Here is a 62,471-nt window from a genome sequence, read left to right as displayed (position 1 = left end):
ACAATATCATCAAATATGCTTAATAATATCATAGGTAGGCTAACTGGCCGTCTTCGCTCAGAATCGTTTTCTTATAGGTACAATGATATTATATCATTGAATTCAAATTTAACACAATCCATTTCAGTGACTTACTTGTAACCTATTATATAGCAGAGCGACATTCACTTGCCCACCTTTTTTTAATAATATTGGGTTAGGGGCCCAATCATGAGGCAGATTGACATTGGATGGAATATAATTTTACTAAAGTAAGTAAAGCCATTTTACAATTCAATAGTATTACATTAAACATATTATGTTAAAATACTACAGTGTTACATTAAACAATAAACATATTCTAAAAATGTTACTTATTTAGTAAATTATTACATCAAAGATATTTCTTTAACAAAAACAATACTACATTAGTCAAATTGTTTATATAAATATCACAATAAATCTTGATAGAAATCATATAAATATATCATATCACATATATATCATATAAAGGAGGATATACTATTAAAGTACTTGTTGCCATTACTCCAAATGGAATGGTTAGCTTTTTGTCTAAATCGTATGGTGGTAGATCCAGTGACAGCTATATCACTAACGATTCTGGTTTTTTGAATAAACTTGAACCTGGTGACCAGATCCTTGCGGATAAGGGGTTCCCAGGAATAAAAACAGGTGTTGATGATCAAAACAGTATTCTTGTAATTCCTCCCATGCTCCATAATGGTAGATTTACTGAGGAAGAAGTTCTAAGCACTTATAATGTTGCTAGTGTTAGAATTCATATTGAGAGGCTTTTTTCTGGGTTAAAAACGTTTAATGTACTTAATAAAATACAATCTGATCTATTGGTATATATAGATAACATTTTGTTTATGTGTTGTGTGCTAGTAAATTTAAGCAATCCAATAATAAAACAATAATACACATTTATGTAAAAAACAATTTTTTTATTAACAATGTTTTTTTTTTTTTTTTTTTTTTTTATTAGATAAAATAGAATATTTACAATCTGTAATTTATACATACAATAAGTAAATATGATAACAAAGAAAAGGTAGGTATACATGAATGGTGTGAGGAGCGCAGTGGCGTCCCTAGACCCTTTCATAGGGGGGGGGGGCGAACTTCATACATCACCTATATATTTATATGAAAATACACCAATTACTAGGTTTTTTACCTTTTAATTAATTTTAAGAAAGAAAATAGAGGTCATGGAGGGGGCGACTGCCCCATTCGCCCCCCCCCCCCCCTTGAGGACGCCCCTGGAGGAGGGAGGTCCAACAGTGTGGATACCCTCTAACTTGGGGGAGAGAGTTTTTTTTTTTTTTATTTTTTTTTTTTATTTATTTATTTTTTTTTCAATTAGTGCAGGTCGGGATTTAGGAGATCACAAAACCAGTGTCTTTTTAATCGACGTGGGGGGGTTATTGGGTATGAATTCGCTGGCCAAGTTGGAAATCAATGGATTTGTGTGGTAAGCTGTTTTGGTGTGTAACTTTTTATAGTAGTTTATGGCTGTTTTGGAGACTGTTTCCATTTTATAGTGTTGGGATGGTTGAATAGCCAATCTAGTCGTTTGAAAACTTATGTGTCAAACCGTGTTGCACAGATTTTAGATATTACCAATACTGAGCAATGGTACTACGTAAGGATTTATGATAATCCAGCAGATGTGTTATCGAGGGGTGTGAAGGCGCAAGACATGAAAGGCATCGAGTTGTGGTGGAGTGGACCAAAATGGCTATCTCATGAGCAGAACGGTTGGCGATTCGAACGAGTATCACTGCCAACTGGAGAAGAATTACCTGAGCAGAAAACCTTACGTTTCGTTCTTTTAACAGTGCCGTTACCAATGCGACTTGTTGATTCATGCTCAAACTGTCAACGCCTACGTCGAGCAACTGCGTGGATTCTGCGGTTCATTGAATTCATAAAAACTAAACGTACCCCACAACTAATACGCTACCTGACAGTTAAAGAGTTAATGGTTGCTGAACAGAGACTGATAACTTGTGCTCAAAGGGAAGCCTTTCCGGAGGAGCATGAAGCATTAGCAAAAAATAAGGACATTCCTGGTCGAAGCAAGCTAAGGTCATTGAACATCGGTCTACGGTATGGCATGATAGTAGTAGGTGGTCGTCTTGATAATGCCAATCTTTCACAAGACCAAAGACAACCAATAATTCTTCCATACAATCACAGAATTACACAGTTGATATTCTTAGATTATCACATGAAATTATTACATTGTGGTCCTCAGTTATTATTAGCAGAAATCAGGCAGAGGTATTGGCCGCTGTCCGGTAGACTATTAGCGCGCTCAACAGTTCGGAGGTGTGTGAAGTGTGTACGGACCAAACCGACCTTTCAAATTCCAATAATGGCACCATTACCAAGGTTAGGTTAAGAAAGGTTAGGAAAGAGTACAATGTTCACGTCCCTTCACGTACACGGGCGTGGATTTTGCAGGACCGTTAATTATCCGAAGCGGAATCAGGGGATGATCAGGAACAAAGGCGTGGGTATCAATATTTGTGTGTTAGTAGTCGAGGACTTAACGAGCAAGGCTTTTATAGCGGCCTTAAGACGATTTGTTGCTAGACGAGGCAAACCCGCAGAACTGTGGAGCGACAACGGAACAAACTTCGTTGGAGCGAACAAGGAGTTGACCAAATATACTCAACATCTTGGCAGCCAGCTATCCAATGAAGGGATCCCCTGGCGTTTCAATCCTCCATCAACCCCTCATTTTGGAGGGCTGTGGGAAGCAGCAGTTAAGAGCGCTAACTTGACTAGGACTACTGGAGAGGCAAAGCTAACTCTAAGTGAGCTCAGTACGCTGCTATGTCAAATTGAAGCCTGCCTCAATTCACGACCACTGTCATCTATGAGCAGCGATCCTAACGACTTCACATCACTTACCCCAGCGCACTTCTTACTCGGTGCACTTGTAACGTCGTTCCCAGAACCTGATTTAAATGGCGAAGAACCACATGCAATGCGACGTTGGAAATTTGTACATCTTTTATTTCAATCCTTCTGGAAGCGATGGCACATGGAGTACCTACCCCAACTACAGGTCCGTGGAAAGTGGACATCAGGAAGCTCCAACCTAGCAATAGACGATTTAGTAATTGTCAAGGAAGACAACCTACCGCCCTTTAAGTGGCACTTAGCACGCGTTATAGAACTACATCCAGGTTGTGACGGTAACGTAAGGGTTGTGTCCATACGTAACTCTTGTGGCAAAACAATGCGCCGTCCAGTCGCAAAACTCTGCAAGCTCCCAATCGGTTCAGAGGAGTCTGTTGAAAAATAGATTTTTCAACGGGGGGGGAGAATGTTCGCGTCGGTGGTAGCGTCATAATAGTCCACACCGACCGTCGCACATACACACACACGCATACGGTTGTTACAATTATTATTTATTTTTATGATTGTTATATAATAGCCAATAGGTAGATAAGGCCGCGTCCAGGCATCGACCGGCAAAAGTCACCGCGGTGCAGTAATTCGTTCGTTCGTCGCACACAATCGACACGTACCTATATATATTATATCCGCAGGCGCGAATCGTCATTAAATAATGTTATATCGTTCGTTCTCAAGTAATCGTGATTCGTAACAAAATCATTTATTTATTCGCTCTAATTCTAATATTTAGTGTCATTGTTTTTGTATATTATGTTTCGGCTCGAATAGCCGGATATCATCTTTGTTTTTTATAATACCATTATATATAATATACAATATATTGTTAGCGCCGGCTCGAATAGCCGCTTGCACATTTTTATTATTTTGTTAACTTGTATTATAGTTGTGAGTCAATTATAAAATTATTATACAGGCACAGGTTGTCCAGCTGGCCAGCGGTTCACCGACAAATTGTGAGTTGTTAATACAATTATTTTTATTATAAGCCATTATTATTCTGTAAGCCCGGAAGGGTCATTTATTATTATATTTTATACAATTATTGTAGTCTTGTGTATTATCAAAACAATTATTAAACCAGCAACTTAGTACCTATATCTCCTGTTATTGAATACTTAAGGTTACCCAGTTGTTCATTAGGTTTAAACACACACACACACCACAAACATACACACATTTACACACCCACCCACGCTCTAGCACTCACAGGATTTGCTCGGCGAACCTGTCCACTTTCTGTTGAGTGCTATACATAAACACACACATACAACACAGGTCGGTTGGTGTGTAGGTACAGAGCGCTTCACGAAGAATTCTGGTGACCGGGCGCACGGACTATTTCTGTTTCGTACCCGGCCCGTACAGTGACAATCACTTAAGCCTGTATAGTACATTAAAATTTGAATTTGTGTATAATATACATGGCTAGTTTTCAAAACAATTTCTCCATTTCAAATTTGTAAATATGAAAGATTTGGTATTCCAGTACTTGGATCAATTATTGGTTTTTTTTTTTACAGGAACTAGGACATTTAATTTCTAATACTGAGATAATTTCTCCATTTCTCAAAATCAAACCGTCAGGACTAGCACAAATCCAAGGTTTGGATGAATGAATAATTAAACCACTTTTAATTACATCAAAATTGTATGAAGAAGAGAACAACGCAAATGCTTTGTTTTCAGTCTGTAATCCATATAAAACATTTGATGCTCCTTTTCCTTTAATTTCCATCTCATTTATTAAAGAAATGGCCAATTTATTTTTACTTTCATCAGATGTAGATTTTAATGTTTTTATTTTATGAGCTTTTGAACTAGCTGAAATGCGAAATTTTATGTATTCAAACCAAAAAATGTTTTTGTATTGGTCCAGCGTTTGATTGAAAATCTGTTTAATATTGTATTAGTGTTAACAGAAATATGTGTATAGAAAAAAATGTGTTCAACACAATTAAATGGAAATGTAGACAAATTTGAAGCCTCATTATGAGCTTGCTTCTTAATAAGGTTAAATATGTATACAGCATGTTTTTCAATTTCTAATTGTTCATCAACAGTATTAATTATTTTAAACAATGTTTTAGAGCATATTCTATCGATTTCAGTCCGTTCCTCTTCATAAATATTTCTAGATACAGAGCATGGTATTGAAAGTATATTATGGTCTTGAATGAGTATTTTATGATTTATTGCAGACACATCAATATTTAAACGTTTTTGAGGGAAAAGTTCTGAAATAGTTTTCCCTTTTTTATATAAATTTTCACCAAATTTTGAGGGCTTTCCCCATACCTGTGGCTTATTTGTTTTTGATGTCCCTTCATCATTATTAATAAAAATCATTACTGCTGCTATATGTTTGCAGCAAGATCCAGCCCCAGCGGCACATTGACAAGAGGCATTTTTAACATTTCTTAAATCGTCTAACTGTTAAATATTAACAAATATTATAAAATCTACTACTGATAAAATCATATTTAAATTACCTCAAGTTTTACTTTATAAGGCTCTAACGTAACACTTGATTGCCTAACAACTGAACCAGTTACTTAACCCATCAATTAGCTTCAGTACTTGAACTCCAAACACATGATTGCTCTCATATAACATTTTACCTTTGTCATTTTTATACAAAAAGTGTGGTTTAATACTTTGAAACCCGTATTTAATTATTAAACTGCTCATTGTTATAAAATTAATTTGTACACTACAATTATAAAAAAACTTATTACCTACTAAATGTAATACCAAATAGCTAATCTAATATAGATAGGTAGGTTTTAATTTGGAAAACCATGTAATACCTAATTAAATTTTAATTATCACTTCATCAACCACCTTCTTAATGAATGCGACTATCAAATTATATTATTGATAAGACAATACCAATATACCATGATTAATTAATTATTATAATTTGTACTCTACGCTCTAATACAATGTATAAAAATAACAACATCGTCCCGGGATTAGTATTCTTATTGTCCACCAGAGCGCGGTGTTTCCCGGCATTTGCACAGTCTCTATAGGAAATAGGCTGCGCGTCAGTTGGCGGCAGCCGTTATACAGCGCTGTGGGCACCCGCCTAGTATTGGCGGTGAACGTTGTAAGCGCTAGTGATTGCAGGAGTGGGGACCGATGATACGTGACGCACTTTCATGTTGATAGACTACCGACTACCATGAGTACCATGCGCTATCCGCTATCCGGTTGCGTTCTGGTTGCTTCATTAATTATTATTTGCTTATTGGTTCAAAATTGAAGGTACACACTCGCCCCCCGCGACGTACGCTCTGTGTTATCATTGACATTGTGGTGATACCGCATATCACCACTTGCTCAGCGCACGACGCGCGCCTTTATATACTTTCGTTTTGTATTCGTATTTATTCTTTTTATAGTGTATTATTCTGTAAGGACTTCTTTGTAATTATATTTATGTTCCTTCCTAAAGCGACCTCGACCCCCCCCCCCCCCCCCCCCCCCGCGCCAACAACGACGCTGTCGCCCTACCGGCCTTCGTTCTCTTCGCCTACGACGCCCGACCGAGCTCGCACCGAGCAGCTCCGGTCCGACGTATTCGCGACCCGAACGATCCGCGCGCCTTTACACTCGCGACGTCTCGATCTCATTATTTGTATATTATGCACTACGATCAATAAAACACTCGACGCAACGCGTCATTAATATATATTGCGTTTATATTTATTTACCTCGAACTTGTGTCCTCGTACGACGACGTATCAACTCTTCAGAAACACGGAGTCAGATCGACTTACGAAAAATACGTGAGTATGGGTGACGCAGTGGTGGTCGAACCTGTTTGTCCGGCAACACCGCCACCCATACAGCAAATTTATGATTTTGATATTAACATGATATCAGGTTCATGTAAATATTAAGATATTTCACTTAGCGATATCATTATAACATTTTAGCAATAGCTTAAAATAATTATTCTACTCTTTTTATTTTAATGATGTTATTTTGATATTTAAATCGAGATATTTTATGGTATTTATTTATGTTATAACAAAAAGATATCACTAGTGTGATATTAGAAAAATATGTGTTTCTTTGTATCTGTATGATATTTATTCTATATAATAATTATGATATTTAAAAGTAATTATTTATATTATAACAAAAAGATATCACTAATGTGATTTAAGAATAATATGCATTCCTTTATATCTACATGATAATTATTCTATATTAAAATTAAGATATTTAAAAGTATTTATTAATATCATAACAAAAAGATATTACTAAAGTAATATTAGAATAATAGGCATTTCTTTATATCTGTATGATATTGATTGTATATTAAAATTGAGATATTTGAAAGTGAACGGGCGGGGGCTGTCAAACAATATGATAAGTTCCCCGACACCTAACGCTCTCATTGGAATGGACTGTATAAACTATAAAGGAGCTCTGCTTACACACAACCTTACTTGTGAACGGAGGGTTCGCCTGCAGTATACAAGGGGTTGAGTGCAGCAGGTAACAACTTGGGGTAACCAAAATAATAAAATAATAATTCGCAATGTATAGCAACAAACAATATATAATATAATATAATATAACTCACGGTAATGTGGAGTGCAGGAACTGGCCAGCTGCACTGAAATTGATATTATTTGCCTGTATGGCTTACAATTTATAACATTATTACAATATATATATAACAAGTAACAACATAATAAAGGTATAACAATATAATAAAACTATTTATCATGTATAATATTTCTCACTAGGTATAATATAATTCACTCATCACTACTGATTGAACTATCTCTGTTGATAGGATTAAATACATATTACAACACATTAACAATTAATATTATAATTTCAACGATAATTAAAGCAACACTATCGTGCTTAATTGCTACTAAAAAAAACTCATAAAAAGATAGGTATATAAATTCAAAAAACAGAAAAAACTTGATTGAGTGTCATCATCTTAATTAATTAACAATTTTTGTTTTTCTACAATGATTACATTTGATAAACTTTAAAATCAGGTGATTGCCAGAGCGTAGGTGCCGGATCGACTACTAGAGCGCAGCACATAATTGTTCACGCGTGAACAGAAAGTATTAATAATTATTGATATTATTATAACTAATGTACCAAATAATACACTGTCTGGTTTGTTAAAAGTTTTAAAAAAACATGATTGTTTTAGTAGTTTTCCCAGTGATGCTAGGACTATTCATCAAACTAATACTAATACTCCATATAGCCAACCTATACAAATTAAAACTGTATCACCTGGTATATACCATCATTTTGGATTAACAAATGGAATACAACAAACTATAGACAAATGCTTTTCTGATGAAACTATTAAGTTAGTAATTGGAGTTGATGGTCTGCCCTTAGCTAAAAGTTCATGCAGTACTTTTTGGCCTATCTTAGGTTATATAAGGCAATTTCATCAAACAGTGTTTCCTATAGGAATTTATTGGGGTCATGAAAAGCCAGGTGACAGTAATATTTTCATGAATGATTTCATAGAAGAGGTTAGGGATCTCATTTTAAATGGAATTACTGTTGAATTATTTAATAAAGATAAACAATTAGTAAATTTAAAAAAAAAATTGCTATTGATGCATTTTGTTGTCATGTTCCCGCAAAGGCATTTTTATTAAAAACAAAGGGTCATACTGGCTTTTATTCTTGTTCTAGATGTTGAGTACAGGCATTGATTATAGAATAGACAGATAGCCCATGCAATGTTAATATTTGGTGACCATGCGTAGGATGCAACCACTATGGAGCGCTAGTGTAGTTGGGATGCAAGGAGGTGGTACCCCCATCATAGATGTTTGCCATGGATATGCGGGGAAGGGAAGAGGTGGCTTATCGCGAAGTGCCGATCTAAAAATAGAGTAATAATAAGAAACTGAAGATATACTGAAATGATTGGAAATAATAATTTTATTATATTATCATTTATTACTATCTTGTTCATTGTGGAACAACCGCCTTCCGAATTTTCTTGTTTTTTGAGTTTTAAGTTGCATTTACAATTAAAAATTCTTAAACATGTCTGGAAATAAATGCCAATATTTAAATTGTGGAAAATCAAAGAAAATGTTTCCAAATTTAAAAATGTATCGGTTTCCAAAAGATGATAGAAAAGAAGTATGGATAATACATTCAGGTGAGTAATTAATTTTAAATTTTAATTTTTCTGTACCATTGCGAATATTTATAATTTTTTTTACACATATTTTTTTATATCTACACAGGAAACACAAGTTTGTTTTCTGTTGATCCAGATAAACTCCACAATAGGTACATTTGTCAAGAACATTTCCCACCCGAAAGCTTTGTACAAAATTTTACTCAAAATCGTTTGATAGATACTGCTATTCCCTATAATTATCAATCTAAAACACAGCCATCTACATCATCAGGCATTAACCAGAATGATGAATCTCAGCAGGAGTATAATATAATGTCAACCCCAACTAAAACATATACACACTCAAAACCAGACATGGTAGAGTTAGTTTTTCCGAGCCCCCCTTCAACTTTTTCTACACCTCAAAAAATTAAAATAACAAATATAATTGACATGCCTAGCCCAAATTTAAAAAGGAAATCTGATTTGATAGAAATAGATACACCTAGAAAAATCAATTTAAAACAAAAATTAAAACTAAAAAACAAATTAATTCATAATAAAATAACTCAAATTTCAAAATTAAAAAAAAGAGTTAAAACTTTTAAAACATATAATAATGCTAAGAATTCAATAAATATGCATAACTTTCCATCAATTAATTCTAAGGCAATGGTAACGATGCAATTAAAAGATAGGAGTCGTCCGTGGACATTAAATGAAAAAAATTTAGCTTTAAACTTATATTATAAATCACCAACAGCATATAAATTTTTACGTTCACAAAAAGTTAATTTACCTGGGCCATCAACTATTCGTCGTTGGATTGGTCAATCAAAATTCTTACCAGGTTTTAGTAAATTATTTTTCAGTCATATACAAAAAAAATTTGAGTCATCTGATTATAAAGAAAAAGCTTGCACTGTTTGTTTTGATGAAATGTATATAAAAGAATTTATAGAATATTCCAAAGAATTTGATTTTATTGAAGGTTTTGAAGATTTAGGTCATTATGGGAGGACCAATAAAAGTGCTAACTGTGTTTTAGTATTTATGGCTCGAGGTATTTACTCTACATGGAAATTTCCAATTGCATATTTTCTTGTTCATTCTGGAGTTAACAAAACAATTTTAAAAAATTTAATAATTGATGTTTTACAAAAGTTATTTGAGGTTGGGTTGTGTCCCAAAATTATAGTTTGCGATCAAGGCACAAACAACCAAAGCACTTTAAAATCATTAAATATTTCAGAAGATAATCCATTTTTTTTTATCAACAACAATAAAATTTTTTCTTTGTTTGATGTTCCTCATTTACTTAAAAGTATTAGAAATAATTTAATTAATGCCTGTTATATAAAAGATAATAAAATAATCTCATTTGATGATATAAAAAAAACATATGAGTTGGACAAACAAAATCATAAAAGTAAGTCTCTCATCAAAATAACAGATGCACATATTTACCCTAATTCTTTTCAAAAAATGCGTGTTAAATTAGCAGTACAATTATTAAGCAATTCCATGGCCGCAGCAATCCGAACTTGTATACAAACAGGACAACTTCAAAGTAACACTTCATCGAATACTGCAGATTTTATTGAGTTTATTAATAATTTATTTGATTGTTTAAATAGTAAATCTTTATATAGTCATAATCCATACCTCTGTGCATTAACTGATCTAGGTACTGTAAAAATTTTTTTAATAGAAGCTTCACAATACTTCACAAATTTACAAAAATTAAAAAAAGGAAAATTATCTCAACCTCCCTGTTTTAAAGGGCTTACACAGACCATTAAAGGTGTATTGCAATTTTTTGAAGCAGAGAAATCTAATGATATTGTATTTTTAATGACTAATCGTTTAAATCAGGATGTTTTAGAAAACCTCTTTAGTATTTTTCGACAAAATGGTGGTTATAACAAAAACCCAACAGCTAGAACAATCAGAACTTCCATAAGAAGTAATTGTATTTTTTCTTTATGTACATCAAAAGCGACAAATTGTGAAGAAACCCAAGAAGATGATAATCCAATTATAATTGACCCAGTTAGTTCACTAAATAAAATAAATTTTAACAGTTCAAAATTATCATCTGATTCCGACACAGAATGTAATTCTAATTTATCTCTCTGTTTTTTTTCATCTGACGAGGACTCAAATAATACTGATAGTAATATTGATGTCACTTTAGAAGACTGTTCTGTAACATATTTCGCAGGATATTTGGGCTATAAATGTATGAAAAAATTTAATTGTAACCAATGTCAACTTGAACTATTTGTTGATAAAAACTTAAATGATAAAAAGCAGTTGCATCTTCTTAATAAAAATTATACTTCAATTGATAATGAAAGTGGACTTAAAGCACCATCAAATAGCTTAAATAATGTAGTAAATAAAATTTTAAATATTTTTGAAAGCAATTATAAAAACTATTTGCATAAAAAGAAAATAAAATTTCAACTAACTGAGTGCTTAAAAAATAATAATACAATTAAAAAATGGCTTGATGAATCATTGACAAACTGCATAGATCATAAAATGTACATAATTGAACAACTTTTAATTTGTAAAATATTTAATAAAACAAAATTATTTTCAACTACCTCAAAATTAGCAAAACTTTCTAAATTAAAAATATTAAACCATATTTAAATAAATTAAATACATTTTTTCTTGTTCTGACCTTGTACCTATTTGCATAAAACAATATAGAAGCAGTCTTAACTGTCCTTTTTAGGACAATTCACATCAACTACATTAAATAGTTCTTTTCAGGACTAAGGATCAATTACATTAAATAGTTCTTTTCAGGACTTTGCTTTGATTTTTAAATAGTTCTTTTCAGGACTATTTGCATCAATTACATTAAACTGTCTTTTTTAGGACAATTCACATCAACTACATTAAACAGTTCTTTTCAGGATTAAGCATTGATTTTTATTATATTAAACAGTTCTTTTCAGGACTTAGCATTAAATTTTTAAATAGTCTTTTTTAAGACTATTTGTTTCAATTTTATTAAACGGTTCTTTTCAGAACCAACAAACATCACAATTTACTTTTATTCTAATAATTATGCTTCAATATAAATGTATAAATGTATTTTACCCTTATTTTGGGTTTTTTTAATAATAAAGACAATTTTTTTATTCTTTAAACCTAGTATTTTATTTCAAATCCAGTTTAGCAATCTTGGTATATCTTCACTCAGAATCGTTTTTCATCATATTATATAGACTTATAGTTGGTTTTTAAACTTAACACATTCAGTATGTACTTATAATAACAAAACACAACTATTATTTTATTTATAAATTATATTAATAATTTAATTATGTATATTATTTATGTTGTTATTGAGTTTTTATTTATTTTAAAATTTGAACACAAAAATACAAAACAATGTATTTTATAAAGTATGAAAATACAATAAAATTAAAAATTACAATATGGTTAAAGATTTGCTTTATTTTTAAAACTTGGTAAATCTAGTATAGTATGTAATGTTCAATTAAATATTTCCGCCCAAAGCAGATTTTACTGAATCGTAACATTCCAAACAAAATTGATCTTTCGTAATGAAATTAATTAATTATTGCTTTCTGTAGTAGAATTCGACATAAAAATTAACAATTTTGTGAATATACTATTTAGCGATAGTGGCAATCATAACGCAATGCTCAGAAAATAATAAATATAGGTTTATCCATGATAAAGTCATTAATAGGCTTATCGCTTTTTCTGTCACTACCTCAAACCGGTCTAGGAATATGTTATTCGCTGTACGGGCCGGCAGCATATAAAAATAATACGCGAACGCCGAACACTTAAAAGTTGCCACTAACACCTAGATCTTGAATATACGAGGAATAGCTGGGTGTGTAGTGGTGCAATAGCTCGAACAGCAGTGGTCGGGATCGCCGGGCAAATACTGTCGAGCTACGTAATGTGTGCTGTGTGTTATGTGTATTTGTCTCTAAGCGTGTATATGTGTAGGTGTGTAATGTGTGTTTACAAATAAATAATAATAATAAAAAATGGTAACACGGTTTAGGTAGTATGAGTTGCTGTATAATACACAATTTAATAAAACACAATATAATATAAATAAAATCACAGCAACACAAATAATAATATAATAATCAATAAATCGAAGCCCTTATGGCCGAACAAGGTAAATAATATTAAGATATAATAGGTATATCTTAGCCCTATTGGCTCAACAAAATATAATAATATAAGAAGCTGCTATTTGAGCTATTAGCTCGTATAAAACGAACAAGTATAAAAATGTAAGTTTTACTTGACCCTTATGGCACAACAAAATAATATGAAAATTAGCCCTTCTGGCTCAACAAAATATAATAATATAAAAGATTGTGTATATGAAAATAATGCGTGGCCCTTATGACCAAACAAATACGACAAATATACTAAATATAATATATATATAGCCCTTATGGCAGAAATAAATATAATAATAATAACACAAAATAATGTACGGCCCTTATGACTCAACAAATACTAATAATAAATAGATGGCCCTTTTGGCCTAACAACTAAATAATATGTATTATAGCATAAATAATAATATAAATAAAACTCACAGGTTGTCGGTGCACTGCTGGCCAGCCGCTGCCTAGCTACATAAATAATAATATAAAAATAAAAACACGCAAAAGGTGTTAACACACAAAGGTAATAAAATTGGCGATTCACGCCAGCACAGAGGTATAATAATTTAATTTATATAACAACAGAATAAGTAGGCCCTTCTGGCGCCAATGATTATAGTAAAAAACACAATTTTCCCTATTTAGAGAGGAAATATAATATAATATAACAATATTTTGGCATACGCCGTGTTAACGCGACTACGTACGGCACGAGAGAATATAATAATAATTGTAATAAATTTATATAATAAAAAAATAATATTATATTATATGAGTTAATATTAACACGCGCGTTGGTCTTTACTCACGAACAGGCTAGTGCAACCAGGCTAAGGCAACTCAATAGCATAATTTTGAACATTGATACTAGTACGATTCACCAGCCACGAGGAGCGCTCAAGTTGCTGCCGCCGCCGTGGCGGCCAACTGTCAACACCGGTGTCTCACGTCTGGCACAACTGCTCAAGCATAGACAAGTGTACTTTACTATACAAATGCACAATTTTGTAATTTCCATGTGGTGAATTATTTTGTACTGTAATTTGTTTTAATTTTCAAAACAATCTTGATGATGGGTCGTGCAGCATACAAATGTTGTGTAAAAGGTTGCTCGTATAAGGGTAAGTGTTTTTAATTTATTAGCTACTAACTTTGATTTCGTATATTATATTGTAAAATGTAGGTATTTTATCTAAGTTCTGTGCAAACAATCCAGTAGGTACTGTTAATATTAGGTACATCATTACCCATGTTCTGGCTTATTTAGATAAATAGTTACAAAGTATCTAAACGTTTATCTTACATCATTTTTTTACTAACCTAAATAAATTCATCTAGATACATTTTTTATTGATAAACGAAATTGTTCAAACGCATTTTTAAATTTTTATTTAGAAACTCGTACAAAGTTTATAAACAGTTTTTAAAATCATCTGTAAAGTTATATTTAATAGTATGTACAAATAACGATTGTATTATTAGTTATTTCCACGGACTAAGATATTCTAAGTATATGTATAGTCCCTCGTTATTTCCCATTTAATATTTATTTATGTATTATCTTTACCTTTATCTAGATAAAAAAAATACTTATCCAATCTGAACACTGATTATTACTAGGTATATAATATATTAATACCTATTTATTATATTACCTGTTCTAGTATTTCTGATAGTACCTGTGTACCTAGTGCCATTGATTATAAATACTAATAATACTTATAAAGTTATAATCAACGATATTATTAAAATTAAAACGAACAGCACATACTCCATAAACTTAGTATACCCAACATAACTTTAAATGTATTTAGTACTATAATGAAAATGAATAATCTTTTGCTCAAACTAAGTACTTAAATATTTTATTTTATAATACATGAATGTAGGTGGAACATCACATAGATTTCCCAACCCCCAAAAAAATTTGTTGATGTTTCAAAAATGGATGGAAGTTATAGGGAATGATGACTTCAAAGATATTGAGTCTTCTGTGATTTATGAAAAGCGCAGAGTATGTTCAAATCATTTTAGTAAAGAGAATTTTAGCCCTGGTACAAAAGTCATAAATCGCAATGCATTCCCACATCTCCATATGGCCAATCAAAGTACAAGTAGGAAATAAATTTCTATTTAAATTTAGTTAATATCTGTTAATTCAATTTCTTTTTTAGCTGATACTGTTATGCCCATACCAGATTTGCCACATCTCCATATGGCCAATCAAAGTACAAGTAGGAAATAAATTTCTATTTAAATTTAGTTAATATCTGTTAATTCAATTTCTTTTTTAGCTGATACTGTTATGCCCATACCAGATTTGCCACATCTCCATATGGCCAATCAAAGTACAAGTAGGAAATAAATTTCTATTTAAATTTAGTTAATATCTGTTAATTCAATTTCTTTTTTAGCTGATACTGTTATGCCCATACCAGATTTGCCACATCTCCATATGGCCAATCAAAGTACAAGTAGGAAATAAATTTCTATTTAAATTTAGTTAATATCTGTTAATTCAATTTCTTTTTTAGCTGATACTGTTATGCCCATACCAGATTTGCCACATCTCCATATGGCCAATCAAAGTACAAGTAGGAAATAAATTTCTATTTAAATTTAGTTAATATCTGTTAATTCAATTTCTTTTTTAGCTGATACTGTTATGCCCATACCAGATTTGCCACATCTCCATATGGCCAATCAAAGTACAAGTAGGAAATAAATTTCTATTTAAATTTAGTTAATATCTGTTAATTCAATTTCTTTTTTAGCTGATACTGTTATGCCCATACCAGATTTGCCACATCTCCATATAGCCAATCAAAGTACAAGTAGGAAATAAATTTCTATTTAAATTTAGTTAATATCTGTTAATTCAATTTCTTTTTTAGCTGATACTGTTATGCCCAAACCAATTCATACCAGCTGCATGCCCACAAATTTAAATATTTCTGGCATAGAGGAACTGAATGAATCTATCAATGTAACTGAGCATAATATTCAATGCTCCACCGTTGACCTGATTTGTATGTACCTACTATAAAAAAAGTCTTATAAAAAATTGCAATTTAATAATGCTTGCAATGCATGAGCTTATATTAGGGTTGCTACGCACTCACTATTTATCGCTATTTTTACTTTTTTTACACTTATTTCACTGATATCTCACTTTTATAATGCTCATTAACTACAAAATAATTATTAAATTTTAAACTTGATAAATTTAGTTAAAGTTTGAACTTAAAATGCTTATAAAAAAAACGTATAACAATGTATTTTTAATATCTTTCAACTGCTATAGTAACAATATATATTGAGGAGATATCAGGAGCTTTGTAGTATTAGTTTCAAGATTTTTTACCAAACAAACAAAATTTATTGACAATTATAGAAAAATAATTATAAAAATGACGAATATTTAATTTAAACACTTATTTATATTTAAAAATGTATAAAATGTAAAATTGTTATTGCTAAGACTTGAAAATTTAAAAGAAGGTTCCACGTAAATAGGTCATATATAAATTACTTTATTCACAAGAAAAAAATGAGTAGCAACCCTGTTATATTATACAATTTGCAACCAACAGCAAGTCTTGGGTTTCTTATTTATCTTATATTAATTTGTTCATTTTTGACTTATCTACAGATAATGGTAGTATTCCTAATTCAGAAATTGCTTGTAGTAGTGGCAGCGCTGCTTGCTTAAAATCTGGCTCTTATAAACCTGGTTAATATAAATGTTAATAATTTATTTTATTAGGTACATGTTAATTTAAAATTATATTTGCTTTAGGTCTCTTGCACAAAATTGGTATAAACCGAACCTCCAGACTTACACCAAAATGTAAATCTCTATACACAGATGGTTTGAAACTTCAAAAACTCCTACATCGTGAACGTCGAAAATGTAACACTTTTAAAGAACGTTTGAAAAGTGCTAGCAATTTTTTTAATACACATGATTCAGACCAGATGACTACTGCTGCCAAAATTTTTACAAAATTACAACTAAGAGAAACAAAGAACAAACCAAAAGGACGTCGTTTTACATTAGACGAAAAATTATTAAGTTTGTCCTTGTATAAGCAAAGTCCAAAATCATATAGATTGCTGTGCAAGATGTTTGTTCTGCCTTGTAAACGAACACTTTCTACAATGATGTCATTAATCCCAATAAGTACTGGGATAGATCAGAGAATGCTGAACATACTAAAAATTAATGTTCAAAAACTTAAACCTCAACACAGGTTTTGCTCAATTGTTTTTGACGAAGTTAGTATAAATCCAAATTTGAATTTTAATAATAGTGAGGGAAGAATTTATGGTTTTGAAGACAATGGGTCAACACAAACTCAAAAATTTGCTGATCATGGCTTAGTGTTTATGGTACGTGGAATTGTCAAAAACTTCAAACAACCTATTTGTTATTCATTTTGTAAAAGCACAACAAATAGATATGATTTAGCTAATCAAATTCGAGAGGTAGTTCGAGCAGTACACTCAACTGGATTGAATATTATATCAAGCATTTGTGATCAAGGAGCGACCAATACAGCAGCTATTAATATTCTTATGAACGACACCAAAGCACGTTATTTAAGAAAGAATGAATCATTCTATGGTGATTTCTATGAAATAGAATGTGAATCTGATAGCCATAACAATGTAGTTAAAATTTTTCACTTGTATGATACACCACACCTTTTGAAAGGAATCCGTAACAATTTGTTGACAAAAAATGTAATATTTAATGTTGACGGTGAAAAATTAGCTCAATGGAGTGATATATTGAAGTTATATGAATTGGACAGCAACATAGAAGATGTTAAAATGTTGCCTAGGTTGACTAGACAACATGTCATACCTACAGAAATTCCAAAAATGAAAGTTAGAAATGCTGCTCAAGTGTTTAGCCAACGAGTTTCATCCATTATGGCATTTTTAGCAAGTGAGTAACATCAAAATAAAACTAATTAACATATTAAATAATTTTGTTTTGTTAAATGTATTTTACAGCTCAAAATATTCTTGGAGATACAGCTGGAGACACTGCAAAATTTTGTTTATTTTTTGACAAATTATTTGATTCAGTTAATGGAAACTTTAATAAAGTAGTTGATGGAAAGATTTATAGAACAGGAGTAACAAAAAATTCTCCTCATCACAAATTGTGGGAAGAGTCTTTGAAAGTTTTGAGTACCATGAAATTTGTGAATCCTTCTACTAACAAACCATGTACTCCTCAACCACCCACATTAAAGAATTGGATTAAAACTATTAAAAGTAAGTTTAACTTTTTTTAGTAAGTGGGTTATTTACCTAATTATTTATTAATCCAAAACAGGTTTTCAAAATATATTCAAAACATTAAATGACAACGGTATTAAGGTATTGTTGCCAAGGCATTTGAACCAAGATGCTTTGGAGAATTTATTCGGTGCAATACGGGCTTTAGGATATAGAAATAATAATCCGACATGCGATATGTTTGCCTCAGCATACAAGACCTTACTCCTCAACAACCTAATGTCAGCCCACTCTCCAGGCAGTAACTGCGAAGAAGATTTCTCAGGTGGCTGTTTGACTTCTTACCAAACATTATTTGAAATGTATACAAACTGTGAAGCAAATACCATTGAACATGAAATCGAAGAACGAGTCGCTGATGTTTTGCCAAAAAAGTTTGAAGACAATGATAATAATTTAACATTATTAGGAAGTCAAACCCAGAACTATATAGCAGGATATATTGTTAAAAAGTTGAATTCTGTCTTGTTTAAAAACTGCCGTATATGTCTAAGTGAAATTTGTTCAAAACGGTCAAATGACCATCAATTAATTCAGGCTAGAGACTATAAACATAATGGTAATTATCTACTGAAATATCCGAATTCTAAATTCTGTATGTTGGTGCAAAAAGTAATTAATATTATTTCTCATAATTTACCAAATATATGCCATCATAAAAATTTGAAAATAGAATTGATTAATATTATTAAAGAAAAAGTTGATGTAAAATACATAACATGTCCTGACCATAAATTAATTTTTCCACAAAAATTTATTAATTTTGTGGTAAAATTAATGGTACATAATTGGTGTACGCAAATTAATAGAATTTTATCTGGAAAAATAAATTTAAATAAAAATGAATCGGATAAAATTAAAATAAATGCTTTTGAAAGGTACAAATTGTTTTCTAAAAAAAAAAGGTCCTCTTAAGATATTATTATTAGACTTTTATGTTATTCACTTTGTTAATTTTAATTTTGAAATATGTGTAAATATTCCCACTGACTAGATATATGTTTATTGTATTGTTAATTATTAAGTATAAAATATATGGCTGAGAAATGTAACAAAAGTTCCTACTAATTTTGTATTTGTATATTTAAAATGTATGTTTAATATTATAATATATTGTTATTATTTCATAGTTTTTGTATATTGTTTTAGTATATTGTAATAAAAATTAATTCAATTTATTTTTGATGTTTGTTTTATTAATTTCAATTGAGTATTTAAAATAATAATTAACAGTGGTTAATGCGCTCAGCGCCTGGGGTTGGCAATCTATATACGCGGCGGCGGCACTGAGCTATGAGAAGGTGGAGAGAAGGGATCGAAGTTTCATTCACCAGCCACCAGTAGCGCAGTGTTCAATGTCCCGAATATTAACATTGCGGTTGCCTATCTATTAGTATACTTGTCTATGAGTGCAACTGTATAGGGACGATTTAAACAGTGTTAGTTCGTTTCACAAAAACTAGTAGCGTTGCATTCGCGCAGTGGTTGCCCCTCCAGTGACCGTTAATCGGTGGCCCGGCGGCCGGACGGTTTTCACTTATCAGTTTATCACTAACCCACTTTTGTACTTATCTATGAAACCCACCGACGTTGATTTTTATTTTTTGAGTGCATCGTGCTTTACTGCTTTTGTATTGAGAGCCAATTATATTATTTATATACTTATCTATGTTGAGAGCTATTTTCTGTTTAAATGTAATTGTTATAATTTATAATTATTATAATTAATCGTTTTTTTGCTTTAGCTTAGCTTTAGTTTAATATGTCTAAGAACAAATCTAAATGTGTTGTGCCTGGTTGTTCATCAAAAAGTAAGTTGCCTGCAAATAGTACTTAATGTCAATTATAATTTAAATTTAATTTGTATGCGCTGCACAGTGAAATAAACTGCGCTTATAGTTGACCGAAACTAATTACAGTAGAATCTCGGTAATCCGGTCATCGCTAAACCGGGCAATCTATATTTCGTACTTTAATACTCATGTATATTGTTTATATTCGTGAATACCCATGATTAAGATATTATCGTTTCGATTACATAATATGTCTTGTGATATTGTTTCCAAATATAAGGGAATACCCATGATTAAGATATTATCGTTTTGATTACATATTAAGATATTGTTTCGTAAGTTTTAAAAAAACATCATTCCGTTTATCCGGATAGAGTCCGGTCCCATCAAGGCCGGATTAGCGAGATAATGTCATAAATCATAAGCGATAAGCATAATAATATTCTTTTAATATTTTAATAAAGACGTCATGGTTCATCGGTTCCCTAATCCAAAGCAGCATATGGAACGGCTTTTAACATGGATTGAGCGAGTTGGTCTGAAGGAGTGTGACCCTTATGTAATATACCAGAAGAAGTATATTTGTGCATTGCATTTTTCTTTAGATTGTTCTAGTCCTGGAACCAAAAAGTTAAATGCCAATGCATATCCTACATTGCTTCTTCCAGCAGGTAAAGTTGCACTTATTATGTAACTTATGAATTATTAAAAACTAAATATAATTTAAAGTAACGAACCTAAAACTTAGAATATTGAATGGATAGGTACATAATTTCTTTGTTTTTACATAATATATTGACAGCCTTTAATAATGCAAGTTTTCTTTGTATAATTTAGATGGCCCGTGTTCAGAAACACCTGGTTCTTGTTTGTCTGCCCATTCAGATGCACTACAAACTTTAAATATTGATTGCATAGGTAATTTCTTTGTTTTTACATAATATATTGACAGCCTTTAATAATGCAAGTTTTCTTTGTATAATTTAGATGGCCCGTGTTCAGAAACACCTGGTTCTTGTTTGTCTGCCCATTCAGATGCACTACAAACTTTAAATATTGATTGCATAGGTAATTTCTTTGTTTTTACATAATATATTGACAGCCTTTAATAATGCAAGTTTTCTTTGTATATTTTAGATGGCCCGTGTTCAGAAACACCTGGTTCTTGTTTGTCTGCCCATTCATCACCAATTCCTTCTACATCACGCTGTTTATACCAAGACACATTGAAGCAAAATAATATACTCAATGAGAGTATATTATCTGGAATTAATCTTTTAGAAAATGTAATAGGTACGTAATTTACAAATCGCTGGGTGTTTTTCAAATGCTTATCCTAATAACTCTTTGCACCTATTAAATTTGAATGCTTGCTTTGCTTCACATAGATGATGGTGTTGTTAGTGGTCCTAACAAAAACAACAACATTGCACGAGCAAGTATTTCGGCAAATAAAAAAAGTTAATATAATTTGAATTTTTTATTTATAGTAGGGCAGAAGACTTAAATCTCTTTAAAAAAAAAACATCAATTTAATAATATTATAAATATGGTATCATAGTTACATTATATTTATTTTATTCATATATTTTTGTAAATTTACAGACCAAATTATATGTATTTGCTAGAAGTTGTCTGCTCTATACTAAAAATAATTGATTATAAGATGTTGAGAGTGGAATTATAATAATAAAAATATGAAGCTTATATGCACTAATAAAAACTTAAAATATTTTCTTGATATTTCATTAAAGCCTAATAAAATATGTTAAGATAAATGCATAATTATTAAAAATTTCAAAAAATATATGGTTGAATACACAAAATAATATTTTTCAGAATTAAAAATCTGCTCTCTAATTATAAATCTAAAGCTTAGGTAAAGCTACACCAATTATTAGCGCAATTGTTTGGCGAAATAGCTGTATTAATTTTTTTAAGATTAATATCTTAATGAAGTTTGTTTGGCTTAACCTAAACTTTGGCTTAAATTTTTCTATTACATAAACTTCTCTCAAATCTTTAATGTGAATCATTTTTGCCTTATAGGTTTGTTAACAAAAATTGGTGTGCATAACACAAAACAGCTAACACCGAGGTGCAAAAAATTTTATATGTTAACCAACAAATTGCTAAGAAAACAGCGTCAGATAAGCAGTAGTAAAGAACTGTTCAAAAACAGGTTAAGAAAAGCTGAAAAATGTAGTGATTATTTTATTAAGAACAAACTTAATGGTGAAGTTACAACTGCAGCCTCACTTTTCACTCAGTTCCAACTTCGAGAAACCAAAAAGAAGAAGAAGGGTCGTAGATTTACAATGGAAGAGAAAATATTGAGTCTTTCCATTTACAAAAAGAGTCCAAAATGTTATAGGTTGCTGTCTAATCTTTTTACATTACCATGTAAACGAACATTGAATACAGTACTCAGTTCAGTGTCTATTGGTCCTGGAGTTTCCCCAATTGTAATGCAAGTACTAAAAGAAAATGTTAAGAAACTTAAACCCACGGAACGGTAACATATTTTAATCTACAAATTTATAAAATTAAGCCTGGTTGACATGAACATTTTTTTTAGGTATTGCTCATTGATTTTTGATGAAATTTCATTGAGTAGTGGAGTAAATTACAATTCTTCATCTGACCAAATAGATGGTTTTGTTAACTCTGGTCAATATAAAAGTCAAGAATTAGCAGATCATGCCATAGTGTTTATGATCCGAGGAATTGCAAAAAAGTTCAAACAACCTGTAGCCTATTCTTTTTGCCAAAGTGCCACTAAATCACATGAATTAGTGAGACAGATTAAAGAGGTGAGGCATTTTTGTTCTTCTTCATATTTGTTATTAAAAAATTATTTTTTAACTAGGTAATTAGAAATGTTGAACAAACTGGCTTAAGGGTAGTGGCAACTATATGCGATCAAGGGACAACTAATGTTGGAGCTATTACTATTTTGAATAACGAAACCCGGCAATTTCATCTTAAAAACAAGACCCAATACTACAGTGAATTTTATGAAGTGGAGTTGGAAAATAAAGAAAGGTTTGTAAAACTTGATATTAAATTTATAAAAAAAACTTTACCACATAACATAGTACACTTTTATGCAGTAAAATAGTAAAAAAAAAAAAAATTATTGGACAAACAATAAAAAATATGCAATGATCATTTTCAACAGGTTAAAATTGGTTCACCTTTATGATGTACCCCATTTAATCAAATGCACCAGGAATAATTTGCTCTCAAAAGATCTAACTTTTGAAATGGATGGTAAAAAACGTGTTGCTAAGTGGGAACATCTTCTGCAATTATATAATGCTGATAGCTGTATACCAGATTCAAAAATGTTACCAAGATTAACGGAGAATCATGTCATAACCGATAAAATTTATAAAATGAAAGTCCGTTATGCAACCCAGGTGTTCAGTCAAAGAGTATCGGCAGTTATGAATTTCCTTGCTTGTGAGTTAATAGATTTTTCAATGAATTGCATTGAAAATACTCAAAATATTTGTCTATATCAACCCTTAAATTATAAAAAAAAATTAAATTTTGTTTCTTATTTCAGCCAAAAATATCATTGATCCTACTGCAGTGGATACGGCAGCCTTGTTTCTATTTTTTGATAAGCTGTTTGATTCGATGAATGGGAGTTATCACAAAACCGTAGAAGGAAAGATCTACCGTACAGCTGTCAAAAATAAATCTGTACATCATGAACTTTGGTCTAATAGTATTAAAATATTGAATTCTATGAAGTTTATAAATAAAAATGGAAAAGTAGTAAAAGTTCCTACAATTCAAAATTGGATTACTACTATTAGAGGTAAGGTTACATTTAAATATTTTTTTTTTTTTTTGTTAGACTTCACTAGGCCAGTGCGCACTATATTAATCAAAGTTACATTGATAGATAACTAAAATTGAGTATGATGTTTTTATTTTTATAGGGTTTCAAACATTGTCACAAAGTCTTGGTGAAAAAGGTATCAAGTCGCTACTTCCAAGACACCTGAACCAGGATCCTCTTGAAAATTTCTTTGGTGCTGTGAGAAGTCTGGGTTGTGATAACCCAACATGTAGTGCATTTATAACTGCCTACAAAACGCTGCTATTGAACAATTTGGTGTCGTCACAATCTCCAGGGGCCAACTGTGAGGATTTTACAGAAAGTTCCTTAATATCATTCCAGCATTTTTTCACTGCTAATCAAGAACCAACCAAGTCACCTGAGCTAGCAATGAATTTACCACTACTAGAAGCCAGTAAAGAGATGGACAAAACCATTGAGCACTTGACAACAGTGACTCATACCTATATAGCTGGCTTTATAGCAAAAAAACTAAATCGGGATGTTTTTAAAAAGTGTAAGGAATGCTTAAAACAAATTTGTAGTGATCAAGTATCCAAAGAACACGAACTAATTATAGCCCGAGATTATCAACCGGAAAAAAAATGTCTGAAATATCCAGCCCAGCAGTTCCGTTTATTAGTTCATAAAATAATGGTTTATGTCGGACAACAGCTACCATCAAAATGCCATTCATTAGGGATTGGAGACCTATTAGTTAATGAAGTCATGGCATTATTCGACACCAAACAATTACATTGTCCACAACATGATGAACAATACACAAAGAAAATCACAAAATCCATAGTAACATTGTTGGTGAATCACTGGTGCTGTGACGTGAATCGTTTGCTTAGAGGAAAACGGATGTTTCAACAGGGAGAAAAGGACCCGATTAAAAAACTGGCCCATATATGGTACTCAAAACATTCAAAAAAAAAAGTTATTAGAGGCAAGTTTAGTATGGTTTAAATTCTATACTATTATTATTATTTTTTTTTTTTTGGTAAATGTTGTACATTGTTGTGTTTTACAATATTACATGAATACATGATAAAACTTAATAAAATAATAAATTAAAAATTATTTGTACAAAAGTATAAAAATGTGTTTTTTTTTTCAATTCTGTATTAGGAATAGTTCCTTAATATTTAAAAGAAGTACAATAATTAATAATATTTATTAAAAGGAAAAAAATGGCTACACTGTTTTAGTTCGTTTCACAAACACCGCCCATCTAGAGCGCTATAGATGGTTCAAAATTTTTACATAGGAGTTGCCGATCTATTTTATATACTTATCTATGCTCACGAACGTACGGTGGAAGACAGATTCACGGCGGCCGTGTTAAATATTCACGTAGCCGGCGTGGCGGCGGCGAGCGATAACATTTAATCTACATATTACATAATTGAATAATTCACACGGGACACAAATAAAATATACGTAAATACAACAATAATATGACAAAACAGGTGATTGTGTGTGTGTGTGTGGTCGTTGGTACTATGGCGCGTTGTCGCGGCGGCGACATTCGCCGTCAGTAGTAATAATATAAAATTAATTCATACAACGCTACCTACCGGCAGCTATCATAATTAAAATTGTAGTCGCCGAAAATCCCTATAGCATGGTCTATCTGTCTATTCTATAATCAATGGTACAGGGTACTTTCTTACTTCGACGTGTTTGCTTTCCAGATTTAGAATGTTCAAAAAGAACTCACCAAGATTTTTTAAATAAAATTCAAGAACAATATCACACTCTAGGTCATATTACTAATATAATTAATATCCCTGATATTGATGTTGTTCAAAACTTTCCTATTGATTATATGCATTGTGTACTTTTGGGAGTTATGAAAAAAATGCTTATGTTATGGAAAGGAAGTGGTGAAATTGGTAGAGTAGGTGTAAATAAACAAAAATTACCCTCCAACTTAGTTAAAAAAATATCTACTCGTCTAATATCATTAAAAAAATGTATACCTTCTGATTTTAGTAGAAAACCTCGGAGTTTAGATGAATTAAGTCGATGGAAAGCAACTGAATTAAGGCAATTTTTGCTATATACCGGACCTGTAGTGCTTTATTTAAAAGTGTCAAAAAAAATTTATTACAATTTTCTTTACTTAAATGTGGCTATGACTATATTCTTAAGTCCCAATTTTAACCACATTGCATTAGATGCTCAGGGTTTAATGGTAAATTTTGTTAAACAGTTTGGTAACTTATATGGTAATCATTTTATATCTAACAATGTAAATTCATTAATTCACTTATATGATGATTATGAAAAATATGGTTCACTAGATCAGGTCAGTTGCTTCAAGTTTGAGAACTATATGAGTAAATTGAAAAAAATGGTTAGGAAAAATGAAAAGCCTCTCCAATAAGTAGTAAAAAGGTATTGGGAACAATGTAACCTTAAATTTGACCATGAAACTACAATGTATTTCAACAATGATAATATTAAACCAAAGTTTGAAAAATTACACACTGAAGGTCCTTTAATTAGAGATATGGCTTCACCACAGTATAAAATATTAATCTTAGAAAAAATAATTATAAAAATTCATTCTGATTCTGATTCATATTATGCAAGTGTAAACACCAATGGAGAAACTAACATTATTAAGATAGTAAATATTTGTTATAATTCATTCTTGAAAAAAGAAGTTATATTAGGTAGAAAATTTGAAACTACAGAATGTTTCTTTAAAAAACCAATAAAAAGTTCTGACATTGGAGTATATAAAATTAGTAATTATTCCAAAAAATTTGAAATTTGGAATATTGTTGATTTAAAAGTTAAATATGCTGTGTTATCTATTGATGAAAATATGTCTGTAGGTACACAAATTATTCATTTTAATAATTAAATAGTAAAATAATTAGTGAAGTAAAAAAGGCCAAGTGATGTAAGTATGTAACCTACAAAAATATTTTTCAGGAGTGATCAAAATGCAAATAATTATCTAGTTTTTTTGGAAAAAAGTTTACAAAAAATTATGTGTGTTATATAATTTGTAATGTGAAGTTATTATGTCTTATAAATATATATTGTAGTCAATTAAAATATTAATTTTGTTGTCAGTTTCGATTGCACCACTTGGACTTTCTTCACCTCTTATTATTTAATGATAATATTTGTACATATTTTATACATACTTGCCTATCAATTATATTAAAATTTGTCTCAATTCTCAATTTTAGTTTAAGGTTCATAGTCGTACAAATTATTATTTGTATTAGAGAAAAATGTGGGCAATAGTTCATTTCTTGGATGACAACAGTGTGGAAAGTGTTCCTATTCATTGGATTGTAAATGACCAATGTGCTTGGCCCAAAAATAGTCACAATATACATAAACTCAGAACGAGCTGTGTGAAAACCAATGCATTTTAATTTAACTTTTATCCCATAAGAGTTCTTTCAAATAACATTAGTGAGTATAATCAATGAGTATTACTTGTAAGAAATATCACTAACTTTATCTTTAAGTTTATAATATACAGATTCTATATGTATATATTTTGTAAGTTGCGGACAATAACATAATCTGTGTAGTGCAAGGTTGTAACTGAAAACAATGGTTTTTTGGTGGGGGTCCAAGATTTTTTTCAACATTCTTTATACAATGTTATAGTTAATAAACCTACTAAAATTGTTCTACTTTAAAAAAATGTCTGGTAGTGTACCTATTCTGTACAATTTTGTAAATTAAATACTTAATAACTATACATTTTGTTCATAGAATCTTTAATGGAAGCAGAAGAAAAAGTCCTTACTGCACAATACACATCAGACATATCTGACAGTTCTTCGACAAAACAACATAAACGCAAAAGAGAAATTGATTCAATCAAGTTCACTCATGAAACTGGTATGCTATTTTTGTGTTTAAAGATTTTTTTTATATTATTATTATGAATTTAAAAATAATATAACATATAATTTAAACGGATTTGAATGTGAAATTTTAATAGGTCACTCTAATATCATAAGAACTAAAAAGGGCAAAATTAGTACTTCAGGTGATACTATGCGTTCAAAATTAAAAACTAAAGTATATAAATCAAAAGCTTTATTGACAAATGTACAATCATCAGAATCAGATGACAATATGTCAGACATCTGTAAGCATTTCATTATATTTCAATTAAATACCTTTGTGGTAATTTTCCTAAGTATACCTATATTGATTCATCATAAATTAATTGTTCTTTAGGTTATTTGATACTATTTTAATAGTATTTTGTATATGACTCATTATTTATTATTATTATTATTATTATTCAGCTGATTCTGACAAGGATAAGGAATACATACCAAAAAACAAAAGTAACAACCTGACTTATGACGATAATTCTGATGAGGAGATAATAATTGTTAATAGTACTGAAAATAACGATTCAAATATTGTTGAAAACCATATTAAAAAAGGTATGTTTATGTTTCATCTAAGTATCATTATATTTATATTTGTGTTAATCTTTATATACATATATATATATATTTTTTTTTGGTTCAAATAATAAATTATCATTTGTATAATTTATTTATTTTTACATGCTTAGATATCAACAAAGAATTGTCTTCTATTTCAAAAAATATGGCTCTTCCATCTACTTCAGTTGAGAATAGTAAGTATCATACAATAGGATTCTGTAAATGTTTGTGTTTTATTCATTTTTTTATACATATATATATACAGGGTGATTAAGGCATGTTACTTAACCGATCGCCACTTAGTAGCTAATGACATTACTCAAACCAATGTGCCACGTCGGTCAAGACTGAAGATGCAATTTCTGAAAACTTAAAACCGCTCTCAAGCCTAGAGTTTTGCATAAAATAATGATGTTCGATCACTAAAATTAATTTTAAAAATATCTCCACATTATGTTTGGAAAAAAAGTATAGGTTCCCATTTGAATTTCAAAAGTTGATCCCCAAAACTCCCCCTAAAACAATTTTAAAAAAAATAAAAATAATTTTAGATGTTGATAAATCAAAAAACTTTCTCATTATACATTTGTCTCTATTTTGAATATTTATATGATAAAATGGCTGCAACATACATTTTGAATCACCCTGTATGTTTTTGGGCTACATACAAAAAAATATTCCCGGGTTTTCATAGTTACCTAAATAACAAATATGTTTCCTAATCGTTTAGTACTTGAAATAGTTGAAATCCAAAAACATGTTATCCACTATTCAATGTTTTTGATGAGGAAAAAAGTTTTTTTTTAATAATTATAACTTGTAACAAGTACCTAGCATATTTTCGTTTATAAATTAACAAATTTTTTCTATATTTTGTTTTTAAAAATATTTTTAGGCATTTAAATATAATTTTGAGCTTTCAATTTATCATTCTTAAGGTTGAAGTTAAATTAAATGAGAAAGGAATAATACTATTTTATTTTTAAATTTTAGTAATTACTAAAGAATAAATTTTGATTAATTCACATTAAATTCAAAAAAGTTGTGTTATTATGTAAAATTATTTAATTCTATATTATTAACATTGTATATATTTTTCAGCTGTACTGAAAAATATTCTGAACTATCTGGCATACTTAAAAGTTGAAGTCACCAAAATTTCTGACACTCAACAAGAAATAATTCAGGCGATTAACAATTCAAACTCAGCTAATTTCAGTATTTTAAATTCATGCGAGATTGATTATTTTGTAACTGCTTGGCCAGTACCGAACCATGAAGAGTTAAATGATTTAGAAACAAAACTACAAGCTAATGAACACGATTTTAAAAACCAAGTTGTAAGATCAATTATTCTAGATCGATGGATTCTTTTATCGGAGAATATTTGTTATTTCAAAAAATATTTTTTCACATGGTTTTTATAGTTTTTATAATACTAACATTTTTTATGGAAACATACATGGTTTCTTATTTAAAAGCAGATTATTAATTTTTTGAAGCATTTGATTGTGTATAAAAATTTAATTTTGGATGAGTTATTTGTGAGCTAAAAGTAATTAATGTTGTAACTTATAAACAATAAGTATACACATCCAGATATACTTGTCCAAAATTTGATTTTTAAATATTGAAATACTCCAACAATGTCTTGCTTCAGAATATGAAGTTAAATATTCCTATATTTCATTCATTCAAAAAAAAAATTTAACAATATAACCATAACAATACAGAAAAAGTAAAAATTATAATTTTATTTCAAAATATTTGTTTTTAAAACGACTTTTAAGTACCTAAATAAAAAAAATATTTTCTGAATTATTCATGGTTTTATTTATAATGGCATGGTAAATATTTTTGTAAATATAATTAATTAATTTTATGATTTAATTTAGATGCTCGAGTTACTAAGAACAGGAGGAAAATCAGCTAAACAAATAATAAAAAAAATTATAAAAAGAGTTTTTTCCAATTTTGTGTTAAAAGATTTCACATATTTTGGATTGAGGAATAAATATAATTTTTCTTCATTCTTGATAAAAAGAGTAATTTTTTGTAATGTTATTAAGTTAATTATTAATTGATAAATAGTAATAATAATAATAATAATGTATTTTAGATGCTACAAAACAATCTAAATTCCAAAACATAAAATACAATGAAATAATTGCAATTATTGGGAAATGGTTAACAACAGCTAAAGCCAGAATAGAAAAAAAAAACATACAAATGATGAAATTAATTTACAATAGCAGTAAAAAATATGGTATTGTGTCACTTTACATTGAGTTGTTAAAATAAATAAAATATAATAAATCCAAATCATACATATTATTCTACTTGTTATAACTACAACACTACCTGTTCTATATTTTTTAATTCTTGTCTCCAAATTATAATAGCTATAGTATTCAATATACATGAAATATTTGTATAGCTATATTATAAAACATTATGTATAGATGAGATATTTATTAAACATAAATTATGTGATATCACATAAATATTTGAATATAATATAATAGTTATCAGTTGACACTCGTAGCGGTTAGGTTAGGTTAGGACGTGTGTTTTTGGTTTCAAGAGTTCTGTGTGATAAATTTTTAATTTTTAATTACCTGTTTACAGTTATCAGTGATAATTTTCAATTAAAATTATTAAGATGTCTGCTGATACCAAGTGTATAGTTTGTGTTGACGCCAAATAGTATCGGCATAATTTAGTATACGTATTATATCGTATATACGCGCGCTCCGGTTACGAGCCGTCGCCGATTGACACACACACACACAAACACTCGCGCTCACCTGTCGTTATCTTTATATACTTATTTTTGTTTAATTATATTTGTGTATTGTGAATTATTATATAATATTATGCAGATTAAGCGCTATCACACGCCACCGGATCGGCTGGCGACTATTATTTAGCACGGCCGCCGTAATTCGTCAGTCTCGTTCGTACTACCGTATTGTGGTTATTGCTTACGCGGACCATATATTGTCGTGGGCGCGAATCGCCACTTCCCTTTTTTATATAATTTGTGCAAGGCGCGAATCGCCACTTTTTTATATTATTATTGTATTATAGGCGCTAATCGCCGCATTTTTTATTATTATTGTATTATAGGCGCTAATCGCCGCATGTATTATTATTATTGTTATACGAGTATTTGTGTGTGCGGAATTATTTATATAGGCATAGGTAGCACCTGGCCAGCCGAGCACCGACAAATTTGTGAGTTTTATTATTATATTGAATTATTATACATTATATTATTCGATTATTTAGCTGTATAATATTATATTTCTATTGGTTGTGCCGAACCGGCAATTTTATTTATTATATTTCATATTGTTGAGCCACAAGGGCTATATTATTATTATATTTTACAGTTTTATTTGTTGGGCCAAAGGGGCCGTAATTTATTATTGATTATTGCTTTATTATACTATACATATATTTACCAAATCTCTACTGAGTTACCATATTTGTTAGAGTTACCTGTGTCCCTAGATTTAAGCATTACGCGATTTGCTGAATTGGATTTACCCATAAAATGTGAGGGATGTGCTACTCTGGTTCATAATAAATGTGCAGGACTTACTGCATCGGAAATCAAATGCGTATCTTTGAAAAACAGGACTTTAAAGTATTTCTGCGCTGGTTGTGAAAATGGTCTTAAAGACTTGCCACAGTTAAAATTATTGATATAAAAATTGCTTGTTGAAGTTGAAGGCTTGAAAAATTCTCACTCATTTAATTCTAACAATTCATTTGATAATGAGTTTATTATTAATGAAATTAATGATCGTAATAGTCGAGCAACTAATCTCATTTTTTATAATATTGAAGAATGTGACTCTTAATCAATCAGATCGTATTGCTCATGATATTAATCAAATTAATAATACTATTAGGTCTATTGGCGTTGATTCTGGAATTGTTCCGTTGAAAATTATTCGCTTGGGTTGTTATCAAAGTGGCAAATTGCGCCCAATTAAAGCTGTATTTTCGACCTCATCAAATACGTTCGATATTTTAAGAAATAAACGAATTATTTCACATTGACATTATACAACATAATTTATAGCCTACTGTTTAAAAATAACTAATTTACTTATTCAGGAACTTTAATGACAGACAATGAAAAGCTTACTGTTATTGCTTTTGACGAAACATATATTTCTAATAGAATATGTTACGATAAAAAAAATGAGCAGGTGATTGGTCCACATAGGTGTGTGCAGACTGTTGTTGTACGAGCAGGGGGTATGAACTTATACCTATTGAAAACCGTTCTTCAATAGTAGTTGTGGAGATAAACACAAAAACGCCGGTAGTCGGTTTTTATCACCATTGATTTTATTCTCATTTATCATTACCATAGATAAAGAAAATAATCATAATCTTGAGTCCATGGCCGCATGGCGTTATTTTTTCATTAATTTTTATTTACGGAGTTTGTAGTTTTGTACTTTGTCTGTAATTTAAAGCTCAAACCGACCACCCACAGATAAAGACCAACGTCAGAACAAGACAAGTATAAGCAAATACCAAGATAAACAAACTTAAGGTTAGTGACTTTTAAGTTTTAATTGAAAAATGTATAAGTTCGATGTAGGATGATCAAAAATAAACACCTATTTTATTTGAATTTCAGCATGGTTTCTAACAAATGTGTTGTTAAAGGCTGTTTGAATTCAGATAAAAGAAAATATTTATTCCCCATTAATGACTTGGACTTTGCGATGTGGGTAGAAAGAACTGCTAATCCTCTCCTCCATAGTCTCTCAAAGGAAAAGATCAGGAAAACCTATCAAATTTGTGGAAAACATTTTGGAACCATATGTATTAGTCCTGGAACAAACAATAAACTGAAATACCGATCCCTTCCAACTTTACATCTTCCACGTAACATTTTGTCCTTTATGTATGTTTAGCATGTTTATGTTCAATGTTGTATCAATATAATCTGGCAAAAGTATGTATATATATATAAATATAATAATGTCTTATATTTCTTTATTATAAGTTGATTAAAGTATATATTATTATTAATTTCTTTGGTTTTATAGGTGCATATATTTAGAATAATTTGTTTATGTTAACATTTTAACAAAGTAATAATACCTTAAACTTACTCATATTTTATTTTGAACTATTATTTTCTATTGTGTCATTGCTTGTGTTTGTAGGTAATGTATGTAATGTATGTATGAATGTTTGTTAGTAATATAATACTATTTTCATATTTTTACAGAGGGTAAACATAGTTAAATTAATTGAATATTTAATAATAATATTTTTAATTGTTAACATGTGTATTTCACACGAGAAGTCGAAATCAATGTGTAATTCAATAAGTAATAAAAGTAATAGATTACACAAAAATGAAGATGGTTGGTTAAGCGCATTTTTTTTTGTATATTGCCGAACCTTAATAAGTTTATTTGTCTGAATTTGTGATTTCAATTCATTTTTACAAGTATCACATTCATTGATAATTGTAAAAATTTTTTTTTAAATAAAACCTGTTATATACCCCAATACCATATCACTCATATATGAATTATTAGAATATATCTGAATTGGAGGGTTCACATTGAATGGTACTGCAATATCAGTTGTATTTAATTCACTTAATGACTTATTAGTTAAAAAGATTTTTATATTTGACAAGCAATCAATATTATCTTGTTCACAATTTTGTCCAATTGATTTTACTGAAGAAAAATTATTTAAAAGAAGAGTTTTGAAAGTATTCATAAAATTGTGACAGGTAGGATTAATATTTCTAGCGCCATGCTGCCGACTAGAGCCAAAAAAACATTCCAAACTATCCTGGTTCATATTTCTTGTGATAAAGTATTTAAAATCAATTTTTTGTAGTTTGGACCACACATATTTAAACCCACATAATGTTACTATCCAATTTTTGACACACGGAGGAGTAGATACTTTGGTGATATTATTTTGTTTGTTTCATTGAACAAATTTCATACTTTTAAAAACTTCAATAGCTGTATTCCAAAAAGTGATGTGTGGAGATGAACCGGTTACTGCTGATCTTAGGATTTTTCCATCTTTAGCGTTTCTTGTAGCAGCATTTACCGAATCAAAACATTGATCCATAAATAAACAGAATGCAGCAGTTCCCAAAGCATTACTACCTAGATCTGGATTAGAAGGTGCTGAAAAGTTCATAATGTATACATTAATAATTGATAAATACCTAATTGAATTATCATAAAATGTATAAATTACCTAATTCACTCATTAGTTTTAACGTTGATGCAACTCGGTGACTGAGTGTTTGAGCAGCTGTAAATACCTTCATTTTCCTCATTTTTTCTATGACAACATGCTCTTCTGTTAATTTTGGTAATGCTCTATAACCCATATCTTCATTACTCTTGTCAGCAAAGTATAAATTGTATAAGAATTTCCATGATGCTGTATACTCAATGTTATTTATAGTAAATTTGACATCTTTGGTTAATAAATTTGCACTTTAACAAATGTGGTAGATCATTATATATGCACAACTTCATGCCCATCAATTATATATCCTTCAATGCGGTTTTCTAGTCCTTGCCTTAAAAATGATATTGATGTTTCACGTTTTAATATATTGATTGCAGCAACATTGGTTTTTCCTTGATCTGATAAAGTAGCGACCAGATTTAATCCTGTTGTAAGTATACTTTGAATGACTTGACGAATACATTGCACCAAATCAACAGTTTTTGTGGTTCCTTGGACATAATAATAGCAAATAGGTTGTTTAAATTTTTTCTTCAAACCACGGACCATAAACACTAATACATGGTCTGCTAACTTGAAATTTCTTTGGTTTGATCCTAAATCTTCAAAACCAAAAACACTATCAACATGTTTGTCATATGTTAATTCTGGTTGCAGTGACATTTCATCAAACATTAAGCAACAAGTTCTGTCCATTAAATTTAAATGTTTCGCTCTATTTTTTATATGATCAATTATATTTTGATTTATTCCAGGTAAAAAAAGAAAATTTTTTAACAACCCCATTATAGTTTTTTGACAGGGCAAAGAAAATATTGTTGAAAGATATCTATATGCCTTTGGACTTTGCTTGTAGATTGAAAGAGCTAAGATCTTGTCGTCTAAAGTAAATCTTCGTCCCTGGACTTTCTTTGATTGGTTCTTGACTTGAGACATGATGTTTGTTAGTAATATAATACTATGTATTAATAATATCTAATTTTATATACTTTTTTCTATTTATTAACCTAATTTTGTTTTTACTATATATTTATTACATTATTTTCCTGTATATTTTTACATTTGTGTAACTAAATAATTGTTGAGCTATTATAATTATAAACTAAATGCTAAAAAATATTATGTATGTATGTTTGTAAGTTATGTTTGTGCTGTATGTATGTATGTATGTATGTATGTATGTATGTGTGTATCAGTAGCGAGGCTTGAGGTTTTTGGTCGGGGAGACACTGAAAAAAAATGGCACTAATATGCCTAGACTCCCCCCCTTTTTTTTCGTGCTTGAGCCCGGCAATTATGGACATTATCTATAACTTATAAGGTAAAAAATAAATGTTCAAAAACTAAAAACAGAATTAAATTATATTTAAAAACTTAAAATATATACTAAAGATAATATTAATTAATATTTAATATAACATAATATATTGTACATAAACATAATATATGCAACTCGCATTAAGTCATTGATATGAATACCTAGTTAAAAACAAATTTACGTTAATTTATATATTAAATCTATTTTTCTATTTTTTGTCTTAGAAAATAAGTCAATGACATTGTCAATAAATGTTGGGTCAGTGGCTAATTCGCTCAACATTTTCTTCTCGATAGCCATAGTACACAAATTTGAGAATCTATCGTGGGTCATTGTATTTCTTAGAAACGTCTTGATTCTTTTTAGAGTACTCATACTTCTTTGACTAGAAGCCGTTGTTACAGGAATACACAAAATTAATTGTAACAATTTTGTAAGCTCTACGTACACTTCTTGTAACTCAGCTAAAACAAATATGATTAAGTATATTATAATTTAATACCTACAGTGTTTTTTAAAAATAAAAATGATCAACTTAATTTAATATATTATTATGTACCAACCATTAATAATATAATTCAGCAATTCTTTAGGTGGGAGATGTTTGTTATCATCATTGTAAATAATTGTCAATTCATTTTGTAATCTCTCTTGTTCGAATACTCCAGGGAAAACTTTTAGTAGTTGATTTAGTTTCTCAATTGGAAAATGTTTTTTGTAATTTTTAAACTCATTATTGTTTGCAAGCTCAATAAATTTTAAAACGTGAAAATCTTGAAATCGAACTTCAGTTTGGATAATTATTGAGTCCAATATTTCATACGTAAGATTTTTCAGGCTATTTACATCTTTGTCTGTATATTGAAGTTCGTTATTCAATTCTATTGCAGATTGGCAACACTCGGTTATAGTATTTTGGTCATTTCTCATAGCTGATAATTGCGTAGATAAATTTTTTATTTCATTTATGCAAGTTTGTACATCCGCAGTGGATTTTTTTTGAAGTATTAAAAATACATGATCCGAGTATATAAATATTCGATGAAACAGACATAATAAATAGACAAATTTTGGATTTGATAATTTATGCAATAACCCATAAGCTGTACTTATAGAAATCGGATCCCAGTCTTCCCCCTCAGTTACATACGATATCGCTTTTTGTAGTTCTTTAAAATGTGCACTTATAGTAGCTGCTGCTCTTGAATGGTAATTCCACCTTGTTTCGCAACTTTTTGGCAACTTAAAACCTTTGTCCCGAAGCAATTCAGTTCGTTTTGGTGATTTACTGAAAAATGTGTGAAACATTGTAAGGTCACTTATAAAAATACGAACGGACTTAATATTTTTTGACCCATGTAAAAAAATTAGGTTCAGTTGATGGGCATAGCAGTGAATAAATAGGGCTTTTGGATAGGTTTTTTTAATAATGGCTTGGACTCCATTTTGTTTTCCAGCCATGACGGCTGCACCATCATAAGTCTGACAGATAATCTTATCGTTTATATTCCATTTGGTTATTTCTGCCAATAAAATATTTGAGAGCCCAACAGCACTTTTATTTTTTGATATGTCAAAAAAACCAATAAATCTCTCTTCAACGTTGTTGTCAACAACGTATCTAAAAATAATACTCATTTGTGATTTGCATGACACATCAGTGGTTTCATCGGCTTGTATAGACACAAACTTTGCATTTTTCAAATCGTTCATTATTTTAGTATTTACAACATCTGTAATACAAGCAATTAAATCATTTTGCACATCACTAGACGTTCCTTTAAATAAAGAGTTGGACAAAAAATGTTCTTTGAGTATTTGTTCTTCTTGCGATAAGAGTTCTAATAGCTCTAAATAATTACCCTTACTTAATGAGCTTTTTTGTTCATCGTGTCCCCGGAAAGCTAACTCTTGTTTCCCCAAATAACACACAACATGGATTAATCGAGCTAATATGCGACGGTTAATGCCAACTTGTTCATTATATTTTATGGCTTGCAAGCGTCGCCCTTCTGATAGCGCATGATCAATTATATTTTTACCAAGTAACTTAAATTGTTCCTGACAAACGAGATGCCTTTCAGAAATAGCATGTTTGTTTGCTTTTCGTTCGAAATTTTTCATATTTGACATACCTTCGTTGCTCCAGGTTTTCTCTCCTCTTAATAATAAGCAATAAAAACAATATAGTTTATTTCTTACCTGACTACCAGTAAGCCATTTATATTTTGAATACCACACGAATTGAAATTTTCTAGTTGTTTTTCCGTCAGCTGTCATTAAATTCAATAAGGGACACGGTTTTTTATTTTTTAGTTCAAATTTTTTTTCGTACGAATAGTTGTTAACTCCATCGTTCAAAATTTCATTAATTAAATCGTCAGCCATTATGACAATAAAATAAAACACTACAAGTTTACGATGGCGCGGCGTGAGTGTGACAATCGCAACGGCAACGTATTAAATAATAAATATTAAGGATTGAGGTAATTACGAACGGCGAGACATGTCTCATAGCGTACATAGTAAACCCCACTCTGATTGACAATCCCCTGTACCCGCGTGCCCATATTTGTGAGACGTTGCGTCGCAACGTCTCTTAGATATAATACCATATTTGGAATGACCCGTATCGCCAGCTCGTACGCACGGCCGTATCGCGCGCTTCTAATCTATTTTAAGAAATCCATAACTGTACAACACTACAACGAAAAACCGATTTTAACAATACTGAAACATATACATAATATATTTTATAATATAAAATAAAATTCACATTTTCTAATATTAAATAAAACAAAATAATTATTTGTTTGTCCCGTGTTCTAATTTCTAAGTGGGGAGACGTTGTCTCTTTGTCTCCTATGACGCTTCGCCACTGATGTGTATGTGTGTATGTATTTGATAATTTAATATTATATTCAATTTGATTATTTATAGTTGAATCAGTTGAAACTACATTAAATTGGTCCAATAGAGTATCGCCGTCAGTATTGAAACAAAGACCTATACAATATAATGGTGAGCTATTCAAATAAACATTGAATTGTTTTTTTAATTTTTTTAAAATAATTGTTTGTGTTATAAATATGATATAGATAATTTAAACAGCATTGAACAAATGGAAACATCATCAGCATCCAATAATGCTCTGCAAATTCAAATTTCTACCGACTATTCATCAACAGTGATATCAGAAAATGTAAACAGTTAAGATTATTTTACATAAAATATGAAAGAAATTTCAAGTTAGCAGACCATGTATTAGTGTTTATGGTCCGTGGTTTGAAGAAAAAATTTAAACAACCTATTTGCTATTATTATGTCCAAGGAACCACAAAAACTGTTGATTTGGTGCAATGTATTCGTCAAGTCATTCAAAGTATACTTACAACAGGATTAAATCTGGTCGCTACTTTATCAGATCAAGGAAAAACCAATGTTGCTGCAATCAATATATTAAAACGTGAAACATCAATATCATTTTTAAGGCAAGGACTAGAAAACCGCATTGAAGGATATATAATTGATGGGCATGAAGTTGTGCATATATAATGATCTACCACATTTGTTAAAGTGCAAATTTATTAACCAAAGATGTCAAATTTACTATAAATAACATTGAGTATACAGCATCATGGAAATTCTTATACAATTTATACTTTGCTGACAAGAGTAATGAAGATATGGGTTATAGAGCATTACCAAAATTAACAGAAGAGCATGTTGTCATAGAAAAAATGAGGAAAATGAAGGTATTTACAGCTGCTCAAACACTCAGTCACCGAGTTGCATCAACGTTAAAACTAATGAGTGAATTAGGTAATTTATACATTTTATGATAATTCAATTAGGTATTTATCAATTATTAATGTATACATTATGAACTTTTCAGCACCTTCTAATCCAGATCTAGGTAGTAATGCTTTGGGAACTGCTGCATTCTGTTTATTTATGGATCAATGTTTTGATTCGGTAAATGCTGCTACAAGAAACGCTAAAGATGGAAAAATCCTAAGATCAGCAGTAACCGGTTCATCTCCACACATCACTTTTTGGAATACAGCTATTGAAGTTTTTAAAAGTATGAAATTTGTTCAATGAAACAAACAAAATAATATCACCAAAGTATCTACTCCTCCGTGTGTCAAAAATTGGATAGTAACATTATGTGGGTTTAAATATGTGTGGTCCAAACTACAAAAAATTGATTTTAAATACTTTATCACAAGAAATATGAACCAGGATAGTTTGGAATGTTTTTTTGGCTCTAGTCGGCAGCATGGCGCTAGAAATATTAATCCTACCTGTCACAATTTTATGAATACTTTCAAAACTCTTCTTTTAAATAATTTTTCTTCAGTAAAATCAATTGGACAAAATTGTGAACAAGATAATATTGATTGCTTGTCAAATATAAAAATCTTTTTAACTAATAAGTCATTAAGTGAATTAAATACAACTGATATTGCAGTACCATTCAATGTGAACCCTCCAATTCAGATATATTCTAATAATTCATATATGAGTGATATGGTATTGGGGTATATAACAGGTTTTATTTAAAAAAAAATTTTTACAATTATCAATGAATGTGATACTTGTAAAAATGAATTGAAATCACAAATTCAGACAAATAAACTTATTAAGGTTCGGCAATATACAAAAAAAAATGCGCTTAACCAACCATCTTCATTTTTGTGTAATTTAATAAAAAACATTTTAAAATTGTTGAATCAGTCTGTAGATGATTTAATATATAAAAACAATGTTGGAAAACAACTTTTATTACTTATTGAATTACACATTGATTTCGACTTCTCGTGTGAAATACACATGTTAACAATTAAAAATATTATTATTAAATATTCAATTAATTTAACTATGTTTACCCTCTGTAAAAATATGAAAATAGTATTATATTACTAACAAACATTCATACATACATTACATACATTACCTACAAACACAAGCAATGACACAATAGAAAATAATAGTTCAAAATAAAATATGAGTAAGTTTAAGGTATTATTACTTTGTTAAAATGTTAACATAAACAAATTATTCTAAATATATGCACCTATAAAACCAAAGAAATTAATAATAATATATACTTTAATCAACTTATAATAAAGAAATATAAGACATTATTATATTTATATATATATACATACTTTTGCCAGATTATATTGATACAACATTGAACATAAACATGCTAAACATACATAAAGGACAAAATGTTACGTGGAAGATGTAAAGTTGGAAGGGATCGGTATTTCAGTTTATTGTTTGTTCCAGGACTAATACATATGGTTCCAAAATGTTTTCCACAAATTTGATAGGTTTTCCTGATCTTTTCCTTTGAGAGACTATGGAGGAGAGGATTAGCAGTTCTTTCTACCCACATCGCAAAGTCCAAGTCATTAATGGGGAATAAATATTTTCTTTTATCTGAATTCAAACAGCCTTTAACAACACATTTGTTAGAAACCATGCTGAAATTCAAATAAAATAGGTGTTTATTTTTGATCATCCTACATCGAACTTATACATTTTTCAATTAAAACTTAAAAGTCACTAACCTTAAGTTTGTTTATCTTGGTATTTGCTTATACTTGTCTTGTTCTGACGTTGGTCTTTATCTGTGGGTGGTCGGTTTGAGCTTTAAATTACAGACAAAGTACAAAACTACAAACTCCGTAAATAAAAATTAATGAAAAAATAACGCCATGCGGCCATGGACTCAAGATTATGATTATTTTCTTTATCTATGGTAATGATAAATGAGAATAAAATCAATGGTGATAAAAACCGACTACCGGCGTTTTTGTGTTTATCTCCACAACTACTATTGAAGAACGGTTTTCAATAGGTATAAGTTCATACCCCCTGCTCGTACAACAACAGTCTGCACACACCTATGTGGACCAATCACCTGCTCATTTTTTTTATCGTAACATATTCTATTAGAAATATATGTTTCGTCAAAAGCAATAACAGTAAGCTTTTCATTGTCTGTCATTAAAGTTCCTGAATAAGTAAATTAGTTATTTTTAAACAGTAGGCTATAAATTATGTTGTATAATGTCAATGTGAAATAATTCGTTTATTTCTTAAAATATCGAACGTATTTGATGAGGTCGAAAATACAGCTTTAATTGGGCGCAATTTGCCACTTTGATAACAACCCAAGCGAATAATTTTCAACGGAACAATTCCAGAATCAACGCCAATAGACCTAATAGTATTATTAATTTGATTAATATCATGAGCAATACGATCTGATTGATTAAGAGTCACATTCTTCAATATTATAAAAAATGAGATTAGTTGCTCGACTATTACGATCATTAATTTCATTAATAATAAACTCATTATCAAATGAATTGTTAGAATTAAATGAGTGAGAATTTTTCAAGCCTTCAACTTCAACAAGCAATTTTTATATCAATAATTTTAACTGTGGCAAGTCTTTAAGACCATTTTCACAACCAGCGCAGAAATACTTTAAAGTCCTGTTTTTCAAAGATACGCATTTGATTTCCGATGCAGTAAGTCCTGCACATTTATTATGAACCAGAGTAGCACATCCCTCACATTTTATGGGTAAATCCAATTCAGCAAATCGCGTAATGCTTAAATCTAGGGACACAGGTAACTCTAACAAATATGGTAACTCAGTAGAGATTTGGTAAATATATGTATAGTATAATAAAGCAATAATCAATAATAAATTACGGCCCCTTTGGCCCAACAAATAAAACTGTAAAATATAATAATAATATAGCCCTTGTGGCTCAACAATATGAAATATAATAAATAAAATTGCCGGTTCGGCACAACCAATAGAAATATAATATTATACAGCTAAATAATCGAATAATATAATGTATAATAATTCAATATAATAATAAAACTCACAAATTTGTCGGTGCTCGGCTGGCCAGGTGCTACCTATGCCTATATAAATAATTCCGCACACACAAATACTCGTATAACAATAATAATAATACATGCGGCGATTAGCGCCTATAATACAATAATAATAAAAAATGCGGCGATTAGCGCCTATAATACAATAATAATATAAAAAAGTGGCGATTCGCGCCTTGCACAAATTATATAAAAAAGGGAAGTGGCGATTCGCGCCCACGACAATATATGGTCCGCGTAAGCAATAACCACAATACGGTAGTACGAACGAGACTGACGAATTACGGCGGCCGTGCTAAATAATAGTCGCCAGCCGATCCGGTGGCGTGTGATAGCGCTTAATCTGCATAATATTATATAATAATTCACAATACACAAATATAATTAAACAAAAATAAGTATATAAAGATAACGACAGGTGAGCGCGAGTGTTTGTGTGTGTGTGTGTCAATCGGCGACGGCTCGTAACCGGAGCGCGCGTATATACGATATAATACGTATACTAAATTATGCCGATACTATTTGGCGTCAACACAAACTATACACTTGGTATCAGCAGACATCTTAATAATTTTAATTGAAAATTATCACTGATAACTGTAAACAGGTAATTAAAAATTAAAAATTTATCACACAGAACTCTTGAAACCAAAAACACACGTCCTAACCTAACCTAACCGCTACGAGTGTCAACTGATAACTATTATATTATATTCAAATATTTATGTGATATCACATAATTTATGTTTAATAAATATCTCATCTATACATAATGTTTTATAATATAGCTATACAAATATTTCATGTATATTGAATACTATAGCTATTATAATTTGGAGACAAGAATTAAAAAATATAGAACAGGTAGTGTTGTAGTTATAACAAGTAGAATAATATGTATGATTTGGATTTATTATATTTTATTTATTTTAACAACTCAATGTAAAGTGACACAATACCATATTTTTTACTGCTATTGTAAATTAATTTCATCATTTGTATGTTTTTTTTTTCTATTCTGGCTTTAGCTGTTGTTAACCATTTCCCAATAATTGCAATTATTTCATTGTATTTTATGTTTTGGAATTTAGATTGTTTTGTAGCATCTAAAATACATTATTATTATTATTATTACTATTTATCAATTAATAATTAACTTAATAACATTACAAAAAATTACTCTTTTTATCAAGAATGAAGAAAAATTATATTTATTCCTCAATCCAAAATATGTGAAATCTTTTAACACAAAATTGGAAAAAACTCTTTTTATAAAAATTATTATTATTAAATTACCTTTGGCTTTCATGAGAGTTAATACACTTTCCAGTATACCCGGTTCAACTTCAAAAGTTGAAGCCCATCTTCTTAATGTAGATAAACCTTAAATTTAATTTTATGAACGACTATTATTTATATTAAATTTATTTGTTTAGTTTTTAAGTGTACATAGTAATGCAATTTTTTTCACTTTATATTATTATTTAACTATTTTTTTTTTAAAAAGATTTCATTTATATAGTTTTCATTGTGTATAAATCAATTCAAGTTAAAAACTCACCTGGTAATGGATATTGTTTTTTATTCCTTAAATATCTGTATGCTTTTGGCGAAATACTACGCAATGTAATAGCAGAAGATATGTCTTCAGGTAACCATTTAGAAACTTTTTTACTCGGGTAGAGTATTTGATTAATTTGAGTACTAGTAAATAATTTAGACAAAACGTCACTAAAACAGGATTCGAATCTTTGATTTTCCAAATTAACTAATTGTCTATAGAACTCAATTTTTTCATTTTGTATCCGAATTATATTTTTAAGTTTAACATTTTCTGCCACAAGTTCTTCTTTCTCTTTCTTAGAATTTTCAAAATCATTATTCATGCTAAAGATAGTTTATTTAAGGTAATTAGTTTAACAATTTAAAAATTTGATACATACACATATTACATATTTAACTAAAACATGATAACTAGGTACATACAAATATAATTGTTTAATGCATAACATAAACAAACATTTATTATATTACATTACATTTGGTATTGTTGTTGTTTAATAATTAGGATTGATTAATATAGTGTATAAATCCCAAAAAAGTAATTTAAAGAATAAAATACAATACAATACATTTATATTAGACTTTAAATTTAATATAATGTATAACTAATTAAATAATAAAATGGTTTCTGCTACTCTACAATATATATTAAACATTAAAATTAGTTAGCCAATAGAAATCTACATATTTTATTAAAAAACATATAACAATAGTATAAGAACAATAAGAAAACATATAAAAATAGAATAAGAACAATAAGAAAACATATAACAATAGAATAAGAACAATAAGAAACATGTTATATATTGTCAATTACAAAATGTTGAAACTAATAATTAAGTATCATTCAAGTTGATATCTCGATATTAAACACAAATTCTTAATCCAACAGGTTATTTAAAATAAACTATCCCTGAAGAACCAAGAAAGAGTATTTTTTATCAAGAATATGCAAGTTTCAGTTTTCTAGTAGTACTTGTCATGATAGGGAAATTCATTGATCTTGTTTTTGTTTACACCTCATGCAAATACAAAAGCAAATAAAGATTTTAAAAGATCACAGAAGATAAAATATAATTTTGAAAAATATACTTTTGAAATAAATCTGGCTCATTATTTCCAAGGCAGTTGACACCAGGCATAATATCCGATACTCCGAACAAATCCACTTGGCATGATATTTTTCTTCTAAATACAGATTCAACACTTGAAAAATATATATCAAATTTAATATTATCAACATTTTAAATTATTAGTTTTTACTGTATGTTGTATCACAATATAATATTTTCTGTGGTTATAATGCAGTATACATATGGAGACCAGATATAAAATTTAAAAAAGTACATTTTAAAACTTAGCTTATCCTATCGTAATTGCCAATCTCCTTCTACAAAAATTATTTATTTTTTTTAATTATTGTTATTACCTAGGTACTAAAAAACTAATTATTTAAAATTATTATGTCAACTCATTAGATGTGGTCTTTATGATAACAATTTTATGAAATTTAAGTAAACTCAAACTAAAGTATAAATATTTTAGTTATTTTTTAAAGGTTAAAATACCAAGTGTAAAATTTGAATAAATTAATACAAAACTTTGTTAAAGTGTAGGATACATTAACAAATTAAATTAACTATACTAACAACCAATTAGAGTGCATTAGCTCGAACCATAAAATATAAATTAATATCAAATTATAAAAAATCATAAACATGTAGTAGCCCACAATATTTTTAAAAAAAGGTTACAATTTCATATACTTAACACTATTGTTGATAACACTAGGACTTGCATCAAAAAAGAGTATTGTCCTATGAAAAATAGTATTTCTGGTCACCATAAGTATACATAATATAATAAAAACATAATTTATTAAATATATAGGCACCTGTTAGATTTATCAGTTGAATTTGTCACAGAAAATAATCCAGCTGGAGTTTTAATTGGGGATGATTGATTTCTGTCACTAAATAAACAACAAAATACAATTAATTCATATTTTTAATTGTTTAATTTATTTAAAAAAATCACAAAATTAAATTGAAACCAACCTAAAAGGGATAGCAGTAGGTTTTAGTTTTCTACCACATTTTGGAGAATAATCCAACATATTTTGCACTATGGTTCTTTCTTCATATGAATTTAGGGAAAAATGTAAAGAACATACAGCAGCTTAAATAAAATTGGTTAAATTGATTAATACAACAATTAAATTTTAAGCATTTAAAAATTTTGGTAAAATATTTATCAACTAAATATTTCAAAAAAGTAAAATGAAGTATAATCCATACAGCCAATGGCCAATCCTTCATTAATTTATCATTAATCTCTAAGTCTTAATAAAAACATTATTAAATTCAATTTATACACAAATGATTAATGATTTACCAGTATCACAATTAATCTCTTTGATCACGTTTGAAGCATGTTGAATTTGTTCCACCCATAAAGCTCTCATTCCAACATCTTTTGGAAATCGATGTAAATGTATTTTTGGGTCACAATACAACCCTTTCCGTTTACTTCCACTAAAACAATTTGGGACAATACAAACGCATTTTTGATAATTTTACCACGACAAAATAAACAATTATTACAAAATTCAAATTTTTACAAATCAATCACCGATTCGTGGTAATGATTAAACTCAAATGACAAAAGACGAAAATCAATTACCAAATAAGCATTTAAGTATAGAACAACGCTTTTAACAATTAAAAACAAAAAAGGCGCCAAAAAGTATAAGCCAATCAAAAGACGCGGAATACTCCCACTCTGTTCTGCGCAGACTGAACAAAATTCAGTATGTTGTGATCATACCTATTTATTTTGTCATGGCCACCGCTAGCGCTGTATGATTTTTTAGGTTAGGAACATAAATCTTGTTGTCTGTCTTGATGTCACGTTAAAAGTTAAAAGTTAAAACTTAGAATGTCATTTATTGTCATCTTCAACTGTTAATCTTTTTTCTATGTATTCAACTGTTCTTAGTTCTCTGCGTTTTTCTTATAATTTTACATTTTAACTAGATTTAAATATTTATTCGAGTTTAATTTAGTTTTTCTTTAATAAGAAAAGAATCTTACTGTGATTTTATGGGCCTTCTAACCAGTAGGTACATCATTTTTATTTTATTTCCTCGACTTGAACTTAACACGTCAACAGGTCAGTAAATTATTTTAGATTTGGTTATTAAATATATTTTAGGTAACTCATGATTGCAAATTTATAATTCAGTATGGTATCAAACAAATAATCAATGGTCGGATGTAAGGATTCAGCCAAAAGAAAATATGTCTTCCCAAAAAATGATGTAGATTTTAAAGTTTGGGTAGAGAGAACTGGCAATTCCATTTTAGTGGATCTTGAAAAAGAAAGTGTACGGAAAACTTATTAAATATGTAGAAATCATTTTGGTAAACGTTGCGACTCTCCAGCTACAAATCAAAAATTGAAACAACATTCAATCTTCCAAGTAACATTTTGTCCTACTCCTATGTGTTTGGTGCATGTATATGTTATTCAAAATCTGTTTGAATGTTGTATTATTTATCTGAAATGTAACATTTCAATGGTAGGTAGTATGAATTAATTATGTGTTATTGAAATTGTATTAATTATTTCTTGTGATTTTTACTAAAAAATCTAATTATATTTTCTACTAGTTTTAATCACTTCCAGCTCTGTTATAGTATTAACTTTGTTTTTGTTTATTTACTGTTTTCACTTTAACTACCTATAATATTATTTGTGTTAAATTGTGTTGTAGAATTTTTGTTTTTATTAAAAACACTTATTATGTATGTGCTATGTAACGTTTCAATGATAAGTAATATGAATTAAATATGTGTTATTAAAATTGTATACATTATTTCTTGTGATTTTTACAAAAAAATCTAATTATATTTTTTATTAGATTTAACAATTTCATATTTTGGTATTTTTTCCTTGGTTTAGTATTTATATTAAATAATATATTATTTATTGTTGTTTTATTACGTTGTTGTTGGAATATTTATGTTGGAAAACATCAACTATTGGATAATCAATGTGTGCATGTATGTTTTATATGTTGGAAATATTATGATCGTACTGTGTCTGTGTTATTTATGTTTTTACATATTGCAGTACAAATCAATAATTTTAAAATGTTATAATTAGCTGCTATAAAAGGATCATTAAGCTGGTCAAGCAGAACACCACCCAATCATAATAGTGGTAAGTATTAAATAATTAAATTAAAGTAGTGTTTTATAATGGGAAAAATGTAACAAAAATCAAATATGTTTAAGTCAGTTGATCTATTAAAATAATTTCACTAGGTGACTAATTATTCAAAGTTTTATGTTCTAAACTTCTAAAGAGAACACTACTTGTATAGTGTAGGTATACTATTATTATAATTATAAACAAACTATATAAATGTCAAATGATAAAACCAAAAAAAGTTAGACATGTGTAGGTACTAGGTAGTATATTTTTATATTTTTTTATTGTTTTCAGTTTTATAATATACTTAACTAAATGATCAAAAGACAATGAATACAATAAATAAATTAAAAAATTATTAAAAAATAAAAGTGTTTCTTAATATATTATCCAAGTGTGTTGTCAGATACTAAATTTCTACCTACGTTTCTAAATAAATAATTCATTAATAGTAATATTTTATAATTATAGATATTAATGAACATATATTTCAATCACAACAGACCACATCTGTCATTGATGGTGGAAAAAAATGTACATTACCGACTAGTTCTACACCGTTTAAGACAAAAAACAATAGTGATTATCAACATAACTGTACTTTCATGCTTAATGTGTAACATGTTTTATATGTATATGTTTTAGATAGTAGTGATTATAATGAACAAGAAGAGGACCTATTGAATATTAGTGAAATAATTTTTTCTTGACCATCGACACAAATGAGTATATGTTCACCTAAAAAAAAAATAAAAGTAAGTTCAATAATGTTTATTCTGATCATTATAGACAATTATTCCTAAACTAATACAACTGTGGAAGCTTTAAATCCCTTACTTATACATTATATTTTATTTTGCTTAGGACAACGCAGTTCATTTCTACAGGATCAGACAGTAAAACCAAATAAAATGACACCTAATTGTAAGCAATTGTATAAAGCAAGCATCAAACTAAAAAATCAACTTTCAAGAAATAGATCTAAAATAAACACCTTTAAGCATAGAGTTAAACTAGCTGATAAGTTTATGAAAGAAGACAACTTCACACAAATAGTTGACAAAGTCAACTCAAGTACTTATAATTTCATCCTTTCTCAATTGAAAAATCAGAAAAAAAACTTCATGGCCATCGGTATTCGAAGGATGATAAAATCCTTGCTTTATCTATTTACAAACAAAGCCCGAAGGGATACAAATATTTATCTTCCTTATTTGCATTACCTTCAGTAAAAACAATAATGAGTTTGCTACGGAAAGTTCCTCTCGGACCAGGTATCAACGTACACATCTTTGAACACTTAAAAAAAATTGTTGAAAAGTTAAGTCCCATGGACCGTTATTGTACTATCATGTTTGACGAGATGGCATTAGAAGCAGGATTAAAGTATGATAAACACAAGGACTGCGTTTTTGGGTTGGAAGATTTTGGGAATTATAGACGAAAACCAATTTTTGCAGAACATGTATTGACATTTATGATTCGTGGAATCCATAAGAAATATAAACAACCAATATGTTTCTATTTTATAAAAGGAACAACAAAATCACAGGAGCTTGTTAAATGTATTAAAGAAGTCATTCTAAATGTACTTAATACTGGTTTAAATATTGTGGCTACCGTATCGGACCAAGGAATGACTAATATTGCAGCAATTAACTTTTTAATGGAAGAAACCCGCCAATATTGTCTAAGAGAAAATATAGATAGATATGAAGGATATTTAATTAATGGACATGAAATAATTCATATATATAATCCACCTCACTTGTTGAAATCAATTCGTAATAATTTATTAACTAAAAATGTTAATTTCACTTGGAGGGGTAAACGACAAACAGCAACATGGGACCATTTGGTAAATTTATATGAAATCGACAAAAAAAATGAACACTTGGAGATGCGCTGTTTACCCAAAATTACAGAAGCTCATGTTTATAAATAAAAAATAAAAAAGATGAAAATCTCTTACGCATCACAGATATTTAGCCATAAAGTGGCATCCACTATGAGACTAATGAGTGACATGGGTAAGCATATGACAACACATAAATAATTTAGTAGGTACCTACTTATAGTCTGTTTTTGTTTTATATTACAGCTCCTGACAATAAACAACTAGGTCAAAAAGCCATCGGCACTGCAGATTTTTGTTTGTTTATGGATAATGTATTCGATTCAGTGAATGCTAATTCCATTCGTCAATCACATGGAAAATATCTGCGCTCAGCAGTAACATCCAATTCGAAGCATGTTTCATTTTGGAATGAACAATTAATGTGTCTAAATCAATGGAATTTATAGATAATAATGGTAAAATTACTAAACCTCCCTGTGTAAAAAACTGGATTGTAACATTAAAGGGAATGAAATATTTATGGCAAAAATTGAGTAAAAATAATTTCAAATTTCTGTTAACCCGTAACATTAACCAGGATCCTCTTGAATGTTTGTTTGGCCAATTCAGACAGCTTTCAGGTAGAAACATTAATCCAGATTGTTATAATTTCTTAAATTCTTTTACAACTTTGCTACTTAATAATTTTTCTTCAATTACATCAAATCAAACAAATTGCCAGCAACATAAAATTGACCCCTTAATTAATTTTAAATCATTTCTCACGGGTACAGTCAATGATGAAGAAATTCTTATTGATATAAATGGTAACGTATATAATAATAAACTCAATAATATAAATGATATGACAGTCAGCTATATAGCTGGATTTATAATCAGAAAGAAATTAGTAGATATCCTTAAATGCAATATTTGTAAATCAGAGTTGAGAAGTGAAAATGTAACCAATCCCCTCATAAAAGCTCGCTAGTATCAAACAATTAAATATGGATTATGTAATCCAACAACATAACTTTTTCAATTTATTAAGGATATACTTACGATTTCTTCAAAATGCATAAATGATATTTTTTATAAACAAAATGTTGCAAGACAGTTAATATTAATTAATGAAATTAATCTTAAACATAGTTTTGCCTATCCAGACCATGATGTTAAAAATTTCCTGATTCAAAAAACAGTGCATATGTTCCTTTTTACCTATTTTAAAAATATTAACCGTATTTTACGTATGTTAAGTTTATAATTTTAGTTAAACTATTAATATAAATATTAAATAACAAAGGACCTAGGGAGGTCCCTTGGGGTACTCCACAGTTAATAATTTTAGTTTTAAACAATTTATTTTTGATTTTTGTGCAACATGTTCTATTATTTAGATATGATTTTAATAATTCCAACGTATCTCCTCTCATACCTAAATTATCCAACTTTCTTTAAGTATATAATGGTCTACTGTGTCAAATGCCTTTTTTAAATCAAAGAAAATTGTCATTTTGTATTTTTTTTCTGTTCTAATTAGTGATGTGAATTTTAAAATTGCTTTTTCTGTATTTCCACCTTCTCTGAAACCAAATTGTGAATTAGAAAGTAATTTATTTTTTTCCAGGAAGTTAGTTATTATTGAATAGATACATTTTTCGAAAATTTTTGAAATATTTGAAACTAAAGAAATTGGACAGTTTTCGGTTTGGCTTAATTTCTTTTTAAATTTCCGGTGAAACGATTTTCGCTTGACCACCACGAAGGCGCTGGAGGCGGCTTCCTTAATGCCCAGAATCGAGTTACACAAGCAGCTAGTAGAAAATATAATATACAAAGTTATGTAAGTATTCATTACAGAAATCAATGAATCCAAATAACTTAACAAAATTGGATATATTTCTATAAAAATATTTTTAAAAATATGCCACTTGAAATTATATTATTTTTGACATCATGGTATTTAAATTTAATTATTATAAAAAAATGTTTTATCTTATATTTACAGTTTTAGTTAAATACCTTTTAAAAAAGAAATGATTTATGTTAAATTCAAATTGAATATAAATTTCAGTCTATACTATAATGATGTATAAAAATAACTATATAAATACTGTTACGTTTGTAACGATCCCCAGTCGGATGATTAATGGAATGATGGTCAGTTAGACAACACTTTCCAGTATATTTCATTCCGAAAATGACCAGTCATGCGGTTTTCATGCTTTATAACGTGTGTATGTACAACAAAATATTATTGCATTTCACATTTTTCGCGATTACCTATCGTTATTGTAGTGTGTTATAAATACACTCCCACTAACCTGGCACAGTGCCGTAGAAACCGCAGTTTTGGGTGGTTCATTGCACCGGGGACCCGCGTTGAAATTTCTAATATGAGACCCATACTTAATAAAATAATATAAGAATTAAGAATCTATACTAATAACAATTTTTTAATACGATCATAATATAATGATAATATCGTTAGAACTTTGTTATTATAGTATAATATAGCACCGCCAGTTTTCCAATTAGCACTCCCAGTTCCCATATAATAACATGTAATAATATAATTATTTTTAAATGTTTTGAATACATGATATATTATGTATCAACAGATGTTGATTGTTGACAGTGCCTCGAGTAGGTGTTTGGTTAAGGATGCTAACAATGTAGCACCACATAACTCAAGCCTTGGTATTGATTGGGTCTTAAGAGGTGCAACTCTGGTCTTAGACAGAACTAAATGTGATGATGATTCGCCGTCAGGAAACACCGACACTAGGTAAAGAGCAGTAGCATAAGCTTGTTCCGAACTGTCACTGTAACCGTGCAGACTCTATGTAGTTACCTGAGTGTGTTCGTCATTGCAATGCCGTGGTAATTCAAAGGAGCGAAGAGCACTGTAAGAAGATCGATGATCCGACCACCATTTGCTCAGCGTGTCAGGCAGTGGGTCGTCCCAATCCAACTTGTTCTTCCACAGGTGTTGCATAATGATCTACACCACGATCACAAGTGGGCTTAACCATCCACACAGATCAAAAATCCTTGCAATTTCCGAAATTAATGAACGTTTAGTGAAAGCTTCACCAACCTTGGAAGATTCAGCATGAAATGAGAACGTATCTCGTTGAGCATTCCAACATATACCCAATATTTTGATTGACGGATCCATGTGGTCGGTCAGCGTTAGTTGAGTGGCTCTTAGTGCTGTAGGAATGTGCGTTAAAACTGCCTCGCAGTTGGTGGACTACTTACGTAATTCAAACCCACCTCGGGCGAGCAAGTGCAACAGCTCTTGGTGTAGCTTGATTGTGACAGTAATGTCATCTCGTCCGGTCATTACCTCATCTACATGTAAATCTCGGTGTAGCACCGCAGATGCCTCAGGATAGGTCCATTGCTCGTCGTAAGCGAATTGCTTCATGACTCGTAAAGCATGGTATGGTGATGTTATGAGCCCATAGGTCACCGTATTTAAGGTATAACTTCTTATTGGACTAGATTCATTTGGACGCCAGACAATACCTTGGTAGACACGATCAGTGGGGTGCACTAAGATTTGTCGGAACATCTGTCGAATATCTGCGGTAATAACATAGCGAGGTAGACGGAAACGGATTAATATGTCAATTACCTCTTTCTGTAATTTTTGTCCTTAGTGAAGCAGTTCATTCAATGAGTTTACTGTGCCCATCGTGCACGATCCATCGAACACGACATGAAGCTTGGTAGTGGTACTACTTGATGGGTTTAAGACTTGATGATGCGGAATGAATATGATCGGCCGTGAACTAGTGGAATCAACTATTGTCATGTGGTTGGCTGTTTCATAATCACTCATAAAGTCTTTATAGAGTTGATGTAAGGCAGGTTTGGTCTGTAGACTTCTCTCGACTTTCTTCAAGCGTTGAACAGCGAGCTGATAAGAATTGTTCACTAGCGGTGGTTCTTTAACAAAAGGAAGTCTTACAGTATAACGACCAGAGCTGTCTCGAGTAAACGTCTCAACTAAATGCTTCTCACACTGTTGGTCTTATTTGGACATACATGTAAGGCGTGGTACCTCTTCCAGTTCCTAAAAATCGGTTCACAAGTGATTCAACTGTAGTGGTACAACACGTGACTGACTTAAACATTGATAGTTCATTGTGAAGTTTAGATCATTTTCCACATACTATCCACCCAAAAATAGAGTTGTGTAACGACGGCGTACCTTTGGATCCTTGTATTTTACCATCTAACCAGACTGTATTCAGCACCTATGAGTAAGTCGATTTTGTTAGGCACATGGAATGTTGGATCTGCTAACTCAACCCGTTCCAAATGAGTCCACTGTGAAACATCCACGGCTACAGTGGGTAGATCAACAGTTATCTTAGGAGACACTAAGGCAGTTAATGTCATTTGTTTACCATTCGTCCTAGGAGAAATATTGAACGTTGAAACTTGAGATGTGGCTGTAGAAGCATTTGATACACCATCAATTATCATTGGCTGATGCAATGTTTTTAAACCTAACCGACTTGCTAAGGCTTTAGTAATAAAATGTGATTCTCAAGCAGTGTCTATTAATGCACGGCATAGTTCTGACCGTCCACTAGGTCCGTGTACGCGCACCAATGCTGTTGATAATATGACAGTTGACTTTTCTCTTAAGGCACCATGATTGACTGCCACAGTGTCTATCCCACTAGATGTTTATGGTTGTGTATTGATAGTCAACGTGGGCACTTCAGAAGTAATTTTATCGCCCTTAGAGTCACCAAAGTGTAGAAGTGTATGGTGTTTACCACCACATTCTTTACATGTTTTATCAGATGAGCATTGACTGGAAGAATTTTTGAAGCCCGTAGACAATTTATACACAATTTGGCCTTCTTAGCTAATGCATATCGTTCACTCGCTGTTGATTTCATAAATAAATTACACTGATAAATAATATGATGCTGTGAACAAATATGGCACGGCTGCGGTACCTTGTGCTGCAGTCACAGCATGACTCAATGGGTTGTTTTAATACTTTTAATGCTCTAAGATGTTTATTTGTTGTATCAACCAACGCCTTCAAAGAACTAACAGCTTCACTTTGAATGTGTGGCTGATTGAACAAATGTTGTAAGTGTACTTGTAGAATAGACGTTCATTATCATAACGGTTTGTCACCAAAGGCCAAGCCTCCAGATAATTGCTACCAGTCGATGATAATGAGGCAATTATATTAGCCGCTTCTCCTGATAAACATGATTTTAAATAGTGCATTTTTCTGGTGTTGTCAATTTATCTATTATTGTGAATAACAGAGGAAAATTGGTCATGGAAAGTATACCAGTCTTCCAATATTCCTGTAAATGAAGGCAGACTCATGGGGGTTACCTGATGGACTGTTGCCCTTGTTCGCTAAGCGTATTTTCGTTTTGAGGTTCGTGTGTAGTTTGCCTTAAGTCTAATGTACTTTGCAAAATCTCCTTGAATGTACTAGATACCTCTTCAAAGGCGTCAATCATAAAATCAACCTCAGAGTCTTCGACCAACAAGGACAGCTCATCGTGTGCATTTGCATACATTGTAAATGCACTTTCTGCAAGTTCTAAATGCACTTTTATTTCATGACTCGCCAGAACCTCCATTGTCAAAGTGTTGACCGTGTGTAACTTTTTCCTTATCAGCCTTTCCTTGTTTGAGAGAGTTTTTCGTAGAGTTTTCAACTTCTCCCAGTGGCGTCATTTCAGTTTTCAATAGAGGGGGGCAAAGGTTTTGACCGGCCCGAATGGGTAAAAAAAAACCGCTCGCTTCGCTCGCAAGCGCATTATATCTACTTACATTTTTATCGAATTACCTTACCAAACCTCACTTATTTGTAATTATACTCAATAAGATTTTTTTTTGGTATCATTTTTACAAGCTTATTTATTAACTGGTTAATAACAAAATTTACAAATATATGATAGCAAATATTTTATAAAAACAACTGTACAATCCTATACCAATTAAAACTCTGTAAACTATTAAATATAACAATTTAAAAATGTATGGAATTATCACCATTTTTTACCAAATTTTTTTTCTATTTTTTGTATTCACCCAAATGTATTGTAAAGACGTGTTTGAGATGTAAAATAATGTGAACTTAACGTTAAAAATATAAAAAGTATGATTAGTTCAATACAAATGACTTAAGACGATATTTAGCAGATTCATCACCTGTTTTTCAAAATTTTTTTACGACCTTTTATATTCACCAAAATGTATTGTAAAGACGTGTGATAGATGTAAAATAATGTGAACTTAACGTTAAAAATATAAAAAGTATGATTAGTTCAATACAAATGACTTAAGACGATATTTAGCAGATTCATCACCTGTTTTTCAAAGTTTTTTTACGACCTTTTATATTCACCCAAATGTATTGTAAAGACGTGTTTTAGATGTAAAATTATCTGAACTTAACGATAAAAATATAAAAAGTATGATTAGTTCAATACAAATGACTTAAGACGATATTTAGCGGAATTATCACCATTTCTTTTTTTAATTTTTGAAAATACATCAACCGCATCATCTAAATTAATTTTACCTGATGTTGTATATGCATGCCTGTGTGTATGTATATAGGTATGTATGTATGTACTACGTATATATTTATATATATATAACGCTCAAATGTGTTGACTCAGGATAAAATGACTGTGTGACCGATTCGGTTCTCACGATGGTCTACGTGACCAAAAAGGCTGGGTCAGCACATACTGAAGGCCTCGGACGGACCGTTGCAACGCGCCCCGTCTGTTGGTAGTCAGTCGAGTCTGGTCAAAAGAGTGAGTGACACCCGCGTTACTCGGCAGAGCATCTTATAATTTGTATAGCAGAACCTCGTATAATTTCAATCAGATCCTCTCGTAATATTAGTATTTTAATATTCATTTCTTTAGTGTGTAATTCATTTAAATATCCAGTTCTTTAGTGTTTAAGTCATATCAATATTGATTTATCCAGTGTTAAGTTCATAAATCAGTAATTATAATATAATATATATACCTATAACCAACACCTGTGTTACTTCATTTGACACTAACAACTAAGATAGACCTCACACGACGGTACACCACACTTCATTGGTGGCAGCGGTGGGATCTCTAAAAGCGAAAAACTGTCGTAATTTACTTTGCAACAGTGCAATTTTGGAGATCACTAAAGAACCTACGTGGACTACCGCCATTTGAGTTCAATCGGTTGTGGTGTCAGAAAACCGATACAGAAAATCTACAGAAAATCCGCAGAAACTCGATAATCAGGGACACGGTCACACGGACGACAAAAGGTATATAATATACAATATAATAAAGAGTATTATCGATAACATTACGCGTCGCCACCAGCAGTGTCGTAGCTGCGCGTCGTTATATCCTACCGACGGAGTATTAAGATATATATATATATACACACACACACTCAATCGCGTATATTATACATTATACATAATATAGACGTATCCATTGTCATTATATCGCTGAACGAACGCGCCGCCGACATCGCTGCATAGCTGCACGTCATCAAGGTCGGGTAGGGATAACATATACAGTGCCGCGTCTTAGCTGGCAAATGTAATGGTAATGTTGCCATCCTATTTTATAAGTATATCGTACAATATCCATAAAATTATCGTACCCAGCGTAAAAATTATCGTATAAAAAATTTTTTTCTCGCTACGCTCGAAATGTTACAGAGAGGGTAACACCGTCATAACAATAAACAACATTTGAACATTTCACACATAGATAAGAATATACTATGTGAATATGTGATTTTTTGTGATTGCATAAATGCATAATGCACATTAGCACTTCACGTCTTCAACAGTTAAACTTGAACGTTATAATTTTTAATTTTATTTTTATTGTTGACACATTCAACGTTTGAATGAAAAATGAGTGATGAAGATAATACACCAAGACCAGGGTGCAGTACGCCAAAAAAAAAAGGATGATGAGAGGTGGAGATTTGGCCATAGAAGAAAAACCCAAACATCGATCACAAAAATTCCGTTCAGAATGGAAAATCGATCATGCACTTAGAGATTGGATCGAACAAGATGCCGACGACCTTAAAGCAAGGTGTAAATTTTGCAAAGTATCTATGGTTGCCAAATTAACTGTATTAAAAAACAATGGGAAAGGAAAAAAACACACGAGCATTATAAGTAACGCGTCAAAACAAAAATCGATGATGTGTTTTACATCGAAAACCCCGTCAGTTAAAAATAAATCAATAAGTCTGTCCAACAAGCGGAAATTAATTTGGCTGGTTACATTGCAGAACATAATATTTCATTCCTAGCTTCGGATCATTTGACGGATTTGTTGAAAGATATATTCCCCGATTCAGGTATTATATTTTTAAGCACTTATTTCATTAAACTTACCTAAGGTTTTGAATTTGAAATATTTGAAATTGAACTATTCTATTATGTATAACAGATATTGCTAAATCAATGTCGATGAAGCGAACAAAGACTACAGCAATCATAAAAAATGTAATAGGCGCCACACAGAAGAATGAACTTGCTAGTATACTTAAGGGTGTTCGGTTTGTTAACTGATGAATCAACTGACATCGGAACCATCAAAACATCTTGTGTAGTTGTGCGGTATGTGTAACTTATTAATAATAATATAATAATATCTGTGTGTACTTAATTGAGTATTCTATTGTTTTTAGGTATTATGGTAAAGTTTCAAAGCGTATTGAAAGTACGTTTTGGGAACTACATAATGTATTTAATTCAAATAACCCATCTTCGGCAAACGCTGAGCAATTATATGATGGGTTATTAAAAACTTTGCATGATTTTAATATACCATTGACAAATATAATTGGTTTTGGTGCTGATGGGTGTAATGTTATGATGGGCGAGCATAACTCAGTTGCTTCTAGACTACGAGACTCTTGCCCAGGCATATTTATAATGAAGTGTGTATGTCACTCTGCACACCTCTGTGTGATTGAAGCCTGTAAATATTTGCCAAGGTCGTGCGAAGACTTGGCAAGAAACATTCACAATTTCCTTAAAAGCAGTTCCAAGCGTCAGAGTGAACTTGTTCAATTTCAAAGATTCATGGACATTGAACCCCACAAAATCCTTCACCCATCTCAAACTAGGTGGTTATCGCTTGGTGCTGTAGTGTTAAGACTATTGGAGCAGTGGGAAGCACTAAAGTTATATTTTGCTGATGCATATTTGGCACAACGGTTAATAGCAACGGAGCAAATTTACCACAATCTTAATGATCCGTTTATGAAACTTTTCTATTATTTCCTTGATTGGATTCTTCCGATGTTCAATAAGTTAGTATAAATAAACAGTGACTTAAGTATTGAAGATTAATTTTTTATCTTTAAATGCATTTCATTTTTAGATTTAATAGTTTTTTCCAAACCAAGGAAGTTGTTGTAAATGACTTACACGATATGGTAGTTGAACTATATACCGAAATTCTTCAATGTTTTTTGAAAAAAGATTATGTCTTCAGAAATCCATTAAATGACATCAATCCTAAAAATGGCCAATACCAACTGATAAATAGCCAGCTATACTTGGGCATAAATGTACTAAGAAATAAAGATAAAGCAGAAATCGTCAATAATCCATCTCGTTTGAAAGATTTTTATGAAAAGTAATAATAATTATTATTATTATTATTAATTATTAGATTTTCTTTTATATAATCTTTTTATTTCAGGTGTAGACAGTTTTTACAGTCAGCTACTGTAGAAATAAAAAAACGATACAACATGAACGACCCTGTATTGTCAAAGTTGAAAATGCTTAAACCCATCAATGCTATTTCACTAAGCTTCAGAGATGAAATACTATCATTAATGTCATTGATGACTGCTGTACCAAGAATTGTACCAGAGGATGACACACAACTCATGCAATCCATTGACAGCCAGTGGCGTAGACTGCCGCTTACATTAGTAGGTTTAAAAGAGGATATTGATATCAAGTATCCTGATTTTTTTTGGTAAATTTTGTTTTCATAACAATATGAAATTCCTATTGGTATGTAACATACTAAACAAATAACTGAATTTTTAGGTCAGCAGTCAAACATATTGGTGACTATGACAAGTTAGCTGATTTTGCACTTTCGGTTTTAAGTTTACCACATGCCAATGCTGACTGTGAAAGGGTGTTTTCTACAGTTAACTGCATTAAGACCAAACAAAGGAATAGATTAAACACAGATACCATAAACAGGGCCCTTCATGCAAAGCAGCACTTAAAAGGTGGAAGGGAAAGTGGTAAAACGTGCATTAACTTCCAACCAAATGATGAAATGTTTAGTCGAATGACAAAAAAACATTTTATATCCTAAGACTGATGACAACAAAGGTACCACTGATAATATTTTTAATGTTTTAAGATTTGACGATAATGAGGAAGAAGACTAATGAAAACCATTGTGATAGTTAATTTTAATGTGTTTATAATTTTAAGTTTGTCTATTTATATTGTTATATATGACTCATGTTATATGCTTATATATTTATAGTATCAAACAGACTGACATTGTTTTTGTTTTAATAGTTGTTATGTGATATATATTTAATAATATACGTTATTCTTATAAATTTAATAAAAAGTTTAAAGTTTAATTTTTGTTATATTTTTTCAATTTCAGATCTCAAGAATCAATTTAATCAATCATCTTTTAAACTGTTAACCTACTATAACTTTTTAATAAAAAATTATTTGGATAAATTTTGATTATTATTAAGTTCAGTATTAAATTTTAAAAAGAAAAATTATATTTTGCTAATGGCGTCTCTTAATAAATGTTGTATTTAAAATTTTGAATTTCTAATTTGTCCTATCTTTATCCTATCAAATAATTTAAATCAAAGTTTAGAAATTGTCAAACTTGAGAGTTGAGACAACAATAACAAATGTATTCTATGTGTTTAATGCAACACCAAAATTGAAGGTCTATACAAGATAAATTCTACAATCATGTCATGCAAATATAACTATTAATCATCTAGATAGATAAGAATACTTGTATATATTATCATGAACTAAGAAGATAGATTAGTCTTATATATCTGTGTTCATGGTATATATTATATTCATAGATTTATAACTTATGACGTATAAGTCCATGATTATATTTAATTCTTGATATCTATTATCTATCTCGATGCTATTAAATATTAATTATTGTTCTGCGTCCATAGCATAGATTGTTTGGTATCACCACAAGTGAAATGATAGTAAAGATTTGAAAGAAATATTATTATCATGATATATGTAATTATCATAGACATATTTTGTCTATGGTAATTACTAATTATCAAATTAAGTGGAATTATCAGAAGCACGGTCTTAGAAGATAAGGTCCGACAAGGCGACAACTCCGTGATCAGAAGGAAAAAAAAGCTGATAAAAATGTATCATATTTTAGCACAGGCAAAAACTAATTTCATATCTCGCACAGTTTAAAACTGATTTTAAAAATTATCGTATTTTATTGTACCGTGGTAAAATTATCGTATTTTCTTGTACGATAGTAAGTGTCTATCGTACATCGTACAAATGGCCCAAATTATCGTATGTGTACGATAATTATCGTACGGATGGCAACGCTGGCTAGAACGT

The 62,471-nt window shown here is 30.2% G+C and overlaps 8 protein-coding genes across 8 annotated transcripts; 4 read left to right on the top strand and 4 right to left on the bottom strand.

Annotated features, from left to right (window-relative positions):
* Positions 1-2,503: 2,503 nt before the first annotated feature.
* Positions 2,504-3,322, top strand: LOC107171952 (uncharacterized). The gene has a single exon (XM_015522215.2). It carries the CDS (start codon positions 2,504-2,506, stop codon positions 3,320-3,322), a length of 819 nt encoding a protein of 272 aa, XP_015377701.2.
* A 792-nt stretch (positions 3,323-4,114) lies between these two features.
* Positions 4,115-5,625, bottom strand: LOC149059488 (uncharacterized). The gene is made up of 5 exons (XM_089224418.1): positions 5,515-5,625; positions 4,963-5,367; positions 4,516-4,828; positions 4,233-4,318; positions 4,115-4,183 (listed from the first exon to the last, which is right to left on the bottom strand). The coding sequence occupies exons 1-5, from the start codon at positions 5,623-5,625 to the stop codon at positions 4,115-4,117; spliced, it is 984 nt and encodes a 327-aa protein (XP_089080544.1).
* Positions 5,626-26,053: 20,428 nt separating this feature from the next.
* Positions 26,054-26,614, top strand: LOC149059487 (uncharacterized). Its single transcript, XM_089224412.1, has one exon. It carries the CDS (start codon positions 26,054-26,056, stop codon positions 26,612-26,614), a length of 561 nt encoding a protein of 186 aa, XP_089080538.1.
* A 726-nt stretch (positions 26,615-27,340) lies between these two features.
* On the top strand, positions 27,341-32,741 carry LOC149059486 (uncharacterized). Its single transcript, XM_089224401.1, has 8 exons — positions 27,341-27,666; positions 27,976-28,104; positions 28,208-28,357; positions 28,521-28,664; positions 28,799-28,864; positions 29,772-30,010; positions 30,566-30,715; positions 32,526-32,741. The coding sequence occupies exons 2-8, from the start codon at positions 27,984-27,986 to the stop codon at positions 32,739-32,741; spliced, it is 1,086 nt and encodes a 361-aa protein (XP_089080527.1). The 5' UTR covers positions 27,341-27,666; positions 27,976-27,983.
* Positions 32,742-36,395: 3,654 nt separating this feature from the next.
* On the bottom strand, positions 36,396-38,643 carry LOC149059485 (zinc finger MYM-type protein 1-like). The gene is made up of 3 exons (XM_089224392.1): positions 36,819-38,643; positions 36,496-36,719; positions 36,396-36,416 (listed from the first exon to the last, which is right to left on the bottom strand). Exons 1-3 carry the CDS (start codon positions 38,641-38,643, stop codon positions 36,396-36,398), a joined length of 2,070 nt encoding a protein of 689 aa, XP_089080518.1.
* Positions 38,644-53,810: 15,167 nt separating this feature from the next.
* On the bottom strand, positions 53,811-54,386 carry LOC149059484 (uncharacterized). The gene is made up of 2 exons (XM_089224383.1): positions 54,071-54,386; positions 53,811-54,022 (listed from the first exon to the last, which is right to left on the bottom strand). Exons 1-2 carry the CDS (start codon positions 54,384-54,386, stop codon positions 53,811-53,813), a joined length of 528 nt encoding a protein of 175 aa, XP_089080509.1.
* An 84-nt stretch (positions 54,387-54,470) lies between these two features.
* Positions 54,471-55,306, bottom strand: LOC149059483 (uncharacterized). The gene is made up of 3 exons (XM_089224377.1): positions 55,058-55,306; positions 54,863-54,942; positions 54,471-54,801 (listed from the first exon to the last, which is right to left on the bottom strand). Exons 1-3 carry the CDS (start codon positions 55,304-55,306, stop codon positions 54,471-54,473), a joined length of 660 nt encoding a protein of 219 aa, XP_089080503.1.
* Positions 55,307-59,627: 4,321 nt separating this feature from the next.
* Positions 59,628-60,930, top strand: LOC107170748 (uncharacterized). Its single transcript, XM_089218202.1, has 3 exons — positions 59,628-60,157; positions 60,229-60,486; positions 60,553-60,930. Exons 1-3 carry the CDS (start codon positions 59,715-59,717, stop codon positions 60,839-60,841), a joined length of 990 nt encoding a protein of 329 aa, XP_089074328.1. The 5' UTR covers positions 59,628-59,714; the 3' UTR covers positions 60,842-60,930.
* The last annotated feature ends 1,541 nt before the right edge of the window (positions 60,931-62,471 follow it).

The sequence above is a fragment of the Diuraphis noxia genome, unplaced genomic scaffold (assembly GCF_037042655.1).
Source record: "Diuraphis noxia isolate RWA-SAM2 unplaced genomic scaffold, SU_Dnox_SAM2 contig0001, whole genome shotgun sequence".
Classification (NCBI taxonomy): Eukaryota; Metazoa; Arthropoda; class Insecta; order Hemiptera; family Aphididae; genus Diuraphis; species Diuraphis noxia.
The sequence above is the reverse complement of the archived record's forward strand: the minus strand, read 5'-3'. Positions and strand labels throughout refer to the sequence as shown.

Bases quoted from the DNA above. Each gene is read 5' to 3' on its own strand.
- LOC149059486 (XM_089224401.1), top strand. From the start codon at position 27,984: ATGGAAGCAGAAGAAAAAGTCCTTACTGCACAATACACATCAGACATA. The intron at 28,105-28,207 runs GTATGCTATTTT...AAATTTTAATAG, and splicing joins CAAGTTCACTCATGAAACTG to GTCACTCTAATATCATAAGA. The intron at 28,865-29,771 runs GTAAGTATCATA...TATATTTTTCAG, and splicing joins ATCTACTTCAGTTGAGAATA to CTGTACTGAAAAATATTCTG.
- LOC149059484 (XM_089224383.1), bottom strand. From the start codon at position 54,386: ATGTTCCGACAAATCTTAGTGCACCCCACTGATCGTGTCTACCAAGGT. The intron at 54,023-54,070 runs GTAAGTAGTCCA...ACATTCCTACAG, and splicing joins CCGAGGTGGGTTTGAATTAC to CACTAAGAGCCACTCAACTA.
- LOC149059488 (XM_089224418.1), bottom strand. From the start codon at position 5,625: ATGAGCAGTTTAATAATTAAATACGGGTTTCAAAGTATTAAACCACAC. The intron at 4,319-4,515 runs GTTTGATTTTGA...TGTACTATACAG, and splicing joins GATTTGTGCTAGTCCTGACG to GCTTAAGTGATTGTCACTGT. The intron at 4,184-4,232 runs GTACCTACACAC...GTTTATGTATAG, and splicing joins AATTCTTCGTGAAGCGCTCT to CACTCAACAGAAAGTGGACA.
- LOC107171952 (XM_015522215.2), top strand. From the start codon at position 2,504: ATGATCAGGAACAAAGGCGTGGGTATCAATATTTGTGTGTTAGTAGTC.
- LOC149059483 (XM_089224377.1), bottom strand. From the start codon at position 55,306: ATGATAATTGATGGTGTATCAAATGCTTCTACAGCCACATCTCAAGTT. The intron at 54,943-55,057 runs GTTAGATGGTAA...TCAATGTTTAAG, and splicing joins TAGGTGCTGAATACAGTCTG to TCAGTCACGTGTTGTACCAC. The intron at 54,802-54,862 runs GTATGTCCAAAT...TACTCGAGACAG, and splicing joins AGAGGTACCACGCCTTACAT to CTCTGGTCGTTATACTGTAA.
- LOC149059485 (XM_089224392.1), bottom strand. From the start codon at position 38,643: ATGGCTGACGATTTAATTAATGAAATTTTGAACGATGGAGTTAACAAC. The intron at 36,720-36,818 runs GTTGGTACATAA...TATTTGTTTTAG, and splicing joins GCTGAATTATATTATTAATG to CTGAGTTACAAGAAGTGTAC. The intron at 36,417-36,495 runs GTCATTGACTTA...GTTTTTAACTAG, and splicing joins ACCCAACATTTATTGACAAT to GTATTCATATCAATGACTTA.
- LOC149059487 (XM_089224412.1), top strand. From the start codon at position 26,054: ATGCATTGTGTACTTTTGGGAGTTATGAAAAAAATGCTTATGTTATGG.
- LOC107170748 (XM_089218202.1), top strand. From the start codon at position 59,715: ATGATGGGCGAGCATAACTCAGTTGCTTCTAGACTACGAGACTCTTGC. The intron at 60,158-60,228 runs GTTAGTATAAAT...TTTCATTTTTAG, and splicing joins ATTCTTCCGATGTTCAATAA to ATTTAATAGTTTTTTCCAAA. The intron at 60,487-60,552 runs GTAATAATAATT...TTTTTATTTCAG, and splicing joins TTGAAAGATTTTTATGAAAA to GTGTAGACAGTTTTTACAGT.